Here is a 72,089-nt window from a genome sequence, read left to right as displayed (position 1 = left end):
TATATGATATCTCAAAAAAGGGGTGACAGATTCCCTTTAAATAAAAGGGATTTCGGCATTTTAGCTCCTGGTCTGGAGTCGGTAGTACAATCATATGCCGCCATATGGTAGCCGTCCGGTAACTGGTGATAATTCCCTCATGTGTGGGGTCTGTTTGTCTCCAAGCAGAGAAATCACATGTTACATTCCACACATAACTGTGTAGAAAAGGCGGCGCGGGGTAATTGTGCCAGTAGTGAGGGGAAATAATGGCGGGAACGTCACTGACTGAGGAGAAGTCTCCATGTAGCGTCTGCACTCCGGATGTCATGTGATCCCTGACTCCTCCCCTCCTGTGACCTCATCACAGGTCCTGTGCACACAGAGCAGCCATATATGTGGAGTGCGGCTCTGCGGGTGGAGGTCGGTGCCGGAGGCTCCATTATTCTCTATGTGGAGTGCGGCTCTGCGGGTGGAGGTCGGTGCTGGAGGCTCCATTATTCTCAATGTGGAGTGCGGCTCTGCAGGTGGAGGTCGGTGCTGGAGGCTCCTGGGTTCTGCCACCACAACCAGCTGTGTTGGGCACTTTACCATGGCCTGGTACCTAAGATTCTTCTCTGGCACCCCGTTTTTTACTTGGCGCCAAATCTGTTCTGGCTTTGGAGCTATGGCCTTTATAACAACACTAATCTGCGTCATGAAGGTCACTTGACCTGGTGTAGCATCTAGACTCTTTCTTCCTGAAACTCTTCTTCTTCCCATTGATTCCATAGGGTCCCATCTGGATGACATATGGCATTTTTTATACAAATGCCGCAACCCTCTGAGGATTCATTCTTGTGACACACCATTTTACACCCCTTACGCAGTATAATGTTTCCACACTACTGGCATCTCTCACACAAAAGATATTTCCACAGTATCGCTATACCCCCACACACAGTATAATCTCACAATACAGAAGTTCCCTCCACACACAGTATAATCTTCTCACAGTACTGCCATTCTCTCCACACAGTATAATGATGATTCCATAGTACCATCATCCCTCCACACACAGTATAAGGTTCCCACAATGCTGCCATCCCCCTACATAGAATAATGTTCCTATAATAGCAGGTTCCCATACACACAGGATAATGTTTCCACAGGACTGGCATCCCCCTCACACACAGTATAATGTTCTCACAGTGCTGCCTTCGCCCACTTTCTAATGTTCCCACAGTACTGCCCCCTACATGCACAATATGGTACCATCCACCCCACCGACAACCTCACAGCTAATTAAGAAATACTTACTTAGCCTCATTCTTGGTGCAGATACTAATGAACCCAGGATCTATGAGATATTTTTCACACAATAGTTGAATAGGCAGGAGTGTATCATCCATAAAGGTAGCTCACTTGGTTGCTATGATGCCCATGAATTGAGAGGGCTCATGGGGTTTGGTATTGGTCACCCTCTCCTTTCCATCATAACAATTTCAGAGATATCCACATTCCCATGATGGTGAATAGAATATTGAATCAGGGAGTCAAAAGCTCCTGATCCACCATTCAGCCTTCACCTGTGAGTCTGAAACTCTGGGCAATGCAGGCACAATGATGTTACTACATAACTGTCACGACTGCGGCCGCGGATGTGGCCCAGCTGGCGCCTCCACAATATGGACCCTCTATACCACAGAGGGGGACCGAGCCTACCCGAATGAGGGAAGGGCAACAACTGGGATTCTGTTGCAGCTGAGCATGTGGACAAAAATACATGTAGGACTTGATAACACCGCACAACTTCAGGTATAAAGAACATAAAGTTTACTTAAAGTCACAGTACATAGACGAAACAGGGCTATGCCAGGCTCACAATTCCATACCTCCCAAAAGGGTATCACTCAGTGGATCCCAAGGCACCAACTGATCACTGATGCACACATAGGTGGGACATCAGGACACAGGCAGGACATAAGGGTATATAAGGTCATCAGGACACAGGCTGGACATCAGGACACAGGCTGGACATCAAGGTCACCCACAGGACATCAGAGTCACCGGCAGAGGTCATCAGGTTCCAGACTGCGGTCGTCAGACTCTGGGCATCGGACCTAGGAAGGAACTCAAGCATGATGGTGCTAGAACCGCAGCATTGCTGGGTCTGCATGGAGCTAGCACCGCATGGTAGTCAGAGCACAGGGTAGTAGATACTCAGCAGGAACACCGGTTACAAGAGACTCAGAGTCACTGGGTGCAAGGCTCCAAACACAGGGATTCCAGGAACACAACAAAGCAGACAGTTCAGACAGGGTCAGGTACAGGACAGGTACTGGATCAAGGATTCAGGCCTGGATATACCGCCTCCAGGGCAGGGCGCAGGAACAGGACAAAGTAGGAATCAAGTCAGGGACTTTGGTACCAAAACATAGACAGAAGAGGTCCAGGGACACAGACACAAAGCACACATGGCAAAGTTCAGGAGCTTTATGAGTAGCTCTGGCAACGCCCAACATGGAAGGGGAAGCTTATATAGGAGCTGCCCCTCAGCAATAGGCTGGGGACAGCATTTCAAGTACACATAGTAACCCTGATAAAAGCAGGGGAGGTGTGGCCGCGCACACTCTAAGCACAAACAGAAACCATTACAGCACAGTCAGTGCAGGAACTGAGACTTAGAGCACTTGGCGGTGTCTGCTAGCCTAGACACACGTGGAAATCATGCACCAGCTGCAAATGACCTCGCAACCCACGGACAGCTTCCACAGCGGCAACCAGGGACCGCACATGCAGCAAAGCAAAGACCTAAACACATGTACGGCTATGCACCAGAGCAGGGAACTGAGCAGGCTCCATAGCCAGCAGTATCCCAGCTCAATTAGGGGGAAAGAAGCAAAGGGTTAAAGCAAAGACATGCATTGTCAGGCCAACAAACAAGGACAGACAGAACAGCGTGACAATAACACCTGAGGAATGTAGGCTCAGTACTCACAGTGCACAGACTGGAGCTGTTCACCTCGAGATCAGGGTTGGGTAAGTAGTGTCTGTTTTTTTTTAAATATCAGGAATTGTGGGGGCTTAATATTAAGAGAAGAGCTGTTGGGACTCTAATACTGAGTGCTTGGCTGGTAGAGGCCATTATAACTGAGTAAGAGGTTGTGGTGGACTGTAAATGCCTCCATACTGACTGAGGGTCCTTATTTTCTGTAGTAGGTTGTGGTGGCCATAATACTATGTGAGCTGCTGTGGGGGCCGTCAAACTGTGTTGGGTCTGTGGGGGCCACCATACTGTGCGGGAGACCTCATTCTGAGCTACATGGGCACACAGGACAACAAATTCCTTGAGATGAGTCAGATCGGGATAAGGAGGTGAGAAATACAGACCTTTGGTCTATCTGATTGCAGACCTGAATTGATATGGTGTTGTGTGCCAGGAGGAAGACGTCAGATAGTACGTTCTGAAGGAAAGCAAAGATATAATGGCAGTGAGAATCTGGATTGCAGGCAGAGAGAATAGCGGAAACAAAGAATAAGGTGAGGTTCTTATATTCGGTTTGCTGGACTATTTGGCTTATAACAAAAGATATGTACCGCCACATGTAACCGGAAAGTTCCTGACTCTGCATAATGCAGAAGAAGCATTTTATAGAGTGATGTGCCTGCTATCTGATGTATATACTTCTCATCAAGTTCTTGTTGAGTAAAGGAAAGTTTATTTTTGATCTTTTGGTCTCCCTCATTCTTCTCTATACCATCTAGGCCAGACCTGCCAAGTACAACAGTAGCATGCATATATATACAGCTCTGGCAAAGATTAAGAGACCATTGCACAGTTTTATAAAACTCAGCTTCTCTACATGTCTGACAGCCATTCCATTCCAGTGTCAGTTGAATTCCAACCAGAGTACACCTCATTCTACTTAATGTGCTTCTGATTAGGAGATCACCTGAACCAAATCTTATTTAACGAAGGAAAGTATAAAAAAAACCCTGCTGTGGTCTTCACAATCCTCTTGCAATAGGACAAGCTGGATGGCAAAACAAGTGCTAGTAATATCCCGAAAGTAATAGGAATGAAAAATAACTTTTGTTTTCAAATAATTTTATTTTTTTTTTATAAATAAACAGGGTAGGGAAAGGAAGGGAGGGAAGGGAGTGGAGAATAAACAACCTTGTACAGGTACGGAAAAATTTTTTAAAAACTAGAGAACCCACAAATAGGCATAGAATAACATATATCGAATAACAACATAAAAGAAAAAAAAAATTGACAATCCTTATTATGGGGTAACATTCTTGGAAGGAGATACAGCATCCCAGTACTAAAGCGCCCAGGTTTAAACTTCAAAATATAGTGCCTCTTGTTAAGTCTAGTTGATATGAAATTTGTTGTTCCAGGTCTTCCATTTTTTTGAATATTTGTGAATGTGATTGTTGTTAATCGCAAATCTGCGTTCTAAATCGCTGTGTTGGCCTATCTTGTCAAGTATGTCTGAAAACTTGGGAACCTCTGCTTTCTTCCACCATTGTGCTAACATGGTCTTGGTCACTAAGAGGACGTGTATGATAATGTGTCTTACTGAATCATCAAATTGTTCCATGTCTAAAGAAAGAAGTGCTCTTTCGGGTGTAATTGTGAAGTCCTTAGCAATGAGGTTAATGTGCTGTGTGACTTGAAGCCAGAGGTTTTTGATTTTTGAACAACCCCAGAAAATATGGTAGAGGTTCCCTTGGTGTCCAAAACCTGTCCAGCACAAGGAAGATAGATCTGTGTTAAAATGTGATAACCTCGTCGGGGTATAGTACCACCTATTTAACAATTTGAAATAACCCTCGTGAAGACCCATTGATATGTTGGAATTGTAAGTGTTTTTGATGGCATCGTTCCAGTTCTTGAGACGGATATCAGCACCTAAATCGGACTCCCATCTCTTCATGTATATGTTTTTGTGGCTCGTTAGGTCTTTGACAACAGATCTATACAAATTACGCAGACTCCAGAGGTTTTTATTTTTAAGGTTGCACAACAGTGAAGTTAGCATTTCATAATTCAAAGTCTTCCCTTTTATGTATTTCCAAATTCTGTCTTTCAACATGGTGTAAAAGACTAGCTCAGATGACGGTAAATTATATTTAACCCTGATCTCACCGAATTTCAGGAACTCCACTCCACTAAAAACATCCCCCACCTTTTTAATTCCAGATTTCCCCCAAACCTCCGGTATCGGGAGATCATCCATCAGTGCCAATGAAGATAGAGGCAACTTTAAGATTTGCTCTGCTTTTTTGATATTTTTAGTCGGCTTAACGAGATCCCTCCAGGCTGAGATTATCGGCCTGAATATAGGATGAGATGAGTTCGCACTGGGCTTTTGCAGAAGGAAGTGAAAGAAAAGCTTTTGAATGGAACCTCTATCACTAGCATCTCTCTCCAAGCCATACCAAGCAGGATGCGTCATGTTTTCAGTAAACCAGTGCCAGCTCTGCTTGATGAGAGAGGCCTGATAATAAGCGTATATATTGGGCAGTCCTGCGCCCCCATGTTTTTTATTTTTGTACATCAAGTCTGCAGATATTCTTGCTTTTTCACCTTTCCAAATAAATAGTCGGATGAGCTCTTGAGCTTTATCAATGGTTTGGCGCGGAAAGCTAACTGGTAAAGTCCTAAATATGTATAAAATTTTGGGAAGGATAAAAGTTTTGACTGTCAGAATCTTCCCAAAGATGGAAGTCTCTAGCTGAGCCAAAAAGGATAGATCGCCTGTAAGGCTGTGTGCACACGTAGCGATTTTTAAGCGTTTTTGCCGCGATTTTCAGCGCGAAAATGCTTAAAAATCGTGTACAGAACGCGCCCCATGCATTCCTATGGTATTCCGCATATGCTGTGCTAACGCTTCGCTTTTTTCCGCGGCGGAATCGCATCGCGGAAAAAATCGCAGCATGCTCATTCTTTTGTGCAGAATCGCAAAGAATTGCCGCGATTCCGCACCCATAGGAATGCATGAGAATCGCTTACTTCCCGCATGTGGCTATGCCCACCATGCGGGAAGTTAAGCGTCTCATGTGCGGTTGGTACCCACGGTGTGGAGGAGAGGAGACTGTCCTCCAGGCCCTGGGTACCATACCCCTGTTAAAAAAAGAATAAAAAATAAAAAATCGGGGTATATTTACCTTCCGGTGTCCCGCGCTGCCATCCCGGCCTAGCGTTCCCAGTAATGCCTTGCGGCAAGGTCCTGTAATGACGTAGTCTCGCGTGACTCTAGCTGTCTCGCGAGATCGCTATAGCAACGCGAGACTACGTCATCACAGGTCTCGCAAGGCATTACTGGGAACGCTGTGGCCCGGGAATGCAGTGCGGGACGCCGGAAGGTAAATATACCCCGATTTTTTTATTTTTTTTTTAGCATTTTAACATCCTATCTTTTACTATTGATGCCGCATAGGCAGCCTCAATAGTAAACACTATGTTTGACGAGTGTGACCAACCTGTCAATCACTTTCCAAGCGATGCTTCAAATCGCTTGGAAAGTGCTTGAATAACGCACGCGAAAATCGCGGCAAAATCGTGATCATAATCGCGGTAAAATCGCGGTGAAATCGCGCGGAAAAAAACGCGCAATTTCTGGGAAGGAGTCCGGTTTTTAGTGAGCGTTTTAAAACGATACGTGTGCACATAGCCTAATAGTCTTTATAATGCTGTCTAAATTGGCCCTATCTGTGGCTTGGATTGATCCAGCTATTCTAATCCCTAGATAGACAATCTCTTTCTCCTCCCAAATGAACTGGGTTTGGGCCTTTATTTAGTTAATTTCAGATTGTTTCATGTTTAGAGTTATAAATTTTGATTTGTTTGGGTTTATCTTAAAATAAGGTGCTCTAGAGAATTTTTCTAGTTCAACTGAAGGGGCTTTAATGGAGTTTGCAGGATCCAGTAGCATGAGGAATAGATCATCTGCGAATAATCCAATTTTAAAATTTCGTGATGGCAGTTCAAAGCCTTTAATATAATTGTTTATTCTTATTTTTTCGGCTAGGGGCTCTATGGCAAGCACAAATAGAAGGGGGGACAGGGGGCACCCCATCTCGTGCCATTGGTAATGTCGAACGGGTCGGAGAGGAAATTGTTTGCATAAATCCTGGCACTAGGACCCGAGTACAAGGCGAAGACTGTTGATAGAAACGTCTCGTCAAAGCCAAATCTAGCGAGAGTTGCTTTTAAGTAAAGCCAGTTTAGTCTATCAAACGCCTTCTCGGCGTCCAGTGCCAGAAAAGCAGTTTGGGTTCTCAGGTTGTTCGCTAAATTTATCAGATTCAACACCCTTCTAGTTCCGTCTGAGGCCTGGCGGCCCTCTGTAAAGCCTATTTGATCATCCGCCAAAAGACGTGGAAGGATGTTTTTTAATCGGTTTGCAATGATCTTTGAGTAGATTTTAATATTGCTATTTATGAGCGATATTGGCCTATAGCTCTGTATCCTCTCGGGGTCTCCCCCCTCCTTTGGAATCATGACAATTGTTGCCTCTAACATCTCCTTTGGGAAGGAACCCCGAGAGGACGCCAGATCAAAGACGGAAGCCAGCTGTGGAGCCAGAACTTTTGAAAAGGATTTATAGTAGTCTCCAGAGAAGCCATCCGACCCTGGTGATTTTTGAGACTGCAGTTTCTTGATAATGTCAACAATTTCTCTCTCTGTAAAGGGGCTATTGACATAATTCAAGTCCAGCTCATTGACTCTTGGTAGATCGATACTCTGTAGAAAAGAATCTACAAAATTCGAGTTAATCACCGGTGTTTGGGGGTCATCTTTCAGGTTATAGAGATTTTTAAAGAATTCTGCAAACAAGTTGACAATGTCCCAAGGGTGTTTTGGGGTCACCCGAGGGAGATACTATCTTATTTATTCTCCTTTTAATTCTTTCTCTTTTTAATTTCCTCATCATAAACCTGGTAGGCTTGTTAAGAGACGCATATGATTTGTACCTAGATGCTTTGATGGCTGCATCATATTCCTGGTAGATTTCAGATCTCAAACTCTGTCTAAGTCTCAAAATCTCAGCCTGGACGGTCTGGGAAGGAACTTTTAAGTTTGTTTGTTTTTTCTCTAGATCATGAATTTGGGCCTGTAGGTTTGTAATTTTTTCCCTATTTCTCTTCTTATGTTTAGAAAGAATTTGCATAAGACACCCCCTCAGGACCGCTTTATGGGCGTTCCAGACCGTGAACTGATCTACTTCACCAGGTACGTTTTCCTTGAAGTAGTTTAAGAGAGCGTTTTCTATCCGTTGTTTGTACTCTGGTATATATAGCAAAGCTGAGTTAAGCTTCCAGCGGAATGGTTTGTCAGGGGGAGGACCCACAAGGAAGTCAATGAGAACCGGGGTATGATCCGAGATGGACTTCTACATGAAGCGAATGTCCTTAATTTTGGACAGAGTGAATATGTTAGTAAGTAGAAGATCTATCCTGGATGCTGTCTTATGTACATCTGAAAAGTGAGAATACTCACGTGACGATGTATTCAAGCAGCGGAAAGCATCATAAAGCTCATTTTGAATTAACCAGTTTTTTTAAAGCTGGGACCTTGTGGCGAACTAAAGAGGATGAATCAATGCTGCTATCTGGGACAATATTAAAGTCGCCCAATAAGATGAGTTCGCCTGTTTTAACTTTGTTGATTTTTTTGATAAGCTTGTTCAAGAAACAAATGTGTCCCTTGTTGGGTGCGTATACATTCACTATTGTGCATGGCCTTTCATCGAGTAAGCATATGAGTATATGAAACCTGCCCAAGGAGTCTGGTATTTCTTTGATGAGCTGAAAAGGAACGGTGCCACCTACCAATGTGATGACCCCAGCCTTTTTCTTTGTGGAGAGTGACTTGTACATGTGTGGAAAGTTCTTGTGCTGGAAGACCGGGTGTCGATCGGAAGCCAGTTTAACCTCCTGAAGGCATACCAATTCGGCCCGGGTTTGGTTGATCTCCTTCCATACCGCATACCTCTTATTCGGACTGTTGAGCCCCCTAACATTGTACGATAAAATTTTCATCGCTAGAATGCAATATCAAAACAGGAAAGGGAAACAAATAGAACAATGAAATACAGAAAAAAAAAATTAAGAACTTGAGAGTTCTCCTGGAGGACTCCAAACTGGATGGTGTCTCACCTTAGATCGGGGGAAAAACGAGAAAAAAATTAAGTGGCAAGTTCTCACAGTGACAACGATAAACTGTAATTACGGGTACTAATATTCATGTTCAGGAAAAGGAAATAATAGTGACCCCCAAATAAATTCAAACATAAGACAAAGATCAATCCTAATCCCTATCTCTAAAGGTTGGCTCATCCATCAGGGATTTAAGAAACTTCTGACCCTTGTGTGGAGTATAGATGGGGTAGTGTTTATCTTTATACCAGACTAAAAGCTTGGTAGGGAAACCCCATCTATATGACACTCTAAGTTCCCTAAGTTTAGAGGTCAGATCTCTGAAGGAGCTTCTTGCGTCCATAGTCTCTTTGGAAAAGTCTTGGAAAATCTTAAGATCCTTATAAGGCTCAAGAGGTGAACCTCTCTCTCGCAAAGATTTTAAAACCTTCTCCTTGGTTTCAAAGAAATGGACCCTGAGGATAGTGTCCCTGGGCTTTTCCTGTGGGACCCCTTTGGGACGTGGGAGGCGGTGTATACGATCGATATTGACTTCTAATTCTGTCAATTTTGGCAATAATTTTTTAAACAAATTTTTGGTGTAATCAGAGAGATCTGCCTGGGAGACCGACTCAGGGATACCTCGTATCTTTAAGTTATTTCTCCTGCTTCGGTCTTCCATATCCATCAATTTGTTTTTAAGGGAAATAACCTCCTTTTTGAGGAGAGAATTCTCCTTTGAGAGGTAGACTATGTCCCTCTCCGCCTGTACCATCTTTACCTCATATTTCTCAACCTTTTGGCTAAGATTTCTGAAAGTTTCCTGTAGGGCCTTGGCCTGAGTCTCAAACCCTATTTTTAGGGCATCACTGAAGGACTGGAAGAGATCCGCCATGAATCCTTCAGTGGCTTGTTTGTTAGACCCCTTGTATTCCCCCAAGTTAATGGATGGAGGAGGAACCTCAAACGAAGGGAATGGACCTCCATTATCCCTCCTAGACTTCTGCCTTTCAGGGCTTGTGTTTGAAGTATAGTCAGCTGAGACACTGTTGGAGTCCTCAGATGAGAGACTCCCAGTGTTTTCCTGATCGCCTGGTCCCTTCCTTTTGCTTGATTTGGAAGTGTCCATTTCCTCCGTAAGAGTCTCAATTGGAGGGGGGTTTAATGTTGCCCCCTAAATTTTTATTTTTTTGAGGCGTTTCAGGTTGTGTTTTAGATAGTGTTTTGGTCAATGAGCTATTAGTACCTGATCCCCCTTTTGCAACTTTGACAAATGCAGGGTTCTGAGATTTTTTTAGATGAGGCGTTTTTGGCTCGTCTCCTTTCAGGGGTGACCTAGATTTTATTGGGCTTAACAAATTTAGGGATATCGTTTTAGGATTTAGAGTGTGCCCCAAAATTGTGCCTCGTGACCCTGTGTGGGCTATTGGAAGCTCTGCCCCTACCTGACTGCATCTTGGTTTGCCACAAACCCTTCCCAGACTTCAGATCTATGACCCCTTTAAATTATTCAATCAAACAAGTTAAGAAAAATGGTCAAAAAGCAAGTTTCCCAAAGGAGTTAACTGAGAGACCCTCAGTGAGAGCGAGTAAAGTCACACAATTCTGCAGTATCAATACCAGCAGCTCACTGTATCTCTGATCCTCAGTTGAAATAAAGGTAATCTTCTGTTATAATTCACTGGTCAGATGGATACCAGGCACCGGAACCGGGACCACCAGCCATGAACTGCAGACTCTGTTATATTTTATGCCTGCGCCGCTGATATGCTGAAAGCAGCCAGTGAACAATCCCTTGGGATGCTATATGGGGATAAAGAGTGCCCCCCAGATGCCTGTGTCCTTTCCCCAGTACCGCTGTGGTTAAGTCTCTGCTGTGTTGTACAGTTCGTGGGAGTATCTGTGCCTGTCACAGGGGAGACCGCTCACTGAACGCTGCAGGGCCTGTGACATCAGGTCTGCTCAGTGCTGACAGGCTGGAAGCTGGGAGAGGTCGGATCTACTTCCCATTGAAGTCTATTGCAGCTGTGAGCACTAATCAGCAGCCGGATCTAGTGGCCCAAACTCGGATGTGCCTCACCTCTGCTGTCTTCAGGAGGTTCCCCCTGTGCTTGTCACCCCCTGTCCAGTCCTCAATGTGGCTGTGGAACGCTGTTGTTAGCCGTTCTGATGTCTGTTCAGTGGGTCCAGTGGTATCCCTCTGCCTCTCTGCTCTGTGACAAGAAAGTAGTCCCCGCCGGTGTGTCAGTCCAGAAATGGTCCAGATCAGCTCCTCTGCCCCCGCTCTCCTCACCCTGGCCGTGGAACTTCCTGATTTCGGTGGCACTCAGTCAGAAATCCAGAGGGGAGATTGTGCATAGTTCCATATCCCTCCACCGCAGCCGTGCCATTATCCTCTACACCCCGCAGGCAAAAAACATTGCAGGCAGTTAGAATCAAGTTGTGCCTTACCGGGAGGATTCCAAATAAAGTCCTTATTGTCCTTATTACTGGCGATGAGCCTCCAGATCAGTCCTGGCTTATATACAGCCCACATTAGCACTCCAGTCACTTCCAGGAAGGCAAATGGTGGGAGGGTGATGTCCCTCTGTTTCTCCTACACCACTACTGTCCCAAACCTTTAAAAGTTCATATCTTCGGTTTCCTTTGGACCAGGGTCCTAGTTTTAGGCTCAGAATGTGCACCAGAGTTTCAGGTATAGAATAGGGTCCAGTATGGGTTTTTTTGTTAACTCTTTGCACGCTTTTTTGTTGCTTTAGTGTGTGACTGTGGGAGCTTAGAGCTCTTGCCTCCTACATGCTTAGAGCCCAGGCCACACCCCCTGAAAAAAAAAAAACAACTTTTAACCATGCGAAAAGGAGTTGAAAAGATAAGTCTTGAGTGAGGAAAAGTAGGGATCAATTCTGGCTTGAGCATCATGTTGCCTTAATCCTTAAAATTTTCAGTCCAATACAACAAGGTCAAGCAGCAGACATTGGGGACAACAAAGCTACAGACCGGCAGAGGGCGAAAGCGACTCTCCACTGACCAGGATGACCGTCATCTTATTCGAATGTCATTCAGCAACCGCAGGATGACATCAAGTGACCTACAAAAGGAATAGCAAATGGCAGCTGGGGTGAAGTGCATGGCAGGAATAGTTCGTAACAGACTCCTAGAGGCAGAGCTCATGTCATGTAAAGCTAAAAAAAAGCCTTTCATTAATGAGAAGTAAAGGAGAGCCAGGATGAAGTTTGCCAAAGACCATAAGGATTGGACAATAGAGGACTGGAGTAAGGTAATCTTCTCTGATGTCTAATTTTCAGCTCTGCCCAACACCTGGTTGTATAATGATTAGATGGAGACCTGGAGAGGCGTACAAGCTACAGTGTCTTGCACTCACTGTGAAATTTTGTGGAGGATCGGTGATGATCTGGGGATGCTTCAGCAAGGCTGGAATTGGGCAGGTTAATCTTAGCAAAGGTTGCATGAATCAATCTGCATACAAGGTTATCCTGGAAAAACAGCTGATTCCTTCTGCTCAGGCAATGTTCCCCAACTCTGAGGACTGTTTTTTCCCGCAGGATAATGCGCCATGCCACACAGCTAGGTCAATCAATGTGTGGATGAAAGACCACCACATCAAAACCCTGTCATGGCCAGCCCAATCTCCAGATGCAATCCCAATTGAAAACCTCTGGAAGGTATCAAGAGGAAGATGGATAGTCACAAGCCATCAAACAAAGAAGAAATGCTTACATTTTTGCACCAGGAGTGGCATAAGGTCACCCAAAAGCAGTGTGAAAGACTGGTGGAAAGCATGCCAAGTCGCATGAAAGCTTTGATTAAAAATCATGGTTATTCCACAAAATATTGATTTCTGAACTTTTCCTGAGTTAAAACATTAGTATTGTTGTTTCTAAATGATTATGAACTTGTTTTCTTTGCATATTATTTGAGTTCTGAAAGCATTGGGTTTTTGTTATTTTGACAATTTCTCATTTTCTGAAAATAAATACAAAATTTAATGCTTGGAAATTCGGAGACATGCTGTCAGTAGTTTATAGAATAAAAGAGCAATTTACATTTTACTCAAAAATATACCTATAAAGAGAAAAATCAGACACACTGAAAATTTTGCAGTGGTTGTCTTAATTTTTGCCTGCGCTGTATATACAGTGCCTTGCGAATGTATTCGGCTCCCTAGAACTTTTCAACCTTTTCCCACATATCATGCTTCAAACATAAAGATACCAAGTGTAAATTTTTGGTTAAGAATCAACAACAAGTGGAACACAATTGTGAAGTTGAACAAAATTTATTGGTTATTTTAAATTTTTGTGGAAATTCAAAAACTGAAAAGTGGGGCGTGCAATATTATTCAGCCCCTTTAACTTAATACTTTGTTGCGCCACCTTTTGCTGCGATTACAGCTGCAAGTCGCTTGGGGTATGTCTATCAGTTTTGTACATCGAGAGACTGAAATTCTTGCCCATTCTTCCTGGGCAAACAGCTCGAGCTCAATGAGGTTTGATGGAAATCGTTTGTGAGTAGCAGTTTTCAGCTCTTTCCACAGATTCTCGATTGGATTCAGGTCTGGACTTTGACTTGGCCATTCTAACACCTGGATATGTTTATTTGTGAACCATTCCATTGTAGATTTTGTTTTATGTTTGGGATCATTGTCTTGTTGAAAGACAAATCTCCGTCCCAGTCTCAGGTCATTTGCAGAGTCCAACAGATTTACTTCAAGAATGGTCCTGTATTTGGCTCCATCCATCTTCCCATCAATTTTAACCATCTTCCCTGTCCCTGCTGAAGAAAAGCAGGCCCAAACCATGATGCTGCCACCACCATGTTTGATAGTGATTATGGTGTGTTTAGGGTGATGAGCTGTGTTGCCCTTATGCCAAACATATCGCTTGGCATTGTTGCCAAAAAGTTTGATTTAGGTTTCATCTGACCAGAGCACCTTCTTCCACATGTTTGGTGTGTCTCCCAGGTGGCTTGTTGCAAACTTTAAATGACACTTTTTATGGATATCTTTCAGAAATGGCTTTCTTCTTGCCACTCTTCCATAAAGGCCAGATTTGTGCAGTGTATGACTGATTGCTGTCCTATGGACAGACTGTCCCACCTCAGCTGTAGATCTCTGCAGTTCATCCAGGGTGATCATGGGCCTCTTGGCTGCATCTCTGATCAGTCTTCTCCTTGCTTGAGATGAAAGTTTAGAGGGACTGCCAGGTCTTGGTAGATTTGCAGTGGTATGATACTCCTTCCATTTCAATATGATCGCTTGCACAGTGCTCCTTGGGATGTTTAAAGTTTTGGAAATCATTTTGTGTCCAAATCCAGCTTTAAACTTCTCCACAACGGTATCACGGACTTGCCTGTTGTGTTCCTTGGTCTTTATGATGCTCTCTGTGCTTCAAACAGAACCCTGAGACTATCACAGAGCAGGGGCATTTATATGGAGACTTGATTACGCACAGGTGGATTATACTAATCATCATTAGTCATTTAGGACAACATTGGATCATTCAGAGATCCACTGTCACGATTGGGCTGGCGAGTAACCTGGGACCAGAGGCACCTTTCCTGGCCCTGACACTAGGGGGCACCCTAACTCGCCCTGTTCCACGGGATACCTCAGATGGCGAGGATGACGGGGCCTCCGCCCTAGCCCTGTCTCCTAGCTTTAACCCTGCGTCTGTCCCCCTCCCCCCTCCCGGGGAAGAGAGGCGCTACCGTGTTCCGAAGTACACCAACCCGACAGACAGGGGAACGAGACAAGGGTAAAAGAAAATTCCACTTACAAATAATACTCTCACAAGCAACAGAGGTATACACCAGGGTGTGAAGGATGGGGGAAGAAAACAAAGCAGGAATGGATGAGGAATCTCCAAGCGTACAAACCACACAGTAGTCGCACAATAAACTCCTCCAGCACTCCTAACACCAGCTCCTCTCTTTCTCTCCAGATCCTTGAAGCAAATGCTATCTCAGACAAAGATCTGGCCAGTGGACCTAGTTTTTATAGGAGAGAGGAGTGGTTAACCAAGCACAGCTGAAAGCAGGGATTTCCACAAGACCGATTAACCCCTGTCCTGCTGAAAGAAACAAACACCCTTAATACGCCGGAGAAGTGCTTCTTCTCAACGGCAACACAGGAGCCACAAGACGCTGCGGTTCTCTGGCTCTGTTCTGTCGCGGTAACCCCGTGACAGTACCCCCCCTTCTACGAGGGACCTCCGGCTCCTCAGGGCCTGGTTTATCCGGATGTGCCACATGGAAGGCCTGAACCAGTCTGGCCGCATGGATGTTAGAAGCTGGAACCCACATCCTCTCCTCAGGACCATACCCCCTCCAATGAACCAAGTATTGCAGAGACTGGCGAACAAAACGAGAGTCCAAGATCTTAGCTATCTGGAACTCAAGATTACCATCGACCATAACAGGAGAAGGTGGCAGGGGTGAAGGTCCAGCCGATGTCATGTATTTCTTGAGAAGTGAATGGTGAAAAACATTATGAATTTTAAAAGTTGGTGGCAGAGCAAGGCGGAATGCTACCAGATTGATGACGGCTAAGATTTTATAGGGACCAATAAACCTGGGGCCCAATTTCCAAGATGGAACCTTCAGCTTAATGTTCTTTGTGGACAACCACACGCAGACACCAACACCCAGGTCCGGACCCACCATACGTCTCCGATCGGCCACACTCTTATACTTGGAACCCATCTTTCGCAAATTATTAGTCACCCCCTGCCATATGGTAGATATGGAAGAAGAAAACGGTTCCTCCTCGGGTAAACCAGAGGGGTGATCACCATTAAATGAACTAAACTGTGGATGGAACCCATATGCCCCGAAAAACGGGGACTTACCGGTTGATTCTTGACAGCGATTATTAACTGCAAATTCAGCCAAGGGTAGGTAGGTCATCCAGTCCTCCTGATTCTCAGACACAAAACATCTAAGATATATTTCCAAATTTTGATTAATCCGTTCAGTCTGCCCGTTGGACTGCGGGTGAAAAGCCGACGAGAGCGACAAATGGATCCCAAGACGGTTGCAAAACGCCCTCCAGAATTTGGAGACAAACTGCACCCCCCCGATCTGAGACAATATCGGTAGGAACCCCATGCAGTCTCATTATCTCCCTGATGAAGATTTGCGCCAAAGTCTTGGCGCTGGGCAAGGCTGGTAACGCAATAAAATGAGACATTTTACTGAACCTATCCACCACCGCCAAGACTACATGTTCCCTGCAGACGCAGGTAAGTCAGTAATAAAATCAACCGACAAGTGAGTCCAAGGTCTGTTGGGAATCTTCAGTGGTTGGAGAGTCCCAGATGGTCGCGTATGCGAAGTCTTAGAACGCGCACAGACATTGCAGGCGGCCACATACTCCCGAACATCCTTATGAGCACCTAGCCACCAAAAACGCCTAGTAAGTAGATCTGCAGTGGCCTTATTTCCCGGACAGCCAGCACTGTATCATGGTGTTCACTGAGGACTCTTAGGCGAAGATTGAGCGACACAAACAGTTTACCCAGAGGACAGGTAGCAGGGGCATCGCCCTGATCATCAGCAACCTCTCTTTCCAGATCAGAGCATATTGATGCCATCACTACCCTTTTTGTAGAATAGGTACCGGTTTGCACTTATCGCCTCCCCCCGGAAAGCAACGGGACAAAGCATCTGCTTTAACATTCTTGCTCCCCGGCCTAAAAGTAACAAAAAAGTTAAACCTGGTAAAGAATAACGCCCATCTTGCCTGACGCGGTGTAAGACGTTTTGCCGACTCCAAGTAAACCAGATTCTTATGATCAGTGATCACCACCACAGGGTGAATCGCTCCCTCCAAAAAATGATGCCACTCCTCAAATTCCCATTTGATAGCCAAGAGTTCCCTATTACCAATATCATAGTTTCTCTCAGCTGGTGAAAGTTTCTTTGAGAAGTATGTGTATGGTTGCCATTTACCAGGAGACGCACCCTGCGACAATACAGCCCCCACTCCACCTCGGATGCATCCACCTCTACGATAAAAGGCCGAGTGACATCAGGTTGAATGAGAATCGGCGCAGAAGCAAAACACCTCTTCAGTGTGTCAAATGCCTCCTTGGCAGGACTGGGCCACTTGGAGAAGTCTGTCCCCTTTTTGGTCATATCAGTGAGTGGTTTGGCTACTACCGAAAAGTTTTTTATAAATTTTCGGTAGTAATTGGCGAAACTTAAAAACCTTTATAAGACATTCAAATCCTCAGGACGATCCCATTCCAATACCGCCCGGACCTTTGCTGGATCCATGCGAAAACCAGTGGAGGTTAATACATATCCAAGAAAAGGGATCTCCTCAACCGAGAACATACACTTCTCCGGTTTGACATACAAATTATTGTCACGTAGAATATGGAGAACTTGTCTGACATGTTGCTGGTGTGATTCAAGGTCAGGTGAATATACAAGGATATCATCCAGGTAAATAACCACAAACCTGCCTATTAGGTGACTGAAGATGTCATTAATAAAGTGCTGAAATACAGCGGGCGCAGTTGTCAATCCAAAAGGCATCACTAGACACTCGTAGTGCCCCTCTGGCGTATTGAACGCAGTCTTCCACTCATCCCCCTCCTTAACGTGGATGTATACCCCCCTGAGTTCCATTTTAGAGAACCATTTTGCTCCCACAATTTGATTAAAGAGGTCGGGGATCAGAGGTAGCGGATACGGATCATGGATAGTGATAGCATTCAGTTCCCAGAAATCCAGGCAAGGACGTAACCCCCCATCCTTCTCCTTGACAAAAAAAACCCTGCAGCAAGGGGAGAAGAGGATGGTCTGATATGACCCTTAGCCAGGCTTTCCCTAATATAGTCCTTCATGGCCTGCCGCTCTGGACCTGAGATGTTATAAAGTCTGCTCTTGGGCAGCTTGGCACCAGGGACCAGATTAATGGCACAGTCATGAGGACGATGAGGAGGAAGCTCTTGGCTCCCCTGCTCTGAAAACACATCCTCGAAATCTGACAGGTAATGGGGCACAGACTGAGTATACACCCTTGCCAACCGGATACCCAAGCAGTGTCCTTGACAGTAAGTACTCCATTTTATCACCTCCCGTGTCTGCCAATCAATTACCGGATTGTACTCGGCGAGCCAAGGAAGTCCCAGTACTACAGGTGAGGGCAGGCCCTCAAGCACATAACAGCTTAACACCTCAGAATGTATGGCTCCCACCTGTAGACGCAAGTCATGAACCACCTGCGTGAAATGCCCCTGCCTTAGAGGGTCGGAATCGATGGCTATAATGGGTATCGGTCTGGACAAGGTATGTGGGACAAGACCTTGGTCCCGGACGTACTTGGCGTCTATCAAATTAAACCCTGCCCCACTGTCCAAGAAGGCAGGTACGTCCACCTTATTTTCCCCCATATACAAAATGGCTGGAAGGAAAAACTGAGTCTTTCCCACCGAGTTTAAGAGTACACCCGAGTTGCCAACCTCCCCGCAACCCTGGCCCGGTGGTTTTCCGGCGGTTGTTTAAACAAATGACGGGTCGGACATGTGTTAACAAAATGTACGTAATGAAGTAAACCCCGGCACTCAAAATGAGGACAAAGGAATAAATGCAAAAGTGAATTTATTGACACACTGCAAAGGGAACCTGACCAGAGCAACAACACCAACGTTTCGGCATAAAGCCTTTCTCAAGGTAGTTGTCTGAAAGGTGTGAACAAATAACAATAGTGGTGAGTGCATGTACTGTATATACACGTGGTACAAAGAATGAAAATATATACAAATATAATACAAATGTACAAAAAAGATACAATGCAAGCGGAACATACATTACTGGTTACAACGGAGAGACACGGGTCACATAGGACGACCGGAAATTTTCACAAGAGGAGGTGAGGTTCCATATATTTCACAGAGTGTACTTCTTAGTAGCATGTAAAAGAAAGGTTCAACATGAGTAGGCATATGTACCAAAAAGAACAATATTAAACAGGGCACAGATAGTGGAACCATTGTGGTCCTTGACAGGACCTATTATATTGATGAGATCCGACAACAACTTGGTGATACCAACACCTACCGCCCATTACCCCGCGATCCTACATCCCACATCTCCACTCTCATACAAGATAAAGTAAAAATGTACAAACAAAAAGCCACCATCGACGATAAACTCTGTGACTTTCTGATCAATAACCATCCCATTACCCCTGTTTTCTACACACTTCCCAAGATCCATAAGAATTTGACTTCCCCACCCGGCCGTCCCATAGTCGCGTCCACCGATTCGTTACTGTCACCCATCTCCATTACTCTGGAAAAAATTTTTACTCCACATATCCCCAAAATTGCCTCGTACCTGAAGGACACCAATCACTTCCTGACCATTATTAGATCCATCACGAGCGTCCCCTCCAACTGCTTGTTAGTTACCCTGGATGTCTCAAGTTTGTACACCAGTATTAGCCACAACGAGGGCCTCCATGCAGTTGACAAGTTCCTGGATACTCACACGGACCTTTCTCCTCCCAAGAAAGAATTCTGTCTGGATATGCTTGAGGTGGTCCTTACTAAGAATTTTTTCCTCTTTGAAGATCAATTCTTTCTGCAGTGTAGAGGGACCGCGATGGGGTCCAACGTCGCGCCCCCCTATGCCAATATCTACATGGACTTTTTTGAGCATAACCATATCTACTCTCATCCACTATTCGAGAATCAGGTAGCATTATGGAAACGCTATATAGATGATATTTTTCTCATCTGGACAGGTGATATTACATCACTCACTTCCTTCTTCTCTGACATTAATAACGCCACCGACAATATCTCGTTCACCCTCCACCACAGTGACCATTCTATCAATTTTCTTGATACCACTGTTATTATCAATCCCGATCATACCCTTTCGACGGATTTATACACAAAACCGACAGACAGAAACAGCCTTCTCCTATACTCCAGTTGTCATCCGCGACACATCAAGAGATCCCTACCTCACTTATATGGAGACTTGATTACGCACAGGTGGATTATACTAATCATCATTAGTCATTTAGGACAACATTGGATCATTCAGAGATCCACTGTCACGATTGGGCTGGCGAGTAACCTGGGACCAGGGGCACCTTTCCTGGCCCTGACACTAGGGGGCACCCTAACTCGTCCTGTTCCGCAGGATACCTCAGATGGTGAGGATGCCGGGGCCTCCGCCCTAGCCCTGTCTCCTAGCTTTAGCCCTGCGTCTGTCCCCCTCCCCCCTCCCGTGGGAAGAGAGGCGCTACCGTGTACCGAAGTACACCAACCCGACAGACAGGGGAACGGGACAAGGGTAAAAGAAAATTCCACTTACAAATAATACACCAGGGTGTGAAGGATGGGGGAAGAAAACAAAGCAGGAATGGATGAGGAATCTCCAAGCGTACAAACCACACAGTAGTCGCACAATAAACTCCTCCAGCACTCCTAACACCAGCTCCTCTCTTTCTCTCCAGATCCTTGAAGCAAATGCTATCTCAGACAAAGATCTGGCCAGGGGACCTAGTTTTTATAGGAGAGAGGGGTGGTTAACCAAGCACAGCTGAAAGCAGGGATTTCTACAAGACCGATTAACCCCTGTCCTGCTGAAAGAAACAAACACCCTTAATACGCCGGAGAAGTGCTTCTTCTCAGCGGCAACGCAGGAGCCACAAGACGCTGCGGTTCTCTGGCTCTGTTCTGTCGCGGTAACCCCGTGACATCCACAATGAACTTCTGGAGTGAGTTTGCTGCACTGAAAGTAAAGGGGCCGAATAATATTGCACGCCCCACTTTTCAGTTTTTGAATTTCCACAAAAATTTAAAATAACCAATAAATTTCATTCAACTTCACAATTGTGTTCCACTTGTTGTTGATTCTTCACCAAAAATTTACATTTGGTATCTTTATGTTTGAAGCATGATATGTGCAAAATGGTTGAAAAGTTCCAGGGGGCTGAATACTTACGCAAGGCACTGTGTATATATATATATACACTCACTGGCCACTTTATTAGGTACACCATGCTAGTAAGGGGTTGGACCCCCTTTTGCCTTCAGAACTGCCTCAATTCTTCGTGGCAGAGATTCAACAAGGTGCTGGAAGCATTCCTCAGAGATTTTGGACCATATTGACATGATGGCATCACACAGTTGGCGCAGATTTGTCGGCTGCACATCCCTGATGCGAATCTCCCGTTCCACCACATCCCAAAGATGCTCTATTGGATTGAGATCTGGTGACTGAGGAGGCCATTTGAGTACAGTGAACTCATTGTCATGTTCAAGAAACCAATCTGAGATGATTCGAGCTTTATGACATGGCGCATTATCCTGCTGAAAGTAGCCATCAGATGTTGGGTACATTGTGGTCATAAAGGGATGGACATGGTCAGCAACAATACTCAGGTAGGCTGTGGCGTTGCAACGATGCTCAATTGGTACCAAGGGGCCCAAAGAGTGCCAAGAAAAAATTCCCCACACCATGACACCACCACCACCAGCCTGAACCGTTGATACAAGGCAGGATGGATCCATGCTTTCATGTTGTTTACGCCAAATTCTGACCCTACCATCCGAATATCGCAGCAGAAATCGAGACTCATCAGACCAGGCAACGTTTTTCCAATCTTCTACTGTCCAATTTCGATGAGCTTGTGCAAATTGTAGCCTCAGTTTCCTGTTCTTAGCTGAGAGGAGTGGTACCCAGTGTGGTCTTCTGCTGCTGTAGCCCATCTGCCTCAAAGTTCGACGCACTGTGCGTTCAGAGATGCTCTTCTGCCTACCTTGGTTGTAACGGGTGGCAATTTGAGTCACTGTTGCCTTTCTATCAGCTCGAACCAGTATGCCCATTCTCCTCTGACCTCTGGCATCAACAAGGCATTTCCGGCCACAGAACTGCCGCTCACTGGATTTTTTTTCTTTTTCGGACCATTCTCTGTAAACCCTAGAGATGGTTGTGCGTGAAAATCCCAGTAGATCAGCAGTTTCTGAAATACTCAGACCAGCCCTTCTGGCACCAACAATCATGCCACGTTCAAAGGCACTCAAATCACCTTTCTTCCCCATACTGATGCTTGGTTTGAACTGCAGGAGATTGTCTTGACCATGTCTACATGCCTAAATGCACTGAGTTGCCGCCATGTGATTGGCTGATTAGAAATTAAGTCTTAACACACAGTTGGACAGGTGTACCTAATAAAGTGGCCAGTCAGTGTATATACACTGCTCAAAAAAATAAGAGGAACACTCAAATAACACATCCTGGATCTGAATGAATGAAATATTCTCATTGGGTATTGAATGTGCTGACAACACACAAATCACACAAAAATCATCAATGGAAATCAATTTTATTAACCAATGGAGGCCTGTATTTGGAGTCCCACACAAAATTAAAGCAGAATGTAATGTTCTTAAAACAAGTCAAAATGATGCTCAGTATTGTTTGTGGCCTCCACATGCCTGTATGATCTCCCTACAACACCTGGGCATGCTCCTGATGAGTATACACAAAGAGAAATGCGCCTGATGAGGCTGCGGATGGTCTCCTGAGTGATCTCCCAGACTTGGACTAAAGCATTCGCCAACTCCAGGACAGTCTATGGTGCAACGTGACATTGATGGATGGAGCAAGACATGATGTCCCAGATGTGCTCAATCGGATTCAGGTCTGGGGAACGGTTGGGCCAGTCTATAGATTCAGTGCCTTCATCTTGCAGGAACTGGTGACACACTCCAGCCACATGAGGTCTGGCATTGTCCTGCATTAGCAGGAACCCAGGGCCAACCGCACCAGCAAATTGTCTCACAAGGGGTCTGAGGATCTCAACTCGGTATCTAATGGCAGTCAGGCTACCTCTGGTGAACACATGGAGGGCTGTGCAGCCCTCCAAAGAAATGCCACCCCACACCATTACTGACCCACTTCCAAACCGGTCATGCTGAAGGATGTTGCAGGCAGCAGATTGCTCTCTGTGGTGTCTCCAGACTCTGTCACCTCTGTCACATGTGCTCAGTGTGAACCTGCTTTCATCTGTGAAGAGCACAGGGCACCAGTGGCGAATTTGCCAATTCTGGTGTTCTGTGGCAAATGCCCAGCGTCCTGCACAGTGTTGGGCTGTGAGCACAACCCCCATCTGTGGATGTCGGGCACTCAGACCATCCTCATGGATTCAGTTTCTAATCATTTGTGCAAACACATGCGCATTTGTGGCCTGCTGGAAGTCATTTTGCAGGGCTCTGGCAGTGCTCCTCCTGTTTCTTCTTGCACAATGGTGGAGGTAGCGGTCCTGCTGCTGAGCTGTTGCCCTCCTACGGCCCCCTCCATGTCTCCTGGTGTACTGGCCTGTCTCCTGGTAGCACCTTCAGCCTCTGGACACTATGCTGACAGACACAGCAAACCTTCTTACCACAGCCCGTATTAATGTGCCATCCTGGATGAGCTGCACTACCTGAGCCACTTGTGTGAGTTGTAGAGTCCATCTCATGCTACCACGAGTGTGAAAGCACAGCCAACATCCAAAAGTAACCAAACATCAGCCAGAAAGCATTGGTACTGAGACGTGGTCTGTGGTCCCCACCTTCAGAACCACTCCTTTATTGAGTGTGTCTTGATAAATGCCAATTTCCATCTGTTGTCTATTCCATTTTTACAACAGCATGTGAACCAGTTAACAGTCTAAATATGTAACAATACAGACACAGAGGGCTATTAAATGCATAAAGCATGTGAGAACATGATGCAAGGAACCTAGTTATGGAAAAAAACTTTGAATGAGCCACACAGGTATATTTAGGTTAATGCGTTGAGGCGATAGACCAGTCTGAACAAATGCGCTTTTAGGGCACGCTTAAAACTGTGGGGATTAATCGTATTAACCTGAGTAGTGCATTCCAAAGAATTGGCGCAGCACGTGAAAAGTATAATACTAACAGCTCCATACACATGAGATAAGTGATGGCTGAGTGGTCATTTGACAGAAGGCTATCTCTGCTGACTCCCCATACACACAAATATTCCAGCTTTCCTGTGGTCTGTATTCATACGAGTCGCCTCCAAACTCCTCTAGCGGAGGATTAAGTACAGGAAGAACAAACAAATTAACCTACAGAAATTCAGGATGCCAGATCCTTCTCTGCCCTGACATCATCTGTCGGGAGGCCCCCAAATACATTATATGGTCGGCCAAACCCCCTGAAATCAGTGCTTTTATGTAACTTTCGCCTAATGTGTATGGGGCTGTTAACAGGTAACGTATTGGACGCTGCCTCTGGCCCGGCCTAATAGACCTTCGTACATTCCAGGCCCAGACACCATTATTAGGCATGTAAGTATCATAGGAACTGGGCCGCCCCATACTATCGAGTGCTTGGGGGAGGAGGGCATTCACCAGAACTCTCACACCTTCTTAGATGCCATGTTTGCTTTTGACAGCAGCAAGTGGATAAACTACCAGGGATTTTGTTGCAGCCGCTCCTGTGTAGTCCCTATGGTGTACATCTATGTTCTACGGCCCAAAGGGGTTAATTTTTTTAAACAATTGTTTATTGTGTGAAAAAAATTTTTCTTTTTACAAGGATTGTTGGAGCCAATTTTCTTTAGAAACATTTTAATATTTGTTTTTTATGGTGTTTTTCTTGTAATATAGGAAAGCCTAAGACCAGAAATAATCCCCATAAAACACTGTACATGGGGACTTTGGGATCAGATCATTTCTGTCCGCTGTGTTTGTGGAAACAAAAAAGCTATTATAAAAGCCTCAAACTTCTGTGTGTGACTCAGACCTGAGATCTAACGTGATAGAAGATTACAGTGCGGGGAAGACGGGAAACCTTCATATAGACGGCCGGTGGGGATGGAGTCAGTGACGGACTCTGGCCAAATATGTTTCTAGAGCCGTAGTAGAAGATGAAGATGTCGTCCTCATCATGAAGTAGTTATTTCTCCTGTCCCGTGTAATGAATATCTCCTGCAGTATTGCTAATGCCGATTCCAGTGTCGGTAAATGAGGCGAGAATTAGCGTTATGGAAGATGAGTCTATGAGGAATGTATTCAGCTGCCGACTCCGAGGAAGAAACTGCTTGTTGTCTGTGGCCTAAAAGATATAGGTTTTATTAGTAGATGTAAAGATGGAAACTAAATACTGTAAAATAATAATTCTCCTCATATGTTTCCCTTATTATCTCCAGTAATTGTATTATTACACAGGATTTTTATGATGTTACATCGGCTCATCTTCTCATTCAGGTCTCTACAATATCGGATCCTCTCAGTGAAGATCTTCTACATAAGATAATTTTCAATCAGAGATAGATATGGATAGAGACAAGATGGTGGAGAGGATATTACACCTCACCCTAGAGATCCTCTTCCGGCTTACTGGAGAGGTGAGAGATTCTGATGACGTCACATTACATCATTCTAATCTATGGGAATAACAGATGGACAGAACTGGAGAGGTGAGGACTCTGGGAATGTCTGTAGTGAGATTTATTAATGTGTCTCTCCATAACCAGGATTACACAGTAGTGAAGAAGACCTCTAGTGAGCGCTGTCAGGTCCCTGTATCTGAGGGATGGGGAAGACCCCTGAACCCAATCACTGAGCCTCCACCTCACCCCCTGATACATGAGGACATCAATGACCAGAAAATCCTAGAACTCATCTACAAGATGATTGAGCTGCTGACTGGAGAGGTGACACTGCTGGGAATGCTGGGACATTATACAGTAATGCTATGAAGAGATTGGGGAGATGACTGTATCATTGTATGTGTCAGGTTCCTATAAGGTGTCAGGATGTCGCTATCTATTTCTCCATGGAGGAGTGGGAATATTTAGAAGGACACAAAGATCTGTACAAGGATGTCATGATGGAGGTTCCCCAGCCCCTCACATCACCAGGTAATAGACGGGACTAAATACACATGGCCTATAATTATCTGTATGTAAAGAATGAATTCAGCCCCTGTATGTGTTTCCTCCAGTTCTATCCAGTAAGAGGACAACACCAGAGAGATGTCCCCGTCCTCTTCATCCACAGGACTGTAAACAAGAAGATCCCAATATTCCTCAGGATCATCAGGTAGATGGAGAGAAGGTGTCATGAGATCTCCCCTATGATGTGTAGACGTCTGTGAAGGTCTTGTGCTCAGTCTTGTTTTATCCACCAGTATTATATGCTTTATACTTGTGTAATGAGAATGGTGGAGATGGCAGGATTAGAGCTGATCATAGATGTGACTTCTCGATCTGTCTGTGACTTTTACAATATTTGTTTTAGGGTAAAGATCTGACCCATATTAATACTACAGAGACATATGTGAGGGGCGATGAGTGGTGTAAAGAGGAGGTTCCTACATATGACTTCCCATGTGAGTAGTAACCACTAAATGCAGAGAAGTCACTGATTCTTCTGAATCACCGGCTGTGGCTGGTTTATCGGTGATGTAGTCCGGCTGTATTACCATGATCACCATTTTGCCTCTAGACCACAACATTCTCCTCCACCCAAAACTGTTCAAATGACTTTAGGCATTGAAAGCCCTTTTCTATAGAACTTAAGCCCCCATCACACATAGCGATCTCTTGTGACGCAACAGCGATCTCACCAGCGAGATCGCTGTGTGTGACAGCTATCAGCGACCGGCCCCCCTGCCGGGTATCGTTGGGCGTTTAGGAAAGGTCAGGACATTTTTTTGGGTTGTTGGTCTCCCGCTGGCCAGCAAACATCGCTGCGCATGGCTGGCGGAGAGCAACGACCAGTGATCAGCGCACTGGTAACCAAGCTAAACGTCGGAATTCTAATCAGAGCGCGGTGCTTAGAAACCCGATGTGTACGTTAGTTACCAGCGCGCTGATGCAGGGAGCAGGTAACCAAGGTACACATTGGGTTTCTAAGTGACGTGCGCCGCTTAGAAACCCGATGTGTACCTTAGTTACCAGCTCACTGCATCAGCGCGCTGGTAACTAACGTACACAGCAACGCCGCGCGCTCGGCGTCGTTGGTGCTAATCGCTGGTGAAGCTGTTTGTTTGGCAGCTCACCAGCGATCATGTAGCGACACACCAGCGATCCTAACAAGTTGATATCGTTGTCTAGATCGCTGGTGAGTCACTATGTGTGACGGGGCCCTTACAACCTAGAGGATCCACCTACCCCCTGAAATTAGGAGATACTTACCGTTACCTGTCAGGTTTGTATACTACAAAGCCAAATGACAGCGTACATAAAATATGCTGATAAGTTTTAGAAAATCACTTGAAGAAAAATATTATGATGGCCCTGTATGAGAAAGCGGCGGGTAATGATGCTTCTGGCTTACTAGAACCCTGATATCTTATTGGATGAATCTACCTTCTCTCCCTCTGTGCTGCTGAATGTGCTCATATGGTCCCTACAAGACCAGGTCCAGTCTTTCTGGCCAAACTTCACTTTTATGATCGGTAACAATAAATGTGCAGTGAGGCCAAGTGTGAATTTCTGGACAATAGCAACAGAGTTCCCCTTTATCCTGACTTTTCAATTTCTTTTGAGACCAACTAACTTCAAACAAAATTGTGATAAACTACATAAAAACATTACCCCTGTGCCATGATATATCTCTAAGCGGAGCGTGGCTGACGGCTGTAATATACATTTATTCACACCTGCAGGAGATGTGTTGGCATGGCTCGAGCCCTGGTTTCATGGAATCACTTCATGTCATAAATTGCATTGTTTTCGATCCTAAGGAATTCAGATTACTGGACAATCTCCTGAAATGGGGAGCAACATTATTTTCTCTAATATTCTGATCAGGATTCATAGTAGCTCCAACGGTCCACCATAAATGAATGCAACTCCGGTTTACTGTTGGAGTTCTCCCCTCGTACATACATTGTTGTTAGGGATGTAACATTTTTTTTTTAGTCTGTCTTTTTTTTACCTGTTCATTCTGTATGATAGTTTGATTGTGGTGGGATTTTTCTGCCTCACTTATGTGAGTCTAAAACTCCCTAATAGTCTTAAAAAAACACTCCATCACCTCTTCCAAATGCCTAAGAGCTAAATTTAAAGTGAATTCGATATCCAGGAGCAAAGAAGAAATGTAGCACTCGCCAAAACTGTATGATAAAAAACCACAGTCCTTTATTTAAACCATAAGTGTCACAGCGCAGGGTCTTACGCGTCTTCCTGCGCGCGCTGTTCGGCGCGCTCCTGCCTCTCGGCGCGTCCCCGCGCCCGGCCTCCGGCTCCCTCGGCACTCAGCCTCCTGGGTAAGCTGACGCGCTAGGCTCCGCCCCCAATATGGCGCGCCCACCGCTACATATGGCCAGCGTCAGCTCTGGTAAGACGCCTGATTATCTCATGCGGTGACGCTGTCCGCAGTTTCGCCCTCTGTGTCCTCAGGCCCCTCTTGTTCTCTGTCTTTGCTGAGTTTAGTACCGTGGTTCTTCCTGCCTAACCTCGGTCTGCCTTTCCTGTGCTCTGCCCTCCCTGTTATTATAGGCAATTTATCCCGCATTTCTCGTCTTTGGCCAAGCCCATCTCGGCTCTTGTCCGCAAAGGGGCCAATCCCAACCACTGGCCCTCTGAAGCAGAGGAGGCCTTTGCAGCCCTGAAGTTAGAATTCGCAAGTCTCCGGTACTTCATCGCCTGGATACCAGCAGGCCATTTATCCTCGAGGTGGACGCATCCTCGGTGGGAGCTGGAGCAGTTCTTCTGCAGAAGTCTTCCTCGGGCCGCACTCTTACCTGCGGATTCTTCTCTAAGGCTTTCTCCGCTCCCGAATGTAACTATGCCGTTGGCGATAGAGAACTCTTGGCCATTAAGATTGCTCTTGAGGAATGGCGCCATCTTCTCGAGGGTGCCCTCCATCCGTTCATCATTTTTACGGACCACAAAAATTTGGCCTATCTTCAGTCCGCCCAAAGGCTCAACCCTCGACAAGCCAGATGGTCATTATTTTTTGAAAGATTTGACTGAACTCCACTTCCGACCCGGGGAGAAAAACATCAAAGCGGACGGCCTTTCACGGTCCTTCCAGTCGGTAGACAAGGAGGAGGGTCCAAACCATATCATTGACCCTGCCAAGGTCCTTACCGTGGCCCCAGTAAGGCTGGTCTCCCCACCTTCTGGTAAGACCTTTGTTCGGAGTGGAGATAGATTAAAGGTTCTACATTGGAGTCACTCATCAAAATTCTCTGCACATGCCGGAATTAGCAAGACTCTCTCGCTGGTCTCCTGCCATTACTGGTGGCCTTCGCTTCGTAGGGATGTTCAAGATTTCATCGCCTCCTGTCCTTCTTGTGCCCGGAACAAGGTTCCCCGGCATGCTCCTGTGGGTCTCCTGCAGCCGTTGCCAATACCTGCAAACCCATGGACTCACATTGCCATGGACTTCGTCACTGACTTGCCTCCTTCGTCCAGATGTACGGTGATATTGGTGGTCGTGGATCGGTTCTCCAAGATGGCCCACTTCATCGCCCTACCTGGCCTACCTACCGCTTCCGAGTTGGCAAAGATCTTCGTGCTTCACATTTTTCGCCTTCATGGGTTTCCTCAACATATTGTCTCGGATCGAGGAGTTCAGTTTACGTCCCGTTTTTGGCGAGCTCTCTGCGGATTACTGAAGATAACGTTAGATTTCTCCTCGGCCTATCACCCCCAGTCGAATGGTCAAGTCGAGCGAGTCAACCAAGCCTTAACATCCTATCTCCGACATTTTTCCAATGCTCACCAAGACGACTGGGCCTCTCTCTTTCCTAGTGAAGCCTCCTCCAAATCTCCCTTTTTTGTGGTTTTTGGTCAACACCCAGGCATTCCTCTCCCCGTGTCCCCCACCTCGGGTGTGCCGGTGGCGGAGTCCTTGTCCGTGGACTTCTCTCAGATTTGGAGGGAGACCAAAGGGGCCCTTGAGAATGCCAGCCTCAGAATGAAACGTTATGCCGACAAGCGGCGGCTAGACGTTCCCCCGTATCACCCTGGGGATAGGGTTTGGTTAGCTTCTCGGTACATCAGGTTGAAAATCCCCTCCTACAAGTTAGGTCCACGTTACATTGGTCCCTTTGAGGTCTTAAGTCGGATCAACAACGTGGCCTACAAATTGAGGTTACCCGCCTCACTTAAGATTCCCAACACCTTCCATGTGTCTCTCCTTAAACCGGCAGTGTTCAACCACTTTCATCCTGCACCCTCTCTAACCTCCCTACCATGTAGCTCGGATAACACCTTTGAGGTGAAGGATATTTTGGCTAGGAAGACTGTTAGAGGGAGAACTCTGTTTCTAGTTGTTTGGAAAGGTTTTGGTCCCGAGGAGAGATCATGGGAACCCTCGGAGAATATTGATGCTCCCCGCATCATGAGATGGTTCCTCTCCAACATTAAGAGGAGGGGGCGTAAAGAGGGGGGTACTGTCACAGCGCAGGGTCTTACGCGTCTTCCTGCGCGCGCTGTCCGACGCGCTCCTGCCTCTCGGCGCATACCCGCGCCCGGCCTCCGGCTCCCTCGGCGCCGGGCTCCTGCCCACGGCGCTCAGCCTCCTGGGTAAGCTGACGCACTAGGCCCCACCCCCAATATGGCGCGCCCACCGCGTCAGCTCTGGTAAGACGCCTGATTATCTCATGCGGTGACGCTGTCCGCAGTTTCGCCCTCTGTGTCCTCAGGCCCCTCTTGTTCTCTGTCTTTGCTGAGTTTAGTACCGTGGTTCTTCCTGCCTAACCTCGGTCTGCCTTTCCTGTGCTCTGCCCTCCTGCCCACGGCGCTCAGCCTCCTGGGTAAGCTGACGCACTAGGCCCCGCCCCCAATATGGCGTGCCCACCGCGTCAGCTCTGGTAAGACGCCTGATTATCTCATGCGGTGATGCTGTCCGCAGCTTCGCCCTCTGTGTCCTCAGGCCCCTCTTGTTCTCTGTCTTTGCTGCGTTTAGTACCGTGGTTATTCCTGCCTAACCTCGGTCTGCCTTTCCTGTGCTCTGCCCTCCCTGTCTCCCTGGTGCTTTCCTCCTCTGTCCTGCTTCCTACTTCCCTCTCCACGTGTCAGTTATTTGCCGTAAAGCCTGTATTCATTTGTTTGCTTCTTTACATCATAGAATCATAGAATCATAGAATCGTAGAGTTGGAAGGGACCTCCTGGGCCATCTGGTCCAACCCCCTGCTCAAAGCAGGATTCGCTAAATCATCCCTGTCAGATGTCTGTCCAGCCTCTGTTTGAAGACTTCCATTGAAGGAGAACTCACCACTTCTCGTGGCAGCCTGTTCCACTCATTGATCACTCTAACTGTCAAAAAGTTTTTTCTAATATCTAATCTGTGTCTCCTTCCATTCAGTTTCATCCCATTGCTTCTAGTCTTTCCTTGTGCAAATGAGAATAAAGTTGATCCTTCTACAATGTGACAGCCCTTTAGATATTTGTAGACAGCTATTAAGCCTCCGTTCTTGTGCGCCCCTGGGCCCCCGGTTCCGCACCCACTGGGTTACTGCCTCACCCTGTACACTGCCTCCTGCTCTCTTACCTCAGTCGTCCCTTTGGTTCCGGCTGTCACGGCTCTATACCCGGGAGGTCTGTCCCTAACACTCCCTGTATAGGGGGTGGTCCTCACCTGGGCACTCGCCTCTGGGGGCTCTGGAGCCGTGACCCAGAGGGTCCACTTCCAGGTACACCTTTTCTTTTCTCGCCACACCGTAACAATAAGTACATGGACAAGGTTTAAGGCTGTGTGCCCACGCTGCGTTTTTTAAGAGTTTTTGATGCGTTTTTTGGGGTCAAACCGCATTAGAAATGCTTAAAAGAAGCATCCCATTCATTTTAATGCATTTTGGCCTTTTTGTGCCAATGGATACGTTTTTTTACCGCTATGGAAATGCTTAGTGGTAAAAAAAACGCAGCATGTTCATTAATTTCTGCTTAGGTCCGCGTTTTTGGCTGTTTCCTATAGTTCAAAAGACGCACGGAAAAAAACGCATCAAAAACGCGCGTTTTTTGAGAAAAAAAGCGCAAAAAGGTGCAGAAAAAAACGTGCGTTTTCTGGGAAGGAGACCCGTTTCCTGAGCGTTTAAAAACGCTAACGTGGGCACATAGCCTAAAAGGGCTAGGTACATGCAGGCATGTGGCAAAGAGAACAGGACAATGGCCGTTTCGCGTTAATCACGCTTCAACAGGTCCAGATGTACAAATTACAATGTCATTTCCTTTCATGCACCTCATCATGAGAAATTACCATATAAGTAATTTGCATACCTAATATAAAAACACAACTAGACCATTTTGTTTATATATAAAAAATTGACAAACATAATTACATACATCAAAAAACACAGATTGCAATAAAGATACAATGTATCAGATATTTAGTACATCACAGGAAAACAGAGTAATCCAATCTTTCATTCAGTCCCAATGGACCTTGCGCATTTGCTTTTATAATCCGTTATGCTTCACATCTCATTTCTTTCATACTTGTCTAGGTCTAGATTTTGTTTTGATGCATAATACGTTTAAATTCCTCAATCAGTGGTATTTGCAGAAGGTCGGTACCGCTATGGGTACGCCTGTGGCATGCGTTTTTGCCAATTTATTTCTAGTGGCCTTTGAAGAAAAATACAGTACACTTCCTGACAGAAGTTATGTCGCTTATCCATGTTATGTGAATAAAAGCTTATAACCTGATGTTAAATGTATCCATTGGTTGTATAAATTATTCTTTTGAAAGCTGAAACCCTCCAAAATGTGATTTAGGTTAAGAAAATAAATTGGCATCAATGCAGAAATATTGATCATTTAATGGACACAGAATGGTCAGATTTTGGGAAGACAAAAGTTTTGTCGCCTGGTCATAGAATGCACCCAATCCTAGTTTACATCCTCACCTGTGCTCGGTAAATGATCGGTTAATTAGTGGGTGTGTATAAAAAGAAACCCAGCACCCCAGACCTTCACTTGAGTTGCAACTTGAGCTCTGACAACACGCCAAAAATCCACCCTGCGACCAAAGCCTGGATTATCAAGAGGCTGAAGACCAGATCCACTGCAGAAGTGGCTGGCACCTTTAATGTGTCTAAGCGTCAAGTACAAAGAATTAAAAAAAGATGCGAAGGGACTGGAGATGTGTTTGACAAGCCCATGTCCAGCAGACCCCGCAAGACAACTGCTCAGGAGGAATGTTTGTTGGTTAGAAAATCCAAAGCAAGCCCCTCTTCCACTGCAGCAGAGCTCCAACAGGCCTGGTCACCTCAAGTCCCTGTGTCAACTAGAACAGTTTGTAGGATTCTGTCTGAAAATAGCCTCCATGGTCGAATCAGTGCCCAGAAGCCAGCACTAAACAAAAGGCAAATAAAAAACCGTGTGGCATTTGCAAAGTCCCATAGCCTGCTAAACAGATGGATGCTAGAAAAGTGGAAGAAGCTGGATTTCTCTGATGAATCTTCAGTAGAATTACACCACAGCCACCGCAAATACTGCAGGAGACCTACTGGAGCCCATATGGATCCAAAATACACCCAGAAAACAGTTAAATTTGGTGGTGGAAACATCATGGTCTGGGGTTACATTCAGTATGGGGGTGTGCAAAACATTTGCAAGGTGGAAGGCAATATCAATAGTGTGACGCCCGGGAGACCATTGAATACCCAGCACCGGATCGGTGGTGTCCTTGCTTCACCTTCTGGGGAATGTCACGGGTGGCTTGACCCGGTGCTGTGGCCTCAGGCGATGCACAGTGCAAAAGGGGGTATTATGAGGGGACTTGAAGAGCACGGGCACTTACTTGTTCAGCAGCGGATTCTCTCAGCGGTAATGCTCCCGATCTTGGGTAGATGGCTACTGTCCAAATGAAAGTCTGAGACACTGGAAATGGTTAACCAGTTTACTTCAACAAATAGGGGGTTACAATAAGTCCTGTCACCGGAGTCTGTATGGGAACTTTTGGGTTACTCTGGCCCTGCCGGGGCTTTTACCTCCTATTTTGTGCTGTTTCTGTGTGGCCCTGCTGCTGTGTGTGAACTGGCTGCCGGCCCAATCTGTCCTCTCCGGGTCTTGATTCAACGGGCAACTCGAGTCCTTTCCTTTTCTTACCCCCCTCCGGGAGTACCGCTGAACTCTACACCTGTTGCTGCGTCTGACCCTAGTGAGGCTGGTATCACCTCACGTTTTCCGGTTGCTGTATTATTTATAATGAATGCAGCCACGGATCCGGTATCCGTCTCTGCGCCCGTTCTGGGTAGTAATTAGTGCTACCCGATTCTTAAAATGTCCTCTTTCTCTGTCCCTTTTTCCTCAGACCGGTGTTCTGTTGGCCCTGAAATTGTCAGTCAGTCCTTCAGGAGCCTGATACTGCTCCTCACACTCTGATCCTCCAGATCTCAACTCCTGGGAATAACTCCCTCCTTTTCCTCAGGTCAGAATTGATATAGGGGAGTCTCTGGAGCTCCCCCTTCTGGCCGGAGGTGGTAATGCAGTGTCCCTATTCTTGTTTGTGTCTTGTGTCATAACTCTGTGGTGATCCCACTTTTGTGGCAAATACCCCTAGGGGTGCTACATTCCCCCTTAGTTAAAAACAGTACTCCGGGACTGTGGGACAATAAATATTTGAAATAACAACTAATACATACAGAGTCTTAAAATGAAAAGTCACAAAAACCATTCAAAGATCAAAAATAGAGTTCTGTAAAAAGTCACTTCAAATAGCGTCCATTAATACAGTTCTATCCTTGAGGGTTATTTATTTGTTAGGAAAGGCACTGCAATTAGTGTCCATGAATTTAGTTCCATTTTTTTTCCAACAGAGTCTAAAGATAAAGTTCAAAAAGAAAGTTCAAGTGGCTGCTTGGTGATTATGGGCTGCAGTGGTGCTCTTTGGTTTCTTTGATCTTTTCTTCTAAGGTTACAAGGGCCACAGTTTCTGCACCATTGTTCAATTGATTTTTTCATTCCGACCCAATAAAATCTTTCTCTTAGGAGTACTTCGAGCTTTTTCCATCCGAAGTGACCGGCACCATTGTGGTAAGCCTCTAGGACCATTTTCACATCTTGTTTAGGCACGATGATCTGCCAGACCAATTCATGCGTTTTTGGATTAGTGTACCTTCTGCAGAGCTTCCCTTGGTACAAGAACATTTTGCCTCTCTCCTTCCAGAGTTGATGCGTCTGTTCTGGAGCATTCTCATCGGGGTATGCACTTTGCTCGGTCAACAGTTCTTTCACCAACTTCACAGCCGGATTGCTATCTTGTGTGTCAGCCCATCTATGGTGTGCCAACGGGTTAAAATTCACCTCTTGTTGTTTCTGGTAAGTACTTGACTGATGCTTTTTTGCCTTGGGATGATGGAAGGCTGGTAGCTCAATCTCTTCAAGCTCTTCCGGTTCTTCTTCCACGTCCCTCAAGTGTGGCATCCGGGATAGGGCATCAGCATTTCCATTCTTGCGGCCTGCTCTATACTTGATCACGAAGTTGTAATTGGACAACCGGGCTATCCATCGCTGTTCTAGCGCACCTAATTTAGCCGTATCCAGGTGGGTCAACGGGTTGTTGTCAGTATAGACGGTAAATTCTGCAGCGGCCAAATAGTGTTTGAAACGCTCAGTCACAGCCCAGACTACTGCCAGCAGTTCCAACTTGAAGGAGCTGTAATTTTCCGGATTTCTTTCAGTAGGCCGGAGCTTCCTACTTGCAAAGGCGATGACTTTCTCCTTGCCTCCCTGCTTCTGAGACAGTACGGCTCCTAGTCCCACATTACTGACATCTGTGTAGAGGATGAAGGGTTGATGGTAATCTGGGTATGCTAGGACCTCTTCTCCTGTTATGCCTTCTTTGGCTTCTCAAAGGAGTCTTCCCTCTCATCACTCCACTGGAAAGGAGGATTTCGGTATGAAGACTTCTTCGTCTGCCCTACCAGGACGTCTTGTAGGGGTGCTGCTAACTTCGTGAACCCTCTTATGAATCTGCGATAGTAGCCCACCAGTCCCAGGAATTGCCTCACCTCTTTCACATTGGTGGGCCTTGGCCAATCCCTTATTGCGGCTACTTTCTCAGGATCCGGTGCTACTCCCTCTGAACTCACAACGTGTCCCAGGTACTGTACCTTTGGCTTGAGAAGGTGACATTTGGATGGCTTGATCTTCATGCCATATCTGGATAATGCTTCAAACACTTCTGCCAGGTCTTGTAAGTGTTGTTCGTAAGTTTTTGAGTAGACGATCACATCGTCCAGGTACAGGAGGATGGTCTCGAAGTTCTTGTGTCCGAGGCAGCATTCCATCAGCCGCTGGATGGTACCGGGTGCGTTGCAGAGTCCAAACGGCATACAATTGAATTCACAGAGACCCATTGGTGTGGTGAATGCTGTCTTTTCTTTACCTCTCTCAGCCACAGGGACTTGCCAATACCCACTTGTTAGGTCTAGGGTGGAAAAATAATTAGCAGATCTTAAAGCAGATAAGGACTCTTCTATCCTAGGCAAGGGGTAGGCGTCTTTATGGGTAATGTTATTAATCTGCCGGTAGTCTACGCGCATTCTCATGGTTCCGTCCTTCTTTTTAACAATCACTAGAGGGGCCGCCCAGGGGCTACAGCTGTCTCTTATTACTCCAGCCTGTTTCATCTCCTTGAGCATATCTTTTGCACATTGGTAGTGAACGGGTGGTATGGGCCTATATCTTTCTTTTATTGGTGGGTGGTCACCAGTGGGGATTGTGTGTTCTACCCCTTCTATCCATCCAAAGTCCAATGGGTGTTTACTGAAGACCTGCTCATATTCCGTCACTAGCCTATACACCCCTTGTTTTTGATGGGTAGGGGTTGAATTTGTGCCCACGTGCAGCTGTTGGCACCAATCCTCCAATTCTACATCTGAGCCGTTGTCTTCCACCTGACAGGTTGGTTCTAATGGCCCAATGGTCGTGATGGCATTGTTGTCAACAGTATATAGCTTTGCCACTGTAGCATACCTTGGCAAGGTGACCTCTTCCTCTCCACAGTTCAAGAGCCATACCGGCACTCGTCCCCGGTGTACCTCGGCTACCCCTCTTGCCGTGAGTATAGTGGGCCTACTGTCAGTGTACACTGGTTCTACCAAGGCTTGATAATTTCGCCCCTTCGTACCAATGGCTGCTCTACACCATACCAGCATTTCTGTTTTTGGTGGAATTACAATGGACGTTGGATCACTTACCCTCACACTGCCGATTTCTCCACCTGCAACCTCTACCTGTTGCTTTAGCATCAATACTTTTATTTCCGTCTGGAGAACTCTCTGCTGGCAGGATTGGGCAGTTTCAACAATTTGCTGTAAGACGGAAATAACTTCGGAAAAGCAGTTTTCTAACACATTCATTCCTATCAGTACAGTTGGTTCACAGTTCCGCCGGTCAACATCAACAACAATTATACCCTGTTTCTTCAATTCTACTTTACCAATCTTTACAGTCATCTCTCGGAATCCTAGTTGCGGTACCAACTTACCATTACTGGCCCATATATCTAGCCCAACATCAGAGGGTCCTTTATCAATATCTGCATCAGCCCAGTACCTCTTATAAAGGGTATATGGTATAGATGAAATCTGGGAACCGGTGTCCAGCAAAGCGTTGAGGGGGGGGATTCCGTCCAGCACAATAGGGATAACGGGACGTCCTCCGATGTACTTGTCGTGCCAAGGTGTTGGGCCTTGAAAGTTCATTCCTGTGAAGCGGCCCGCATTCCCAGGGGATCCTTGTTTAAATCACAATCTCGTGCAAAGTGGCCTGGCTGCTGGCAACGGCGGCAGATGGGCTGTCCATCCGGTTGGTAGCGGTCGCTGGGTCGTCCTCTCCACGTTGGGTATCTCCGGGGTCTCATCCATGGAACATCCTCTCTACGGTTCGCCAACTCCATCCAGGGTCCTCTCATCTCCTGCATGGTTTTAGCCATTGAAGCAACAACATCAGTTAAAGAGTCAAGCTTTTGTTGAAGAGCCTCATTGGTGCTGGGCTCCAGGGACTTAGCACTGGCCCCGGACATAGCTGCTGTTGCTGGTACACCCGGTTGCTGAGATGCTTCTGCCATGGGGTGCGCAGGATCCTGATCCCAAGGTGCCTCTGCCAGCTGGAGATGTATAGCACTCTCTTTTAACTGGGCAAATGTCAATTCAGGGTCCTTAAAAGCCAGCATGCTCATATGACCCCTGTGAGAAGGGGCGTAGAGTCCTTCAATGAATTGATCTTTTAGCAGCTTATCCGCTCCGGTGTTAAAAAGGGGTTCAGCCAGTGTAAGTGCTTTAAGGGCTTCTTGCAGGTTTAAGGCAAAGTCTCTCACGCCCTCATTGGCTTTCTGTTTGCAATTAAAGAATTGTGCTTTAGCTTTACCACCGGCTGTGGGTTCAAATGCTGCTTTTAATCCAACAAATATACGTTCAACAGTGTCTCTGAGGTCAGCTGCCCATGCTGTGACTTCCCGCTTGGCATTGCCTCCTAACTGTGCTATCAGATACCCAACACAATGCTGTTCTGGCATGGGGAATATGTTGAAATGGGCCAGCATCTGTTCCTTAAAATCATCGAGGGTATTTGGCTTACATTCATACCTCGGATGCCACGGGGCACCCGGGGTATATGGCATCAGCAGCGGCATAATGAGCGCTGCTCCTTGCGCCGCTGTACCATCAGGCGCTTTGTTTACATTCTGCCCTTCAACTGCAGTTGCGTCGCCGGGTGCTTCAGCGTCCCCGTGCTGCGACATTCTGTGCCCCCTTAGTTAATCTGGACACTTTTGGTCCTCTGCTTCCGTCGGGATAGTGTAAAATCGTTCTGCTGTGCAGCCGGATTCGTTTTCCCCTTCCTCTGGCATCAGAGCACTCAGCTGAGTGCCGCCCACAATGACACACCACTTTTTGCTCCCACTCGCTCTGTAATGGCAGATTCTGAAATTTGTCTGTCAGATCAGGGTTCAGGCTGTGGCACAGTTCAAACAGCAGTCTTGCGCCCTGGCAGCTATGAGGTATTTACCTCAGAGGCTGGCGGCCATTTTAACTCCATGTTAGTCAATGGGAAAAAGTCAGATTCAATGATTCTCAATGGGGACAGCAATTTTTCTCTAATAAAGTCAATTTTAGGTCTTTTTCTTCCGAATTTTCACAATTTTGGGCTCAAATCACGGCACACAATACCCGGTTAGCGGGCACAGTGAATCCTGTTTGTGACGCCAATTTGTGACGCCCGGGAGACCATTGAATACCCAGCACCGGATCGGTGGTGTCCTTGCTTCACCTCTGGGGAATGTCACGGGTGGCTTGACCCAGTGCTGTGGCCTCAGGCGATGCACAGTGCAAAAGGGGGTATTATGAGGGGACTTGAAGAGCACGGGCACTTACTTGTTCAGCAGCGGATTCTCTCAGGGGTAATGCTCCCGATCTTGGGTAGATGGCTACTGTCCAAATGAAAGTCTGAGACACTGGAAACGGTTAACCAGTTTACTTCAACAAATAGGGGGTTACAATAAGTCCTGTCACCGGAGTCTGTATGGGAACTTTTGGGTTACTCTGGCCCTGCCGGGGCTTTTACCTCCTATTTTGCGCTGTTTCTGTGTGGCCCTGCTGCTGTGTGTGAACTGGCTGCCGGCCCAATCTGTCCTCTCCGGGTCTTGATTCAACGGGCAACTCGAGTCCTTTCCTTTTCTTACCCCCTCCGGGAGTACCGCTGAACTCTACACCTGTTGCTGCGTCTGACCCTAGTGAGGCTGGTATCACCTCACGTTTTCCGGTTGCTGTATTATATATAATGAGTGCAGCCACGGATCCGGTATCCGTCTCTGCGCCTGTTCTGGGTAGTAATTAGTGCTACCCGGTTCTTAAAATGTCCTCTTTCTCTGTCCCTTTTTCCTCAGACCGGTGTTCTGTTGGCCCTGAAATTGTCAGTCAGTCCTTCAGGAGCCTGATACTGCTCCTCACACTCTGACCCTCCAGATCTCAACTCCTGGGAATAACTCCCTCCTTTTCCTCAGGTCAGAATTGATATAGGGGAGTCTCTGGAGCTCCCCCTTCTGGCCGGAGGTGGTAATGCAGTGTCCCTATTCTTGTTTGTGTCTTGTGTCAGTAACTCTGTGGTGATCCCACTTTTGTGGCAAATACCCCTAGGGGTGCCACAATAGCCTAAAATATCAAGAAGTATTAGCTACCTCTTATATTCCAAATCATAAAAGGGATGGTGCTCCATCTCATACATCCATCTCTACAGCAAAGTCACTCCAGGCAAAAAAGATCAAGGTGCTCTAGGACTGGCCAGCCCAGTCACCAGACATGAACATCATTGAGCATGTTTGGGGTAGGATGAAAGAGGAAGCTTGGAAGACAAAAGCAAAGAATCTAGATGTAAGACTGCATTCTTTGCTATTCCCGATGACTTCATTAATTGTATGAATCATTGTTGAACCGCATGGATGCAGTCCTTCAAGCTCATGGAAGTCACAGAAAATATTAAATATGACTCTAATAGCTCCACAACTTCATTCACTACAGTAATGTTATGCAACATAAGTTTGTATTTTAAGTTAATTATTTTTTTGAATATCACATTACTTTCTGTGGGCGACAAAACTTTTGTGTTGCCAAAATCTGACCATTCTGTGTCCATTAAATGATCAATATTTCTGCATTGATGCCAATTTATTTTCTTAACCTAAACCACATTTCGGAGGGTTTCAGCTTTCAAAAGAGTAATTTATACAACCAATGGATGAATTTAACGTCAGGTTATAAGCTTTTATTTACATAACATGGATAAGCGACATAACTTCTGTCGGGGAGTGTACATCATTAATATAAGTAATCCATTTCTGAAACACATTCGATGTTCCTTAAGATTTGTGGATGATGTATTTATCATATGGGATGGTGGAGAAGTAGAATTTAATGATTTTGTTAACATGCGTTTCACTTCTTGTTTTGGTCGTGAACACTTTAATCTTTTGGATATTGAAACGATTATAAAGGAGGGCAATATTTGTACTAAAGTGCACAGGAAAATTACTGCTACAAATTCTATGTTACATTTTGATTCTGCACATCCATTTAACACAAAAAAAAGCGTACCTTATAGTCAAATGGTGCGGTTGAGACAGATTAATAATGACGATATTAGCTTTAGACAGCAAATGGATGAGGTGAAGGTGCATTTTCTAGATAGAGGCTACCCTTTATCATTATAGGAAGCAGCAGAGCGAGTTTCAGCAAAATCACAAGCGGATTTATTGAGGAAAAAATGCTAAAAGCAATTAATTAGAGAACGTTAATACTGAGTCAAATCAGGTGTTTTTTTAATTTCTGCTTTAACCCCTTAACCCCCAAGGGTGATTTGCACGTTAATGACCGGGCCAATTTTTACAATTCTGACCACTGTCTCTTTATGAGGTCATAACTCTGGAACGCTTCCATGGATCCCGGTGATTCTGACATTGTTTTCTCGTGACATATTGTACTTCATGTTAGTGGTAAAATTTCATTGATATAACTTGCATTTATTTGTGAAAAAAATAGAAATTTGGCAAAAATTTTGAAAATGTTGCAATTATCCAATTTTGATTTTTTTCTATGCCCTTAAATCACAGAGATACGGCACACAAAAAACCTAATAAATACCATTTCCCACATTCCCACATCACATTTGAAGTCACTTTGAGGGGTCTACATGATAGAAAATACCCAAAAGTGACACCATTCTAAAAACTGCACCCCTCAAGGTGCTCAAAACCACATTCAAGAAGTTAACCCTTCTGGTGCTTCACAGGAATTTTTTGAATGTTTAAAAAAATGAACATTTAACTTTTTTTCACAAAAAAATTACTTCAAGTCCAAATTTTTTTATTTTACCAAAGGTAACAGGAGAAATTGGACTGGAAAAGTTATTGTGCAATTTGTCCTGAGTACGCTGATACCTGATATGTTGGGAGAACCACTGTTTCGGTGCATGGCAGAGCTCAGAAGGGAAGGAGCGCCATTTGACTTTTTCACTGCAAAATTGGCTGGAATTCAGATTGGACGGCATGTCACATTTGGAGAGCCCCTGATGTGCCTAAACAGTGGAAACCCCCCCCCAAATGACCCCATTTTGGAAACTAGACCCTCCAAGGAACTTATCTAGATATGTGGTGAGAACTTTGAACCCCCAAGGGCTTCACAGAAGTTTATAACATACTGTGGTAAAATTAAAAAATCATATTTTTTTGCATAAAAATGATCTTTTCACCCCCAATTTTTATTGTCCCAAGGGTAACAGGACCATTTGACTTTTTTGGCTGGAATTGAGATCGGAAGCCATATCGCGTTTGGAAAGCCCCTGATGTGCCAAAACAGTGGAAACCCCCACAAATGACACATTTTGGAAACTAGACCCCCAAGGAACTTATCTAGATGTGTGGTGAGAACTTTCAACCCCCAAGTGCTTCACAGAAGTTTATAACGCCCGGGCGTGAAAATAAAAGAAATCATATTTTTTCCACACACATGATTTTTAGTACCCAATCTTTTTATTTTCCCAAGGGTAACAGGAGAAATTGGACTACAAAAGTTGTTGTCAAAGTTGTCCTGAGTATGCTGATATCCCATATGTGGAAGGAAACTACAGCTTGGGCACACGTCGAGGCTTGGAAGGGAAGTAGTGATGTTTTGGAATGCAGACTTTGATGGAATGGTCTGCGGGTGTCATGTCACGTTTGGAGAGCCTCTGATGTGCCTTAACTGTTGAAACCCCCCACAAGTGACCCCATTTTGTAAACTAGACCCTCCAAGGAACTTATTTAGATGTGTGGTGAGCACTTTGTACCCCCCAGTGCTTCACAGAAGTTTATAACGTAGAGCCATGAAAATAAAAAAATCATATTTTGTTTCCACAAAAATGATATTTTTGCCCCCAATTATTTATTTTACCGAGGGTAACAGGAGAAATTGGACCTCAAAAGTTGTTGTGCAATTTGTCCTGAGTAGGCTGATCCCTTTATGTGGGGGTAAACCACTGCTTGGGCGCATGGCAGAGCTTGGAATGGAAGGAGTACCGTTTGACTTTTTTTTAACTCAGAATTGGCTGGAATTGAGATCAGACACCATGTTGCGTTTGGAGAGCACCTGATGTGCCTAAACAGTGAAAAAACCCCAATTCTAACCCCAACACACCCCTAACCCTAATCTCAGCCCTAACCCTAGCCCTAACTCTAGCTCTAACTCTAACCCTAGCCCTAACCCTAATGGGAAAATGGAAATAAATACATTTTTTTCTATTTTATTATTTTTCCCTAACCAAGGGGGTGATAAAGGCAGCTGTCATATGCTAAAAGAAGCTTTTTATTGTAAAAATAGTTTTTGCATCACCACATTTTGAGAGATATAATTTTTCCATATTTTGACCCACCGAGTCATGTGAGGTCTTCTTTTTTGCGGGACGAGTTGACATTTTTGTTAGTACCATTTTCGGGCATGTGACATTTTTGATCGCTTTCTTTTCCAATTTTTGGGACGCAGAATGAACAAAAAACAGCATTTGATGAATTTCTTTTGGGGGGTGCGCTTACACTGTTCTGTGTGTGGTAAAATTGATAAAGTGGTTTCATTCTTCGGGTCAGTACGGTTACAGCGATACCTCATTTATGTCTTTTTTTATGTTTTGGCGCTTTTATGCAATGAAAACAATTTTATATAAAAAATAATAATTTTTGCATCACTTTATTCTGCGAGCTATAACTTTTTATTTTTCATTGATGATGCGGTGTGGTGGCTCGTTTTTTGCGGGACAAGATGACGTTTTCAGCGATAGCATGGTTATTTATATCCGTGATTTTGATCGCGCGTTATTGCACTTTTTGTTCGGCGGTATGATGATAAAGCATTGTTTTTTGCTTTGTTTTTTATTTTTATTTTTTAAGGAGTTCACTAAAGGGGTTAACAGTTTTATAGGACAGGTCGTTATGGACGCGGCGATGCTAAATATGTGTGCTTTTATTGTTTATTTTTTTGTTTAAAAAAAATGAATTTATTAGGGATTATTTTAATTTATTTAGCAATTTTTTTATAAATTACTTTTACACTTTTATTTATTAAATTTTTTTTTACTTTATATATTTGTTCCATGGGGGACATCACTGTAATGTGTCAGATCACTGATCTGACAGTTTGGACAGCATTCTGTCAGATCAGCAATATGACAGGCGCAATATGACAGGCGCTGCTGGCTTCCAAGTGCCTGCTCTCTGCAGGCACTGAGTAAGCCGCCTCCCTGCAGGGAAAGAGGCCCCCAGAGCAGCGCAGCACATCGCTCTGCACTGGGGGTCTCAGGGAAGCACGGAGGGAGCCCCCTCCCTGCCAATGCTTCACTAATCCCCCGGTACACTGTGATCATGCTTGATCACAGTGTGCCAGGGGTTACAGTGCTGGGGGTGGTCCATGACCGCCCCTAACACACAGTGTCGGGTGTCAGCTGTGATAATCAGCTGACACCCGGCCGCGATCAGCAGCGGCCCCCGCCGGGAGCGCCACTGATCGCTGAGACGTACTATCCAGGTCCCTGGTCATAGGGGCCCGGGTACCGTGGATAGGATAGTACGTCTCATGACAGAAAGGGTGTTGTGAATTCACTTTCTGGCCTCCCTCTGGTTATTACTGAAGGTAGTGGAGCTGGTCAGATTGACAGAGGGGTTGTGAGTTCTCTTTCTGGGCTCCCTCTGGTGGTTACTGGAGGTAATGGAGCTGATCTGATTAACAGAGGCTTGCCACCTGATAATGAGGACGAGGATTGGAGATCTGGGGTTTCAGATTGGGATTTAAGACAGCCTACTCCCTGTATCCTCCCTGTATCCCTGCTGGTGATTTTCTTCTTGCCTCCTGAGGTCTGATGTTTCCAGCTCAGTCCCTGCATGTTCAGCTAAGTGTTCATTTGCTATTCTGTTTGCATTTGATCTGGTTTGTCTATCTCAGTTTTGCGTAGGTCAGCCAGCTCCGGCTGGGGCTGTGCTGAATCACCGTCCATATGTTACTGCTTATGCCAGTTTGTTTTTTGTCCCTTATTAGATTGGCCTCTTTTTGCTCTGCTTTCAGAATATACCAGAGTGCTGATATAGTGGGGGCGAAGTCGTGCGACTTCAGTGTTTTTTGCATCAGACATGTTGGACTTTTTGCAGGGTTTTTTGCGTGATTGCAGACAGCGTCTTTCCTTTCCTGTCCTGTCTAGTCAGTGTGGGCCCCATCATTTGCTCAGTCTATTTTCCTGCGTGCATTTGTGTTTTCATCTTGTCTCACCGACAATATATGTTTGGGGGTATCTATTCCTTTGGGGTCTGCTCTGGGGCAGTTTAGATTTCCCCTTTTCCTGCTTTAGGCTTATTTAGCTCTCCGGCTGTGCCGAGGCGTCTAGGATCATCGTAGGTACGCTCCACGGCTACTGCTAGTTGTGTGGATAGGATCAGGGGTCTGCAATCCGCTTAGTTACCAACCTCTCTGGTTTTCTGTGGCTTAGCTTTGCTTGCTCTCCTCGGTGACCCAATCATAACAAAAGGGGTTAAACATAGTCCTCTTGATAAAGCCATTCATGCGTCAATTCGGAAGAATTGGCACGTGTTGGAGACTGATAAGGATTTGAATAAATTAAGTAACATCAAACCTCAAATAGCTTTTAAAAGGATAAATAATCTCACAGATTTGTTGGTACGTAACCGAATTTTGCAATCACATGAAAACTGGTTATCTGCGAATTCAACGAAAGGGAATTTTAAATGTGGGGATTGTAGCTTTTGTCACCTGCATTTAACCGGAATTTTTTTGCAGGTTGGCCGTATTCACCATAAGGTTTTTGATTTAATGTCTTGTAAAACTAAATACGTAGTTTATATTGTATACTGCCCATGGCTCTTTCTATTATATTGGAAAGACTGTAAGACCTTTGTATGTTTTCGTGAACATTTTTGTTCTATTTCAACAGTAAAGGGATCTTTAAGACTAATAAAACATATCCAGGATAAGCAGGAGTCCGATCCACAATGTCTGCGCTTTGCAGGTTTGGAGGTGGTCAAATTCCCACCTTGCGGTGGCAATCACAATAAAATCCTGTTAGACGTGAAGCAAAATGGATTATTAAAGCAAATGCGCAAGGTCCATTGGGACTGAATGAAAGATTGGATTACTCTGTTTTCCTGTGATATACAAAATATCTGATACATTGTATCTTTATTGCAATCTCTGCGTTTTTTGATGTATGTAATTATGTTTGTCAATTTTTTATATATAACAAAATGGTCTAGTTGTGTTTTTATATTAGGTATGCAAATTACTTATATGGTAATTTCTCATGATGAGTTGCATAAAAGGAAATGACGTTGCAATTTGTACATCTGGACCCATTGAAGCGTGATTAACGCGAAACGGCCATTGTCCTGTTCTCTTTGCCGCATGCCTGCACGTACCTAGCTCTTTTAAACCTTGTCCATGGACTCATGGTTTAAATAAAGGACTGTGGTTTTTATCATACGGTTTTGGTGAGTGCTGCATTACTTCTTTGCTCCTGAATATTGAATTTTCTACATGTGTTTTTTCTTGCAAGCATCGTATCAACCGTGTCTACACCTGCCACGTGTCGTTGAATCAGAGATATTCTGCTCCCCCCGTAAGTATGCTGCTCTTAGTGCCGTTCTGCTCATTCTACAATTGCTTCTAAATTTAAAGTGAACTGAACAGTAAACTACACACAGTATCAGGTCAGCGCCATTATACTGATTACGTTGATACCTGGTGATAAAATCTGTCTTGTGGTTGTTGTTTAATCTTTACTTGTAGTTTTCAGTTAATGAGATTCTCATGCTCTAGGGCGGGGCGGGGCTGTGGGCAAAATGCCATTTTGCTGGCTGTAATTTTTTTTTCTAAGCCTCACAATAGCCATAATATTATAGGCATTATCGGCAATAATATCAACGCTATTATATGTACTATGTAAAATAGGGGGCAGGTCACTGAGGGATCATTGACCTGTCATAAGCCAATACAGATGCATATGTAATCAGAGCACCACATAAAGCCCCTACCACAGGCCGCCCACAGCCCCACCCCGAAGCATGAAAATCTCATTAACTGAAAACTACAAATACAGATTAAACAAAAACCACAAGGGGGTGTGGCCTTGGACACAGCACATGTGAGCCACAGGAAGACTGAGCTCCCGAGGTGCAATCTCATAATCTACTTTCATCTCTGCCAAAAATTATCTCTTATCCTAGATTCCAAAGTGATTGTATAAGGATTACAATTGTGCACATTTTGAATCTGGTTTGAACTGTTTCTGAAGCTCCTGAGTGAAGATATACCACCTAGAAGCTGAAGAGGAATCTGAGCCGAGGCTTAGGTCTCCCACACTGCTACAGGCCTTGACTGGGGCCTAGCTGGACCACAGGCTCTCGTGGGCTCCACACAGCACCATAAGATTTATTCAAGAAGATTTACCTTTCCGGAGCCAAACCAAGCCTCTCTCTCATGTCAGAGCTATCAAAATCACAGGAATACGTAAATGCTAATGCTACGTAAAGCGGATGATAACAGAGAGCCACACAGCAATAGCTCTCCGCTTGTGGGACTAACCCCTGGCCCTCACCAAGGATAAAATTCTGGGAGACCTGGGACCAACCACTGAAAAGGTACCTTTAATATAATCTACAAAGAACAGGGGGTGAATCCCTTTATTAATACGGGTACCTTCTCCCCCCGCTGGAGAATCTCATGTGTGACTGACGCAGCCTTTAGTAACTCTCCACTGGCTCATAAATTGACTACGGACCTGTTCAGCTTAACAAATCCCAAACCGGCCTGTCAGATCATTACTACCCATCACTGGGAGCCGCAAGCTTAACTGGCTGCAAAGTTGCTGACATCAGCTCAAATATCCAGCAATAGCTTTTCTTGTAAGAACTGCAAGTAGTTCTGGCCCCCACTGAATACCCACTACCCGCTCGTCTACCTTGTTGCGCCCAGATATATCCCTCCGCCTACCACAATACAGTGACTGCTGCGGGCCAGTAACAAATCAAGCTGGGACCTAGTGATGCCACGGCTAACCTCTACATTTATCACCGCGACATATCAGTCGCAGCCCCTGGAGGATCTCTGGAATCGCTGCCTTTAATATAGCGCAATCCCTGGCCATATCCCTCCGCCGCCGCAACTGCTGCAGACAGGACCCAGACATAAGCAGCAACACAGTTATACCGCGGCTGTCATCCCTGATCAGGCACAGCAACAGTTTCTGCACACACGCTTCAGGAAAGCCACATCTGGAATGGAGCACGGCTTCTCCTCAAATCCCCTGCTCCCCATATCCTATCCGTTGCTGGGGGACCCACATCCCATCGCCTATAAGCCAATAAACAGAGGTCCATACATCCTTTAATTACTCCTCCAAGATAGGAGATACCGCAAGATAGACCCTCAAAACCATAGCCTCGGTATCCACCTGAGAGCACCAGAACTCCCATAGGGAGCACACGGTTGTCACTGGCTCCTCAGAGACCCGCGTCTGCCGGGTCCAGAATACTGTTCTATATGTAAGAGGGTCAGGGCCTAGCCCTTTAAATGTTGATGTTAGGGTGCATGCGTGGGACTCTATGGTAGCAGACATGCGCCGCTGAGCTCCGCTCTCCAGCAGGCTAATAATAGCACCATTAGCACCCGGACCACGGCGTTCTGAATGCGGGGAGGTCACCCCTTACCCAGGACCTCCAGACTGAGATGCCGGCAAGGAGGGGCCCTGCACAGCCGGTGACATGTCCGATTTCTGAGCACTTCTCAGGAGGTAGAAAATCCAAAATGGCCACCGCACCCATTGCTTCTACTTCTCCTGCTTCTCAGTCGCAGGTAATTGCAGCAGCTGGTGGGGATGATCTCTCACTCCACGGGGACACCGCAGTACACACAGCAGAACTGGATAAAGCCCTACAGGAAACTTTTAAAGCTGAATTAGCCACGGCCATGCAGACTATTACCTTAAAGTTACAGGACTTTGCACAAAGAACCTCTGCATTAGAGGAAAAGATGGATGCAGAAGCTGATTCTTTGGAGGAGGACCAGGGTGCCCTTAAACACCATATGGAGCATATCACTGAACTGGAATTGAAATGTGAGGCTATTGAAAACAGATCCCGCAGGGAAAATCCACGCATCCTGGGCCTCCCTGAGGAAATCACTGCCCTTAAAGATACAGCTACCACACTATTTTCTGCTCTGCTCCCGCAAACAGAACCAGCTCTTCTGCACATCACTAGAATTCATAGAGCTGTGGGGAAACCACGTTCAGACAAAAATCCCAGAGACATCATCCTTAAACTGCTTCATGAAGAAGCATGTGATTTAATACTATCGGCGACAAGAGGCCTTCATACACTGCCTGACCTCCCGTGTTCGGTACAAGTTTTTGCAGACATAGCACCTGCCACTCTGACAAGGAGGAGAAATCCAAGACTGGTAACCGCCACCTTACAAGCAGCCCAGATTAAATGCTGATGGGGATTCCCCTTTGCCCTGTCCTTCTCAGTGCATAACAAAACCTACATGTTACATGTGCAGGTCGTTGGATGAAGGTAAACTGGCACTGAATCAGGCATGCATACCACTACCACCCGGACACCCAAGGCCTGCAAGGGAGTAGACAGAGGTCCGTAGATCAGGCTGCCAGCAATCGAATGTCACTTGATTAGCTTCACTCTACACACATACCCAAGATGGGGTATGAACTTTTTCTCTTTATGCCGGGGGACCTCCGGTGGGCCGAGCAGGTCTTGATGGAACTATTGGCACCTCCTGGTTATGACTGATTCTTATCTGTTCCAGCTGTTTTGATTTATTTACAAAAGTGTTTGCTTAATGCAGTTGAGACTGCCTTGGTTGCATGAGATGGTCCTGACTGTTACAGAATTTTAACATTAGCAGGGGCTTTGCCTGTGGGGATATTACATGTTGCCCAAATGTGCTGATTTCTGGTCTACCCTTGATATTAAAGGACACCAGATCACTATGCAAATTGGACTTACAGTCCATTTGATGTTATCTGTTTACTGTTTGATTGGTGTCTAGGTCTCCCTTCTCTCCTGTTTTTCCTTTTGTCTCCACATAGGATTGCTTATATTTGCTGTTCTTTTTGGTTCCAAGATCTCTACAGGGTTACTGATTTGAATTCCTGCTCCCATGCTTACGGGGTGAGTGGTCGGGGAATCTCATTTTTTGGCATCCCAAAACCTAGCCAAACATGTGTAGGGTCCTATCACATAATGTAAGGGGCTTTAATTCCCCTTTAAAACGCAAAAAGGCCTTCCTGGATTACCAAAAGCATAGCCCAGATATTACTTGTCTCCAGGAAACTCATTTCTCCAGCTCTTCATGCCCAAAATACTTTGACTCTGCCTATTCTCATTTTTTTGTGTCGGCCTAAGATCATAAGACAAGAGGTGTAGTGGTCTTCCTTAAAAATAGCTTTCCCTTACAACCGGTAAACACCTAAGCAGATCATGAGGGTAGATTTTTTATTCTTCAAGGAACATTACACGGACAAAATATCTGTATTGTCAATAGTTATCTCCCGGCCTCGGCCCAATTCTCGGTCTTCAAATTAATCCTAGCCAAACTCAATACGTTCTCATTTAACCATCTGATATGGTGTGGCGATTTTAATTTTACTATTAATCCTTCCCTAGATAGTAGTGCTGCAAAACGCTCTGATATTGCTAAAATAGAGAGGAAGAAAATCCTTAGTCTCATGAAGGAGAATCACTTAGCAGATCTTTGGAGAGAACATAATGGGGCTTCAAGGGGTTACACTTATAAACTCTCCAGCACACAAAATGTATTCTAGAATCGACCTTCATTTGACCACAGCTATCTCATGCCCAATGGCTCTTTATACGCGCCACATACCCTCCTCGTGGTCGGACCACGATGCAGTTATGTCAGTTTTTAAATTTAATTTAACCACGTCTAGGCTCTATAGATGGAGGCTAAACGAGTATGTCCTTGCTGACCCAGTTAATGTAACCACTATAAAAGAAGATTTAACAAATTTCTTTGAAACTAACACAACAAAGGAGCCCTCATTTGGAGCAATTTGGCTTGCGCACAAAAAATATATTACCGGTTCTCTGATTAAGTTAGCGGCCAACAGGAAAAAAGAAAGGTCTGAATTACAGACCAGATTGGAAAACAAACTGCAGAAGTTAGAATTGGCCAATCAACTCTCTTCATCCATATACTTATCTAAATAAATTCAAGATACTAAATTACAATTAGATGCCATTCTTAGTACCAAAACAGAGAGGGCCCTAACTTGGACTAAAGCCACATTTTATAAACATGCCAATAAGCCTAATAAGATGCTAGCTCGTAAGCTTAGAATGTAAGAGTCACGTAATATAATATCCTCTATAAAAGACCCTAAGTATCAGATCTCAGCCCACCCCGATGTCATTTATAGCACTTTTAATGAATACTACCAGAGTTTGTATTCGGCCCACAATCACCCCCCCCCTCACTACTGGAGTCATTCCTTCACAAACTACCTAAATTGACTGAGCCTGCAGGACAACAACTCCATTTAGACATCTCTGAGGAGGAAATAGTTTCAACAATCAAAAAAGGAAAGGCCCCAGGACCGGATGGTCTTACAGCAATATATTATAAAAAATTTAGCGATGTGCTGATACCACATATAAAAAACCTCTGTAATTCGCTACTAAATGGCTCACAGTTGCCCCCTGGGTTCTACGTGGTGCATTTAACTGTAATCCCTAAACCTAAGCAAGATCGTCTCATAAAAAATTATAGACCTATATCCCTCTTAAACATTGACTTAAAAATCTTTACATCCATTGTGACTAACAGAATCACTAAAAACCTCCCTCACCTCATTCATCGGGATCATGTTGGTTTTATACCAACGCGACAGGCCCCAGATAATATTAGGAGAGTGTTAAATATTATTCATACAACTAACCTACAACGAAAGTGACTTCTACTGCTTGCATTAGATATTGAGAAGACTTTCGATTCAGTGTCCTGGACGTATCTTTTTACATTTCTTTCGGAATTTGGATTCTCTCCAAACTTATAAAGTGCGGCAAATTGTTATATGATAGCCCTATTGCTTATTTAAGACTCCCGTCAACACATACCACTCCAATTAATATTCAGAGGGGTACCAGGAAGGGCTGTCCTCTATCTCTGGCGCCTTTTGCACTTGCAGTGGAACCCATTGCGGAAGCAATAAGGAGAGATCAGAATATCCTGGGCCCTGAGAATATGGGAAACCAATATAAAGTCAGCCTCTTTGCAGATGATCTGCTAACATTAATAAGTCCCCATACTACACTCCCTCACTTATTTTCCCTCCACGAATTTGAGAAGATCTCAGAGTTAAAAGATTAACATTGATAAGTCCGAAGCATTATTTGTAAACTTTCCTAAGACGGAGCAAACTAATATAGCATCCCACTTTGGGTTTATACACAAAGAACATTATCTAACATATCTGGGTATCAACTTAACAGCCAACAGGTCAACTCTGTTTAGCTGGAATTACACTCCACTGATCCAAAACTTCCAGAAGGACCTGGATAGATGGGCTTCCTCAAAGTTATCCTGGCTCGGCAGAATACATGCATTAAAAATGGTGTCACTGCCTCGCTTCTTATATCTATTTAGGTCCCTCCCAATTATGGTACCAGCCAGAACGTTTACTCATTTACACTCTATGATGTCTAAGTTTCTTTAGCTAGGAAAACAACCCAGAATTGCGCAAAAACTTATGTTCTGTCGTAGAAAAGAAGGGTTTATTCCTTCCTAATTTTACACTTTATTACAAGTCGACACAGATTGCTCAATTAATAAGTACGTGTTCATATCCCAATAGTCTGAGATGGGTTATTCTGTAATCATTTCTCTCTAAACCATTCTCTATATCAGGGCTAATGTGGACCACAGACCGACTTCCACAGGGTTAATGAATGTGGCTCCTTTTACAGTCCACTCGTTGCTTTTTTGTAGGAAAGTCCGGTTTAAATATAACTTACAATCAAGCCCTTCTCCCCTCACAGCTATATTACAAAACCCCATGTTCCTGCCAGGCCTTAAGTCACAAATTTTTTTTGGGTGGAAGCTGAAAGGTATTCATATACTTAAACATTTGTGTTTCCCATTTAATATCTTACTTGGCAGACAGGAATTTGTTCAAAAATTTGAACCTCCAGTTAGGGAGGTAATGCGATTGCACCAGATCTTCCACTTTGCAAAGCAGATTCTCCCGAGTGGAACTACTCTCAAGGCAACAAGTTTTGAAAATAAATTTCTAAATGACCCTTTGGGCAGGGGAACAATCTCATTGATCTACTATGCTATAAATTCTCCACAAGATGATAAAAAATTGAAGTATATGTTACAATGGGAGGAAGATCTGGGGTTTGAACAGTCAATTGATGAATGGCATCATAGCTGTGACACCCTGTCAAAAGGTAGTCACCAAACTTTCCTTGTGGAGACCTCCTTAAAACTATTGCACAGAGTCTATTATGTACCGGAAAAAATTCACAGCATTTTTCCTAATGTCTCGGGAGACTGTTTTACGGGATGTGAAATATCTGGTGACATGAAACATATTTGGTGGTCTTGTTCGGTGGTTTCTGGGCTTTAGGAGAAGTTGAAGAGTCTGATAGCACAGATGGGGACCGGTTGAACTGGAACCTTCCACCCTTTCACTGGGAACCAGGCCTTCCCGGCTTCCAAAAAGCTTTCAGAAGCAAGTAAACTACTTATGTATGACCACTAAAATCCATATTGCGGCAAAGTGGATGTCACCCTCACTGTCAATATCTATGGTGAAAGAGAAGATGAATGACATTATGTTATATGAAAGAATAGAAGCAACTAAGGATCCCACGTGTCGGTTCTTCTTCAGGATTTGGCATCCCTGGATGGAGCTTCACTCAGATACTCACCTGGATCAGGCACTGAGGCTCTCTCCGTAGCCAATTGAGAACTGATCACGGCCTGGGACCGGACTCATATATGATCCTACAATCGTGGGTTGCATAACCGCTTTAAACGCCCTGGAAAGGTTATTGATACCATTATAGATTATTGGATAATTAAATCCTTTGTGCCTTTTCCTACCCCTGTCTATGTCCTGTCTTCCCTTATATTACTTGAAGTTTATTGAATGTATGTTAAATTGTTAGTTTACGGTCCCTTGCATGGGAGTTCGTAACTTGGACTTGGTTTAATAAGTACCTAAATAAAAAATTTATTGAAACTAAGCAATAACCACGAGACAGATTTCAACTATCAAGGTATCATTGTAATTAGTATAATGGCACTGACCTGACAGTGTCTGTAGGTTACTGTGCACAATCCTGCTGGCAGGTTCCCTTTAAGACATCTCAGCGCTGCACTATTATACACAGTTCTCTTTAAATGTGTAATATTTCTTCTTGAAACTCATTTGACAGAAAATTTTGCACCTTACAATAGTTTAGATTGTGAAGTCGCCGAGCCTCACACTCTAATTACCCCAGAGAGGTTTCACCACTGGTTACTCATTTACTACTGATGAAGACTGTTGAGTTTGATCATATCAGTAGATGTGTTATTGTCTATAGTCACAGTTTTTTATTACAGTAAATAGTGTCCAAAATACTCTGAGTTAACCTCTTCACACAGACAGTTTTGTGTTCTTAATCAGGCCCCATTTTTAAAATTTGACGTGTCACTTTATGTGGTGATAACTTTGGAATTATTCACAAAAGGATAATAGAAAACAAATGGATCTTACAAATTATTTTCTAACTTTGCACAATACCCTACATACGGTTGTACACTACTGTCTGGGCACATGGCAGTGTTCAGAAGGGCAGGAGCGCCATTTAGCTGTTTGAATGCAGATCTAGCTGGAATAGTTTGCAGACACAATCTATTTTCTTTGTATTCTATATCCAAGGATTGCCTTGCTCATCGCCCTTTAACACCCTTACATGGATCTGGAAATTACACTGGGATCCCTAGGCTTGGACCATGTTGTTACCTGCTAGTCTGTGGTATTAGATGGCAAGAAGAATAGTCAGTTAGCTGGGTCAGAACCAGAAGGACAGAATCAGAAGACACAATAGTAGTCAGTACATGGGCCACGGTCACAACAGGAAAAAAATACACAAGCCTCAAGCTGAGCACAGAGGACTGAACCAGAGGAGAACAGCGCTGTATCTGGCAGATTCCGGCCATATGCTTTGAGCTTTAGTAGGGTGTGGTACTTTCCAAATGGCTGAAGTAGGGAGCAGATTACTCCAGCTGGACAGCAGGAACAGATCCCATATGAGATTGGACACAGCATATGCAGAAGCCCTAATATAACTAAATGACAGAAAGTCAGAATAGCCGAAATCCCCATAAAGTGATTCCATTTTATAATTTAATTCTCTGAGGGTTATAATCTATACAGTAGGAGGAGTGAATATTTTGACTCCACAGGAATTTTCCTGAAATTAACACGCAGTGGATGTTGGAGAGTGAAGATTACACATTTGCCATTTTATTACCCAGCACATAGTGTCCAGATTGTGCTCCAGGAGACACACACCGCAAATTTAGAGGATTCTTCTCACTATAATATTGCTAAATACAGGGATCCTAAATGTTGTTTGAGCACACTGCAAGGCTCAGAAGTGAGAGTGGATTTTGCTGGATTGGTTTATAGAAACCTTGTTGCTTTTCAACAGCCTTTGAGCCACTAATAGTGTGGGAACATCTGTTTTTCCATTGACAGATGATGGACCTGAATGGGAACTTGTTTTTTGTGAGATGAGAATTGGTATTATTTTCGCCTACATAACATTGATTGGTTTATTTTTATTCTATATTTGGGAGGCAGAATGAACAGTTAAACACCACACACTTCTGGTTCATCCAATAAGTTTTTCTATTAGACTGTGAACTGTCATTGTCTTGGTAAATAAAGTTTTTTACATAGCTTGCCATTTTTAATTACCGTTTAAATAGAAATGTTCAAAAACATAAAACCCAAGGATATTTTACTAAAGAATAATGATTTTTTTTTCTTAGGTGACTGTACCAGGAGATCAGAGGGACAGCTGACATCTTCAATTTTTAAATGTGATGATCTTGAGATCCTACAAGATACAACTGAAGTGATTGCTGTTACTCCAGATATACCATCATTCCTTCACAGCAAAGATCTGTCATCTGATCCTATGAAACAGATCCTGTCTTCTGATTCATTACCGACTAGCAAGGAAAATCGAAGTCACAAAAGAGGCATTAAAAAACAAACTGCTCCTAAAGCAAATAAGTCATTTTCCTGTTTAGAATGCGGGAAATATTTTACACTGAAATCACATTTCGTTACTCACCAGAGAATTCACACAGGCGAGAAGCCTTTTTCCTGTTCAGAATGTGGGAAATGTTTTAACCAGAAAGCTAATCTTGTTACACACCAAATAGCTCACAGAGGAGAGAAGCCTTTTTCCTGTTCAGAATGTGGGAAGTGTTTTAACATTAAATCAGCTTGTGTTAAACACCAGAGAATCCACACAGGGGAGAAGCCTTTTTCCTGTTCAGAATGTGGGAAATATTTTTACCAGAAATCAGATCTTGTTATTCACCAGAGAACTCACACAGGGGAGAAGCCTTTTTCCTGTTCAGAATGTGGGAAATGTTTTAACCAGAAATCACGTCTTGTTACTCACCAGAAAACTCACACAGGGGAGAAGCCTTTTTCCTGTTCAGAATGTGGGAAAAGTTTTTACCGGAAATCAGATCTTGTTATTCACCAGAGAACTCACACAGGGGAGAAGCCTTTTTCCTGTTCAGAATGTAGAAAATGTTATTACCAGAAGTCACATCTTGTTTTTCACCAGAAAACTCACACAGGGAAGAAGCCTTTTTCCTGTTCAGAATGTGGGAAATGTTTTTACCAGAAATCACATCTTGTTCGTCACCAGAAAACTCACACAGGGAAGAAGCCTTTTTCCTGTTCAGAATGTGGGAAATGTTTTTACCAGAAATCACATCTTGTTTGTCACCAGAAAACTCACACAGGGGAGAAGCCTTTTTCCTGTTCAAAATCTTGGAAATATTTTACTTGTAAATCAACTGTTAGTTAACATCAGAGGTGTCACACAGGGAAGAAGCCTTTTTTATGTTCATAATGTTGGAATAGTTTTAACCAAAATTGGATCTTCTTACAGGAGTTGTTTCTGGTCATTCCTCATGTTTGATGATAAAAGGATAAAACTAAACTTTATTAATTCCAAATGTAAAACTATACCCATATTTCACCCCCTGAAGGTTAGTCAGAAGGTGACTAGGCGACTCATCAAGAGACTTTATCTAAAATTGACCTATATTCAAACGAAACGAGATAAAAAAACAAATCATGTATCATGTTATCCAAAACAGAAAACTAGCCACATAAGGGCAGATCCCAGACTTCAAACTATATACTTCGTAAGGTTATAAGCCAGTCCAGTGTCAGGAATAGACAGTATAATTATTGTGTTTTTTCTCCTATAGGAACTGCCCTAGTTTGGTATTGTAAAAGGCGTCAATTAGTAGTGCAGAAAAATTGTCCTAGACTAGACTCCGTTTTCAGACGGCCCAATATGTACCACTCAGGGAAAACTTACCTGCTCCATTAGCAGCTTCTAACTAATGGCCATGCTGCGATCTGTCAGGGAAAGAGTACAATAGCATTATAAAGACTAGAGATATGTGCAACCTTAAGGTCTGGGAGATCTGAGCAATTATTTAGTATGAATATGGAAATTATCTCTGGGGTAGTTACGTGTTACCTGAGCGGTATATACTGTAGTTTCACATACTATCTATTCCTCACACTGGAGTGGCATTATATAGTTTGAAGTCTGGGATCTGCTAATATGGGGCTAGTTTTCTGACTGTTTTGGATAACATGATACATGGTTTTAGGGTTTTCTTCATCTATTCTCGCTTGAATATAGGTCAATATTAAATAGTCTCCTGATGAGTCACCTTTGGTGAGGATGACAAAACCTGTAAAAATGAGAGGCATCTCCATTTTTCATGATCTCCGGTTGGGTGAGGGCATATTTTTTGCGCGGCGAGCTGACCTTTTAAATGAATACCATTTTGGTCCAGATACCGTCTTTTGATCTCCCATTATTGCATTTTATTGCAATGTTGCAGTGACCAAAAAAACGTAATTCTGGCATTTGACTTTTTTTCTCGTTATGCCGTTTAGCGATTAGAATAATTCTTTTTTTATATATTGATAGATCGGGCGATTCTGTATGCAGCGATACAAAATATGTGTGTTTGTTTTTGTTTTATTTTTAATGGGGCGAATGGGGATAATTTGAACTTGTAGGTTTTTTTATATTTTTAAAAACTTTTTTTACTTTTGGATTTGTGAAGACATATAGTATTGTATATTATTTAATCAGATGACTATTTTTTAGCAAACCAAGAATAATAATGTGTATGTTGGCTTTTAAATTTAAGTGTAGATTTCTGGTTGGTCAAGAAAACAGACTTTTCTTTGTGCAAGCTGGTAATATTGACTTTTATTGTGAGCTTATCCTTGATCACTTGTGATGTTTGCTGATATGCTAACTGTGCATTGTGTTATGGAGCCAGTTTGTTGACTTCTAAAGCAGAGATGGAAAAACTATGCAAATTGTTTAAATAATCAAGTAATGCTACTTGATCTGTTCTCCATTCTTACCTTTTATGTAAATGCTGAAAGTGGGACACTTGTTAAGTCTAAAAATAGGTTACATGCCTCTGTATAAAGAGACAGAGCGAGAAACAGCCAGAGAGATTCTGCCAAGACATCCATTCATCCCAAAAGGACCAGAGACAGGACAGCAGCCGTTCTACATTATGGCTCCATCATGAGGGACACAGGTCCATCATTCTATAGGAAACAACCTAGGGGTTAGTTTTCAGCCCCGGTTGGAAGAATACAGATCTGCTCATTGACCATCACTGAACCATGGATATGTGTGGAGAAGCCAGGTTGTGATCCTCAGAACAACTGGCCTTGTACCTTGTATGGAATGAATGGATTGTCATCTTCCTATGCTTGTTGTTACCTCCTCTCTGTGTGTGCCACAGGTGGAGTAGAGACCCTGGGGGCTCGGAAGTCATAGCTACTATTATCCTGGTGAATCAACAGAAGGGTGAGACTCTGTAATGTGCACCATCTTAGGTATTTTGCTGGGACTGTACTATGTGTTATCTGTCTGTTTTGCGGTTAAAGAAAGCATTGCCACACTGTTTTACCCTCACCTTATGTTGTCTGAAAAGCATTTTGCCCACATTAAAAGAATAGCATGAGTTCACCGAGATGATCTCCATGGGAGACTAGTAGCTGTCATAACCCGATCAGCTCTGCTACATACAAGCGATGATCAGATCACCTGTATGTAGCAGAGTTGCTCACATGCTATGAGCGTTGACCAATGGCAGCGCTCATAGGATCTGGCAGGGACAACCATAGAGGTCTGCTGCAGATCTCTGGTTGTCATGCCAACCCATCGGTGACCCGCGATCACGTGACAGGGTCACCGATGGGCGGGATTTTTGGCCCATCATGTGCCAGAAAAGATGTGGGCTCAGCGCCAGAGCCCACATCAAAGGGACGGAGTCTGACATCAGTGTACATTTTCACCCGATGTCAGAAAGGGGTTAAAGTGGATTGTTTTTACAGAGACAGAAGTGGTAATCAATCATGTATACATATGAATAATTACAAAAATACACAGCTTATGTGAAATAGTACATAGTTAAGACAAGAAAATATAATTTGTGTAAACCATGTGTAGATGTAAAAGTTCAGGTAAATGTCAAATGTTGAAACACAAGAAAACACAAAATGACAAATTTGCAAAAAATACTCTGTAGTAATAATAATAATCAGCAAGTGCTGTATAACGAATACAGGGTATTTAGTCGATACGTTTTTTGCAAAAAATGTATACCAATCCGCTTCACCACATCACGGTAACCCTTGACGAAGCAGTCCCTATCTAATGTATTTAAAACCTGAACATGTGAACAGTGTCTAAATGAACAGGATACAGACAGGCGCTTCCTAGCATATGGGCTTGTTGTGTAAGACAGCTGTTCACACTGGTGCATGTCACATATGTTTCTAATCTGTTTTTACCTTGCTCAACATGGTTTAGGAGACCCCACCCCTCTCCTGTGTGACATGCACATAAATGAGCTGTCTTACACCACAAGCCCATATGCTAGGAGGCGCCTGTCTGTATCCTGTTCATTTAGACACTGTTCACATGTTCAGGTTTTAAATACATTAGATAGGGACTGCTTCGTGAAGGGTTACCGTGACGTGGTGAAGCGGCTTGGTATACATTTTTTGCAAAAAACGTATCGACTAAATACCCTGTATTCATTATACAGCACTTGCTGATTACTATCATGTTTTTTACTGCAGAATATTTTTTGCAAATTTGTCGTTTTGTGTTTTCTTTTGTTTCAGCCATTGGGTGGTGTGAGCATTGTCTGACCGACTTGTTCACACTTGCGCATGTCACATATGTTTCTAATCTGTTTTTTCCTTGCTCAGCATGGTTTGGGAGACCCCACCCCTCTCCTGTGTGACATGCACATAAATGAGCTGTCTTACACCACAAGCCCATATGCTAGGAGGCGCCTGTCTGTATCCTGTTCATTTAGACACTGTTCACATGTTCAGGTTTTAAATACATTAGATAGGGACTGCTTCGTGAAGGGTTACCGTGACGTGGTGAAGCGGCTTGGTATACATTTTTTGCAAAAAACGTATCGACGAAATGCTCTGTATTCGTTATACAGCACTTGCTGATTACTATCATGTTTTTTACGGCAGAGTATTTTTTGCAAATTTGTCATTTTGTGTTTTCTAGTGTTTCAGCCATTGGGTGGTGTGAGCATTGTCTGACCAACTTGTTCACACTTGTGCATGTCACATATGTTTCTAAATGTCAAATGTTGTTGCTCCATCTAGTGGCTATTTGCAAAAGTGCCATCGTAGAGTAAAATGCATCCTAAGAGAGAGTGTCACTATCAATGTGGAAATGAGATTAAGTTCACCATATTTATTGAGTATAAGATGAATACATACATAGATATATATATAAACGAATTGTAGATATATCACTTGATATCCATTCATAAGGTCAATAGATACTGTGCACTTATAAATAGTAAGAAAATAAACAGCTAACAGTGCATTACATTCCTGGAATAAAAATAGGAGATATAAAGTGCAGCAAGTGCTATATGAAATATTCCAGGAATATATTACAGCCCATATAGCTTAAAGGAGTAAACATCCTAACAAGAGATGGAGATTACAAATCCTATATATGACATGCCAGAAGTATACAGATAAAGATGACTATTTACCACTATTCCCTCTTACACGCGTTTCGCCATGTCAGCTTCCTCAGAAGTATGGATAAGTGTTTCCAATGATGTATTTATATGGGTTTCCAACAAACCAAGGTCCTGCATTACTCAAGTCAAGGAGAGGAACTCTGGGACTAAGTGGGAGTGTTTCTAAAGGAATTGGGACTATTCCCTGGTCATATCTATGGAACAAATGATTGGTTCACATTGGCAGACTCAATCACATTGGTGGTTATTGTTTATACCACCCCTAGGGCCGGCGTTAGATGTAGTGTCTGTGTACAGGTGATAGTGATTACTGGTGATATTATACACAGGAGCTCTGTATATAGTGTACATTGTACAGGTAATACAGTGATCAACAGGGACATTATACACATGAGCTCTGTATATATTGTACAGGTTATACAGTGATCAATGACATTTTACACAAGAGCTCTGAATATAGTCAGTGTAAAGGTAATACAGTGACCACTGGTGACATTGTACACAGTACCGCTGTATAAAGTATACAGTGTATAGTGTCAGTGTACAGGTAGCACACTGACTCACCAGTAACATCTCTAGGTGAAGTCTTTCATCTTTGCTTTTCATCTTCATCCAGCATAGACCACCATCACTGCTTCCAGGCAGGGCTTGTCTCTGCAGGAAATAATAGTTATCTAGAGCACCACTTGCAGAACACATTACTTTTTTCCTATTTTCTACACTGCACTAGATGAAGAAAAAAAGGAGACATAGTGTCGCTCTGCACAGTAACAGGACCGCCCCCATTTAAAACAGTATCCTAAAAAAATAGAATAAATACATGACTGCTTTTAAAATATCCCTTAATTAGCCCCTATGGTAATAATATCCCCCATCCTGGCCCCCCCCGTGTGTCTCATTCCTGGCTCTATCCATATGTTCTCCCATCCTGGCCTCAAATGTTCTCCCATCCTGCCCTCATGAGTATCCATTCTGCCCCCATGTGATATCCCGTGATCCTGCCCCATCTGTCCTGTGATCCTGCCTCATCTGCCCCGTGATCCTGCCCCATCTCTCTCCATTGTATTCATCGTGCACCATGTGTTTCCATCCTGCCCATTATCCTGCACCATGTGTCTCCATCCTTCCCCATGATCCTGCCCCATTTGTCTCCTTCCTGTTCCATGATCCTGCCCCATCTGTCTCCATCCTGCCCCATGATCCTGCCCCCTGTGTCTCCATCCTGCCCCATGATTCTGCCCCATGTGTCTCCATCCTTACCCTCTGTGTCTCCATTCTTGTCCTGTGTCTCCATTCTTGGCCCCTGTGTCTCCATTCTTGACCCCTGTGTCTCCATTCTTTCCCCCTTGTCTCCATTCTTCCCTCTGTGTATCCATTGTTGCCCCCTGTGTCTCCATCCTTCCCCCTGTGTCTCTGATCCTGCCACCATACCGCTTTCAATAAAAATAAAAAAACTTTCTCCTTACCTTGCCACACTCCTGCGGTCATGCTCCCTCACTGGTGAATGACAATGATGTCATACATTGTTGACGTGCGCGCTGACATCAGTTGCCAGCCTCAGATTGGCTGGTGACTTTTAACTATTGCCATGCGGGCCCGGATGGCAATAACGTTCAACTGAAACCTGCGTCTCGGACACAGGTTCAGTTTCTGCACCGGCAGAATCATGCTGCTGGGGCCCCATGACCAGAAGAGATGGGGCCCGATGCGGGCCCCCTCTGGTCATCAGGTCCCATACGCCAGTCAGGGCAGTAATGTCCTCATAGCGGCCCTGTCACCAGGAAGTCAGTGTTATTGTTCGGGTTCAGTCCCCTGAAAACCGGGTGTTTGTCTCACTGTCATGTGCATAACAGAGCAGCAAACACTGCATCTTATCGGCGGTAAAATCATTACCACCAAGAATTCGACCTTTTCTTACTTTTGATTCCGCAAAAACTCTTACTGTTTCTCTTATTCATTCTCGTCTAGACTATTGTAACTCTCTTCTAATCGGTCTCCCTCTTACCAAACTCTCCCCCCTCCAATCTGTCTTGAATGCCGCAGCCAGGATCATATTCCTCACCAATCGTTACACCGATGCCTCCACCTTGTGTCAGTCCTTACACTGGCTACCCATCCACTCTAGAATCCAGTACAAACTTATTACCCTCACCCACAAAGCTCTCCATGGCTCAGCACCACCCTACATCTCCTCCCTCATTTCAGTCTACCATCCTACCCATGCGCTCCGTTCTGCTGATGACCTGAGGTTAGCATCCTCAATAATCAGAACCTCCCACTCCCATCTCCAAGACTATACACGTGCTGCGCCAATTCTTTGGAATGCGCTCCTCAGGTCACTACGATTAGTCCCAAATCCCTACAATTTTAAGCGTGCCCTGAAAACGCATTTATTCACACTGGCCTACCACCTCAACACATTAACCTAACCATCCCTGTGTGTCACAGTCAAGTTTTACCATGACCAGGTTCACCGCATCATGTTCCCACATGCTTTATGCATCTATTAGCCCTCTGTGTCTGTACTGTTACACACTTAACATTATGGCTGGTCCAAATAATCAGGGCAATTGTTACCACCCACCTTTCGTGTCTCCCTTTTTTCCTCATAGATTGTAAGCTTGCGAGCAGGGCCCTCCATTCCTCTTGGTATCTGTTATGATCTATGTGATTATTGTTATGCTGTAATGTCTATCGTCTGTACAAGTCCCCTCTGAAATGTAAAGTGCTGCGGAATATGTCGGTGCTATAGAAATAAAATGTATTATTTATTGTTATTATTATTACCACCAGTCAGAAAAGCACGGTTTCTGCGCTGTGAAATGACAGCATGAGTCAGCAGCTGTAATCGGAGGTAAAAAGTTTACCTGCGGCCACTGGCTTCAGCTGATGGGACTACTGCTCCCATCAGCCAATGACTGCTGACATTAATAAGTGAGAGCAGGCAGAGGCTGTTGGAAGTATTCATCAGCCGGTGTTTGTGCTGTAAATAATTTAAAAAAAATGGCATTGGCTTTCCCTGTATTTTTTATAACCAGCCAGGCAAAACTGACAGCTGGGGCTGCAACCCTCAGCTGTCAGCTTTAACAAGGTTGTGTGATAAAACACTCCGGGATCGCCTTTGCTGGGGTCAAAGGCCACGTGCGTTCAGCATGAAACTCAGGCGCAGAGCTGGGATTCGTGTATAACTGACCCTGGGTCAGGTTTATTAACGGTGAAAGCAATGCAAAAGGAAATAAAACATAAAACAAATCCTTGCCTGTCCGGCACTAACTAAACAATGGACAACCTAACTACCAACTGGCGAGCTTCTCCCGTCCAGCCAAACCACAGTTGCAGTGGGCACTGCTTCCACTCACGTGTGTCTCTCACACAGACAGGCTCTCTGTGTTCCCAGGCTGAGACACTCACACAACCACCTGGCATCCTTTTATATCCACCTCCCATTATCCATTAGTAAGCAGGTGCGATACTGACCAGACTAGGCCACATAGGAAAGGAATCTGGGCGAGATATACCTGCCCTCATCCACTATTCCCACATGATTCTCACATATCCCCCCCCTCTGCTCAGACCACTCCGGTCGAGCAATGACACCCGCCAAACAGTGCACTCGGGACAGGGCATCTGCATTCCCCATCTGTACCCCTGGGCGGTGCTCCACTGTAAAAGTGTAGGCCTGCAGGGCAAGGAACCACCGGGTCACCCGGCTATTCCGTTCCTTGTTCAAGTGCATCCACTTGAGAGGGGCATGGTCAGTGATCAGCCTGAACTTTCGGCCCACCAGGTAATATTTGAGGGCCTCTAGAGCCCACTTAATGGCTAGGCACTCTTTTTCCACGACTGCATACCTTTACTCGTGTTTATTAAGCTTCCTGCTGAGATAGAGGACTGGGTGTTCCATTCCGTCCCTCACTTGTGAGAGTACGGCCCTGATACCGGTATCAGAGGCATCCGTTTGTACCACAAACTCGCTGCGGAAGTCCGGAGTCACCAGTACGGGCTGAGAGCAAAGTGCCCGTTTTAGGCCATGGAAGGCTTCTTCAGCCGCTAAACTCCATTTAATCATGACGGGGTCTTTCCCTTTTGTAAGATCCGTCAGGGGGGTAGCGATGGCTGCAAAATTGGGTATGAACCGGCGATAATAGCCGGCGATCCCCAGGAAGGCTTGCACCTGCTTCTTGTTGACAGGTTGTGGCCAGTCCTGAACCGCCTGAATCTTATCAACCTGGGGTTTAACAACACCCCTCCCAATTACATACCCCAAATACCGGGCTTCTTCTAGCCCGACGTGACATTTCTTGGGGTTCGCGGTTAGACCTGCCTCCCACAGGTCATCAATCACAGCTTGTACTTTCTGGAAATGAGTCTCCCAGTCCAAGCTGTAAATGACAATGTCGTCCAAATAGGCCGAAGCGTACTGCCTATGTGGCCTCAGGACTCGATCCATCAGTCTCTGGAAGGTCGCCGGTGCTCCGTGCAGTCCAAACGGCATATACACATACTGAAATAGACCTTCTGGGGTAGCAAATGCTGTCTTTTCTCTGGCAGCCTCCACCAGAGGGATCTGCCAATACCCCTTTGTTAGGTCTAGGGTCGTAATATACCGGGCTTTTCCTAACCGATCTATTAACTCGTCGACCCGGGGCATGGGGTAGGCATCAAATTTTGAGACCGCATTCAGTTTCCTGAAGTCATTGCAGAACCGGATGGTGCCGTCCGGTTTAGGAATTAGCACAATCGGGCTGGACCAAGCACTGTGCGATTCCTCAATGACACCTAACTCTAACATTGCCTTCACTTCTCGGGAAACGGCTTCATGGCGCGCTTCCAGGATTCGGTAGGGCTTTACGTGAACTGTGACACCAGGTTCCGTTACGATGTCATGTTTTATTAGCGTAGTCTGCCCGGGTTTTTCTGAGAAAAACTTTTGGTTGTGAAGTAGAAACTGCCTGACCTCAGTCTTTTGTCTCTCCGAGAGAGTCTCTGCAACCCGTACCTCCGGTACGGTATGCAAGCAGACAGGACGGGCCAGCTCCGCTGACAAGGCAGACCGATCCTTCCAGGGCTTTATCAGATTTACATGATAAATCTGTTCAGGTTTCCGTTTACCTGCCTGGTATACTTTGTAGTTTACTTCACCAACTCTTTCCTTAATCTCAAAGGGGCCCTGCCACTTTGCCAGGAACTTACTGTCCACCATGGGGACCAGGATCAACACCCTATCTCCGGGTGCAAACGTACGGATCTTGGCGCCCCTATCATAGATTCTTTTTTGGGCTCCTTGGGCCTGTGTCATGTGTTCTTTGACGATAGGCATAACAGCCGCAATACGCTCCTGCATTTGTGTGACGTGATCTATCACTGTTTTAAACGGAGTGACCTGACCCTCCCAGGTTTCTTTTGCAACGTCTAATAGTCCGCGAGGACGTCGGGCGTACAATAACTCGAAAGGCGAGAATCCCGTGGAAGACTGGGGTACTTCCCTGATGGCAAAAAGCAAATACGGAAGTAAATAGTCCCAGTTCTTCCCATCCTTGTCTATCACCTTTCTCAGCATCTGCTTCAGAGTTTTATTGAACCGTTCGACCAACCCGTTTGTTTGAGGGTGATACACGGATGTGCGTAACGGTTCGATTTGTAACAACCGGCAGAGCTCCTTCATTACCCTGGACATAAAGGGGGTCCCCTGGTCGGTGAGTATCTGTTTCGGTATACCGACCCGACTAAACACATGCACCAGTTCCTTGGCAATCGTCTTGGTGGCCGTGTTACGCAAAGGGATGGCCTCTGGGTAACGAGTGGCATAATCCAAGATGACCAGGATATGTTGGTGTCCACGTGCAGACCGTGGAAGGGGCCCAACTAAATCCATCCCAAGCCTCTCAAACGGGACTTCAATAATAGGTAGGGGTACCAAAGGGCTACAGAACTGGGGCTTAGGTGCAGAGGCTTGGCAGTCAGCACAAGACTCACAATATACACGAATATCGTGATGCATGCCTGGCCAAACAAAACAATGTAATATCCTTTCGGTGGTTTTCTGGACTCCCAGGTGACCTCCCATCACATGTCCGTGGGCCAGGTCCAGTCCTTGCCGCCGGTAGGGTTTTGGCACGACTAATAGTTGCACCGTATCTTCCCCCTTTTTCTCTATCTGATAGAGTAAATCATTCTCCAGAACCATGTAAGGATATGCCAGCCTAGAGCCAGGTTCTACGGGTACCCCATTTATCACTTTTACATTTGTCCTAGCCTGTGAAAGGGTAGGATCCTTTATTTGCTCGCTTTGGAAGTCATCTTTCTGAACTTCTAAATCCGGCAAACGGGGAGGTGGACGGCTGTCAGCCTCCTCCTCTTCCCCGGTCTCCTCCGTATCACCCGCCATGACTGAAAACGGGAACTGCAGGTCATTTCCCGCAGACTCTTCCCCCGAGTCTTCCGGGGAGACCTCTTCCCGGGGTTCGGGACCCACACGCGCCCTGGGAGAAGAATCATGTACACTATTACCCGAAGGCATCAACTGATTCTCCCACAATTGCCAGAAGTGGGGAAAATCCCGGCCCAGGATAACATCATGCAATAACGCCGGGACGAGTCCCACTTTATGTTGCACAGACCCATAGGAAGTTGTAATGCATATGACCGTGGTGAGGTACGAACAGGTGTCTCCATGCACACACGTTACAGAGAATTTGTCTGATGGTCCAGTCGGGGCTGACACCAGACTGGCCTTCACCAGAGTCATCACACTTCCCGAGTCTAACAATGCCACCACATTTTTGCCATCAACAGTTAAATCACACAAGTGTTTTTCCGCATCCTTTTGACCGGCATTCACACTCACTACCCGTGCAACCATAGACATGCGGTTTTTAGAGTCTGTGACGTCGCACTGCATGGGTTCAGTAGTGACCGGACAGTTCGCAGCAATATGTCCCATCTCTTGGCAGCGGAAACACCTAACGGGCCCCTTGCTTAGACCATAGTTCGTTACTCTCGGCCTCGCAGTGCGGGCAGTCCTGTTTTCCTCCCCCACTGTCTTAGGGATTTTTCCATCTCCCCTACTCCCTGGAACAGTCTTACCGGTTCCACGTGGAGATGATGAAGAACGAGGTGGGGTAGCGTCGTCTCGGAGTCCTTCCGCCACGGAGTAACGTTCAACCAGATCCACCAGTTGATCTGCCGTCGTAGGATTTCCATTGCTTACCCACTTCCTCAGGGCTTCAGGTAGAGCTCTCAGGTACTTGTCCATGACGACTCTCTGGATTATCTCTGGCGCTGTGAACACCTCGGGTTGTAGCCACTTCTTCGTCACGTGGATCAGGTCGAACATCTGGGACCGCGGTGGTTTATCCGGTTGATAAGTCCATTGATGCACTCTCTGTGCACGGACAGCGGTCGTCACTCCCAGCCGGGCCAAGATCTCGGCTTTCAGTTTGTCAAAGTCCTGCGCGGCTTCAGGTTCTAAGTCATAATAAGCCTTTTGGGCCTCACCGGAAAGAAACGGGGCAATCAGGCTGGCCCATCGTGCCTTCGGCCATTTTTCTCGCACCGCCGTCCGTTCAAACGTGGTCAGGTATGCCTCGACGTCATCTTCGGTCGTCATTTTCTGCCAGTACCGACTCACATGAATCACTCTCGACTCGGCTTCCAGGTTAAGCTCGGGTAAGCTTGCCAACCGCTGCGCCACCTGCTGGAGAAGCGAACGATCGGTAACTGTCATGTCCACCAACTCCTTCAGCTGGGCCATCATCACCCGATTAGCTTCTTGCTGGACGGCGGTGGACTGTACCAGCGCTTTCACCACGTCCTCCATGCTCATGCTTGCAACGTGATGCCTGCGTTCTCCACCACAATGTGATAAAACACTCCGGGATCGCCTTTGCTGGGGTCAAAGGCCACGTGCGTTCAGCATGAAACTCAGGCGCAGAGCTGGGATTCGTGTATAACTGACCCTGGGTCAGGTTTATTAACGGTGAAAGCAATGCAAAAGGAAATAAAACATAAAACAAATCCTTGCCTGTCCGGCACTAACTAAACAATGGACAACCTAACTACCAACTGGCGGGCTTCTCCCGTCCAGCCAAACCACAGTTGCAGTGGGCACTGCTTCCACTCACGTGTGTCTCTCACACAGACAGGCTCTCTGTGTTCCCAGGCTGAGACACTCACACAACCACCTGGCATCCTTTTATATCCACCTCCCATTATCCATTAGTAAGCAGGTGCGATACTGACCAGACTAGGCCACATAGGAAAGGAATCTGAGCGAGATATACCTGCCCTCATCCACTATTCCCACATGATTCTCACAGTTGGTTATCAAGAATAGAGGGGTTCCCACGCTTTTTTTAAATTATTTAAATAAATAATTGAAAAAAATGTGTGGGGTCGCCCCATTTTTGACAACCAGCCTTGCTAAAGCAGACAGCTGGGTGCTGGTATTTCATTCTGGTAAGGAGACATGGATATTGCCCCCCAGCCTAGAAATAGCAGCAAAGAGCTGTAAGGAGGAAGACCAGGCTGTGGGTGCCTGTGTAATGACGGGTCCGGAGGTGACCAGGCTGTTTCCAGTGTTGTCGGGGAAAAAAAATGCGTGGCGAGACCCAGTGGAGAACAGGAAGTGCAGAAAAGGCAGTTTCGTGCCGGCAAAGAGGAGAGTCAGATGTGCATGCCGCTCTGCAGAGAGGGAGTGCGTGTGGTTGTGACTGAGCGGGGGACTCGTGAAGGCTCCGCCGAACCAGGGAATGCACAGAGCGCCGGATGCTGGGCCAATCAGTGTGCGGTGCTTGTAGTTAGAAATGAGCGCCAGGTGCTGGACTGTTATCAGCATTCCCCCTTAATATTAACTGCTTACTTGCACTAGTGACATGGTAATATAGTATTTAACATGCATATAGAATATTATAATGTTGCATGGGAGCACTTTATGGACATATGAGATATATTTTTTGACATGGGACATACTATATTTTGATTGATGTAATGAGAATATTTTGCTCGATCTTTGGTACCTTGACTAAATTTTATGTATCCAAAATAACTGTTCCCAGTAGCCTAAAAAATGTTTATTATAATTGGTGGGGGACATTTGCAATAGCACTGGAGCTTCAATTTGGGTATATAATTTTGTCTCCCTCACCTGTAATTACACAGCATACATTATATTTGTCTCCTTGAACCGACGTCCACTTCATGACACTTTGTATATAGGTTTTAATTTTTCCAATTAACAAATAAATTAATTTTATTATGTCTCTCTTCCTGGAACTGGACCTCTTCTTTAATTGACGGTTGCAGTTCATTTTGTGTGTTATGGATGGCACGACACTGCTTACATAACATGCCACTGACTGCGGTGCCCCTCCCATCCACTCACTAATCTTGCTGGGTGTCCCTCTCCCTCCCCCTCTTTGTCAGACTATGGTGGCCTGGCCCATTTTAAGTTGGTCAATAAAGTCCATTGGGCTATGTTCAGCCCCCCCTTTTACCTGGTATATATTTGCTACAGCAGCTTGTCTCCTCCTCTTCCCCTTTGGGTCTTGGAGGTGCTTGTCTGCACTGTCTGGTTGAGAGTGAGTGATGTCTGATCCCCTTCTCGATATTCTGCGTGCCAGGGCATAGCAGGAGGGTGAACAATGGCTGAATGCCCTGATTTCAGGGCTTAGTGCCCATCTTCTGTCCCCTGCTGCCGCAGTAACAGGAGGCTGGCGTTCCGCAAGGCGTTCCCGCCCTCCAAGTTTGTCTGAGCCCCAGCCCTATTCCCTCAACTTCTCTGCCTGCTGAGCGCTCACGTGAGTGCCGTGCAGACAGGGTAGCTATGCCCGCCATAGCTCCACCCACTGTAGCTTCGCCCGCCCATTCTGCTCCTGTTTTACTGTCTGTTGGGCGCTTACATGCACGGCAAACAGACAAATTAGCTATGCCCACTCCCTCCCCGCCCACACTCTCTGCTCCTCTACTTGCCGCAGCAGTGCTACTGTACACGTGCCGAACAGAGAGTGAAGCCCTGCCCACTATTTCCCCACATGTCAGCATCCTAAGCGTGTATGGCACCATTACAGAATCACTGGCAGTAACCCCCCCTACAGCCCTCATACAATGAGATGGGTTCCAGAGGCAGTACCTCTACCTCTGCAGAGGACACTCTGGAACCAATGCCAGTAAACACACAGTTGCCAACAAGTGTGTTAATCCTGCTTTCAGGTGCTGTACCCAGCATTGCTGATGTTTAATAAAGATGCTGGGATCGCTACAGCCCCTGCTGTACCCCAGGGTGCTTCTAGCATATCTAATGAAGCTGAATCATATAGGCGTAGACGCAGTAGTTCCAGAAATCAATATGGGAAAAGGGGAAAAGGATTTTCTCAGTGCTCACCAAAGTATCACAGGACCACGGGTACCAGGTTCAGTGTGGCTGGAATCCACTTGTAAATGCAGACAAAAAAGGAAAAACCAGCACCAGGTGATTTCCATAAAAATTCATATTGTGTCTTTTTATTTAATCCATTGCTTGTAAAAAGTTAAAAACATACGTGTCATTAAATGTGAGGG

Source organism: Dendrobates tinctorius, unplaced genomic scaffold (genome assembly GCF_039654945.1).
Source record: "Dendrobates tinctorius isolate UK_male_01 unplaced genomic scaffold, ASM3965494v1 ptg000126l, whole genome shotgun sequence".
NCBI classification, from domain to species: domain Eukaryota; kingdom Metazoa; phylum Chordata; class Amphibia; order Anura; family Dendrobatidae; genus Dendrobates; species Dendrobates tinctorius.
This window is presented reverse-complemented; position numbering follows the sequence as displayed.